The 72089-nt window shown below is 33.0% G+C and overlaps 2 protein-coding genes across 8 annotated transcripts; one reads left to right on the top strand and one right to left on the bottom strand.

The window, feature by feature from the left end:
* The first annotated feature begins 25405 nt into the window (after nt 1-25405).
* On the top strand, nt 25406-35849 carry LOC108986693 (transcription factor BIM1-like). 6 transcript variants are annotated; one of them, XM_018959400.2, is made up of 13 exons: nt 25407-25588; nt 25748-26143; nt 26279-26356; nt 28592-28975; nt 29957-30059; nt 30156-30298; nt 30482-30590; nt 33317-33386; nt 33516-33611; nt 33840-33887; nt 34023-34297; nt 35160-35277; nt 35415-35849. In XM_018959400.2, exons 2-13 carry the CDS (start codon nt 26107-26109, stop codon nt 35517-35519), a joined length of 1566 nt encoding a protein of 521 aa, XP_018814945.1. In that variant the 5' UTR covers nt 25407-25588; nt 25748-26106; the 3' UTR covers nt 35520-35849. The 6 variants fall into 6 exon arrangements, with proteins under 6 accessions (XP_018814942.1, XP_018814941.1, XP_018814945.1 ...); XM_018959401.2 differs by having other exon boundaries at nt 25408-25588; nt 33843-33887; XM_018959397.2 differs by having other exon boundaries at nt 25406-25588; nt 25846-26143; nt 33840-34297.
* A 7299-nt stretch (nt 35850-43148) lies between these two features.
* Nucleotides 43149-46977, bottom strand: LOC108986692 (rhamnogalacturonan I rhamnosyltransferase 1-like). Of its 2 annotated transcripts, none has more exons than XM_035685955.1 (9): nt 46622-46977; nt 46086-46511; nt 45680-45747; nt 45464-45552; nt 45209-45374; nt 44632-44921; nt 44322-44526; nt 44070-44227; nt 43149-43759 (listed from the first exon to the last, which is right to left on the bottom strand). In XM_035685955.1, the coding sequence occupies exons 2-9, from the start codon at nt 46414-46416 to the stop codon at nt 43513-43515; spliced, it is 1554 nt and encodes a 517-aa protein (XP_035541848.1). In that variant the 5' UTR covers nt 46417-46511; nt 46622-46977; the 3' UTR covers nt 43149-43512. The 2 variants fall into 2 exon arrangements, with proteins under 2 accessions (XP_035541848.1, XP_018814939.1); XM_018959394.2 differs by having other exon boundaries at nt 46627-46977.
* Between the last annotated feature and the right edge of the window lie 25112 nt (nt 46978-72089).

Raw genomic sequence — 72089 nt, 5'->3', positions numbered from 1 at the left:
TTTTAATATAATTTTTGTTTTAGGATTTAAAATTTTTTATTTGTTTATTTGTTTATTTGTTTTTTATTTGAAAATTTAGAAAAATTGTAATGATTAATTTGAAAAATTGTAATGATTAGTTTAAAAGTATTTATATTTGAATGATATTTGGGAAGGAAATATGATGAAATGAGATGATATGAGATGGGATGAGATGAAAATTATTTCCAAAAATTCCCAAATGTACAGTTCTAAATGCTCAAAATAATATTTTTTTTTCAAGCAAACATATTATATATACATATATTTAACAGTTATAGGATACAATAGTTAACAGGGTAGGAGGCCTTAACATTCATTCCAAACTAGTAGATACAAAATAAAAAAGAAAAAGAAAAAAAGAGAGATCTAGGGTCAATGACTTGATTCCACCCATTTTCCACAAAGGGAATCCACTTGAATCAGTTTTTATACAGTCTGATTATCGAACTATAATACTACGACTGGAAGTCGTAGGGAAGTGATTTGTGTTGCATTTCGTTGGTCTGGATTGGTTGCAATAGACTTCCACTACCTCTTTCCCACGATCCTTAGTTAGGAAAAACGAAAACATAGAAAAATAACAAATAGAAGATGCGCCAAATCGCCGGCGGATGACCGTCAAGAACTGTGGCGGCGGGTGGAGGCCACATGCCACTCCAAGAGAGTGGAGGATGGTTGGATCTAAATGATCCGAGGTCGCTGCCCTGAAAATGTTGCGTGTGGCGGGAACAAGCACTCATGCGGTAGATTTCACACGCGGTTTGAGCTATGCGTGTGACACAAGCTCCGATCTGTTCGACATTTTGCTCCTATCGTTTGAAGAATCAGCGGCTTGGGAGTCCTGCGGTGGAACGAGTGGCAATCATGCGGAGCCAAAAAACAATAGATCGATGCTTCTCCTTGTTATGGAGGGTAAACAAAATAACAACCAGAAAAAAAAATGTACTGGACAGATTCTGGACAAACCAGATGAAAGGAGGGAAGGAGGAGCCGAAACTCCACCCGCTTCTCAAAGAAGATGGGATGTTTGGATTTTTGGTTGAGAGCAAAATTGCCTAGAGAGAAATAAAAATAGAGAAAATTAACGGGCTCAACAAATAGTTTATTGTTAGTGTGTATTTATTACACACTTACAATGGCGAACTTGAAATATAGTTTTGGGGACGAATTTACCAAAAAAGAATTAGGGGGGCCAAAATTAAATATTATATAATCTACCCTTTTAAAAACTTCTTGAAGGCCAATTTTTATTCAATTTATGAAGGCCGAAGCCCCAAGCTTCTTAGTTGTTCCGCCCTTCCCAACACTTGAGCAAAGCATTAGCCAAAATTAAATATCAAATAATAACTATCAATATATGTCTTCCATATCAATATATTAAGATTAGGGTATTATAACTAGCATCATAGCATGTGAATGTGATTCATATAGTAAAAATTATGTTAGCCGCAAAATATTTTATAAAAATAAATTCATAAATTTATATAATTTGATGTGATACGTTAAATTATAAAATTAATTTTATCATAAATTAAATTTAATATATCATATAACATCATATCAGTTTATAAATTTTATTTTATTTAATTTTTTTATAATTGCAGCACTTCTATTTTAGAGAGAGGATGCACTAGACAAAAGCCGTTAAAATAGACGGAGACGACGTTAACATAGAAACGGAAGAAGATTGGAAAGTGTAAAGAAGAAGAACGAAGCGGAAAGCGTGAGGATAGGGGTGTCCACACCGCACGTGAGTCGGTAGGCAATTAGGGCCCACCAGTGAGGGGTAGATGAACGGTAGGGAATGGGCGCACCAGAACACTGGCTGCCGCTCACGTGCGCTACGTACTAACAAAAAGGCAAAACGAACGAACGGACGGACCTAATCCCCCACTTCTGACTGAGTATGCATTCATGGGAAGTGGGGTATTGTCACATCAGTTATCACATGCTTCTTCTCATTTCTCACGAACTCGCTTTTTCCTAACAGAAAATATAACTAATAACACTCTATTGTATATAACAGCCGCTGCATATTAAGTATATTGAGTGAAAAAAAAAAAAAATTACAGTACGAGTGTGCTGCGACTATGGACTGATACCTAGAATAACTTTTTTCTTAATTTCTTTTATATTGAGATTTTAACCTTTTTTTTAATTGACACCATAATTTTTAATTTTTATGATATTGATACGTGAATTCTAAAAAGGAAATGAATTGTAGTACAAGTCTTGTACATTATTTTTTTAAAAAGTATATAAATTTAAAAATCACTTAAAAAATATATTTTTTTATAGTGTATCATGTTAAATATTTTAACATGAAACAATAAATATTAAGATCTTCTATAATCTATAATATTAAATAATTACAGTTAGAAAACTCCTCTCTTTCTATTGCAGTTTGATAGAAAATCTGATCTGACTATAAGAGAATGATCACGTTAACAACTTTATCTCTGAGTGTTTCCCATTAGATAGATGTACAATTATATTGTAACTAAAAATCCTTAATCCTCTTCGTGCTTAAATAGATTTCTAGTCATCATGAAATCTATAAATATTTGTGTTTCACTAAAATTTATTCATTAAGTGATATAATTTGAATTAGTATAAGCTCAAAGAGATATGGGCGTGTAAGACATTGAATTTTAATAAACTTTATACATGCTTTTTTTAAAGGCAATGAACAGATCCAATACATCTTAAGACTGTATCCAATATTATTCATTCTAAAATATTCACAGTAAAATATATATTTCAATATCTTACAAGAATACTAACAAAAGAATAACCATTCGGTATGTATAAGTTTTTAATTAGCTGACAATTACTTTCAACCATATTAGGAATGATATATCACGTATCATAAATCAATTAATCTTTTGTAATTTGCTAGTTTAACTTTTTAATATTTACATAATTAATCTTAAATCTTAGCAAACTTCCCCCTAGATTTTATAATTTTTTTATTTAATTTTTTAAACTTTTTAAGATTTTTAGGTACATTTTCTAATTTTTATTATCTATATGGTGGGGACACAAAGATCGCCTGGTGAGTTGGCCACGTGATTCGTGAGGTGAGGATGACAAAATCACGTGGTAGCCAGACATTTTTTTCTATGACGTGATGCGGTGCGCATTATGCGGAGAGATTGGCACGTTTACATGGATGTGATTGGACAATACAATTGTTTTTATTTTTTATTTTTTAAGTATTTTCAGATTTTTTTTTTAATTTTTTAAATATCACTTAAATATAAAATATTTTTTAATTTTTAGTTTTTAATTTTTTCATCTAATTATTACATAATTATTACAACTTTTTAAAAAAAAATAAATAAAAATCTACTCAACAACACAACTGCTTAAAGAAAAAATAAAAACAAAAATAAGTGTGTGGAATAGTATTAATTAGTGGAAGAACTCAAAACATAATACTACTTTTTTCTAATTTCAAAGAAATTATATTAAAATTTATATTCAAACAATTTTTAATTTTATTTAATTTTTTCTTTTTCATTTCTTAAAATTCAATAGAATATCTTAACTCAACTCATTTCACTAATATTCATATATATACTGAGATTCTAAATATCCAAAAGGACCCTAATTACAAAAATATAATAATTAGTAAATAGAGTAATGCTAAATACAATTTTAAGATGTGCAAGTTCTGTGTACTTTATAAGAAAAAAGTGAGATCCACTATTAAATTATAAATTTATCTACTTTTTTCAAACGAAGTGCGTAAGACTTATGTACTTTAAGATTACAAATATTATTTATCTCATTAATAATATATATTCAATTAAGTCTTTTATTGAATAATTTAAAACTCACGTAACTGATCCCTAAGCAGATTCATTGGGAAGACAGAAGAGAATGTCCAAACAACTCCACTCATGCATGTTCAGAACATGCTCTAAGTTCTTCGTTTTCCTTTTTGTTTTTTGGAAATTATAATATTCTGTTTGCCTAGCAAACCAATTATTTATTATTTATGTTTTGGTTTCATATTAAAAGGATTGGAAAATTATGTCTTTTATCTTCTAAGTTAATGTTTACACTTTACACATCAAATTGTTGTTTCAACCCCTGGCTTGAAAAATGGGAAATGATTTTCCCACCAACAAAATCCATTGATTGTATTTTTCTTTTTACGTAATAGTTAAAAAGTATTTTTTAATGAGTTTGTAATTTTTTTTAAAAATATTTAAGAGGTTAAAAAGATTATTTGAAAAAAAAATGGACGTTCGGTGGCTCCCCTCAGTGGGTGTAGCTAGGGGTGTAAACCGGACCGGACCAAACACCCCATAGGGACCAGATCGGACCGGTAGTTATCGGTTCAGTCCGGTCTGATCGGTCCATTCGGTCCGGCATATTTTTTTTTTTTAATCAATTAATAAAAAAATTTATTTAAAATTCTAAATTAAATTAAGTGACTTATTAATGTGGATTATGTAACAAACTCAATAAAAAAAATATTTTATATGGTCAATGATAATAAATTAAATAAAAATTAATTATTAATTTATATAATTACTATATAATTAACTAATTGATATTATATATTACTTAATTCATAGAATATTAACAAGTGTTAATAACATATTTAAAATTTTATATTGTTAATAGTGATAGGTTAGATGAAGATATATATAAAATATTATTAATTTATAAAATATTAACAAGTATTAATAACATATTTAAAATTTTATATTGTTAATTATACAATTATTATATAAATAATATATATAATATTTTATTTATTTTTATTTTTTATTCAATCGGTTCGGTCCGATCCTGTCTGAGAAATCTCCACCTCGAGACCGGACCGAAGATCGAAATTTCCTTATTTACTGGTCCGAAACCAACCATGCATTTGGTCGGTCCGGTCCGATCGGTTTCTCCGGTCCGGACTGACCGGTTTACACCCCTAGGTGTAGCAGCATCCTTGAAAAATAAATTACAACTTTCTCATTCCATGTTTAGATATTATCATTAATATAGAAAAAATATATACAAACGACCAATCTTAATGGAAAATATTTTAATTTATATTTATGTTAGAGAATAAGCAACAACTTTGATAATTTAGGAATGATATCGGCCAGATCAAAGTATAATTTGCTCTTTGGAAAATAAGTGAAATTGTGAAAAATAGAGACATGGATTTTGACATTCTTCATGGATAATAACAAACTTCTGTTTGGATGTGTCATTTTTTTTATGGTAATCGGTGTCCAAAACAAAGTCTCGAGAATATGTTTGGATGACAAGACAACTTCAACGCATTTCAAATCAATCATTAATGGAATCTATTATTTTTTTAATTTTTTATAAAAAATTTAAATGCATCTCAGTATATTTCATACATTCAAATTTATGTCTCGATCTATTTATATTCAAATACATCTCAATGAGATCTATAAAATATTATTATTCACACATCAACTCAGATCATCTAAAATTATCTCATCATCTAAATGCAACCTTAACTAATTTTGAGATGCAAATATATGCTTTCGACAATGAGTTTCTTGCAAGATTTTTACCACTTTAGTCAATCCTTTTGAACTGACCGTTTGGTTGTATCATGTTGTAAGATTTAATTGAACCCAAACATAGGTGATGAAGGATTTTGAATTAGCTGCTCCATTTGACCGTTAGGCCATTTTAGTATTTTTCTTTTTTTTTTCATTTTTTTTATATTTTTTTAACATATTTAAATATTTTTTAAAAATAAAAAAATATATCAATACATTAAAAATTATTTTTTTAATCATTAAATTAAAAAAATTAAATACACAAGTGATCAAAATGAATGGGTATTTTAGTGTATTTTTTTATTGAATTTTTTTGTGTATTTTTTTATTGAATTTTTTTCTTAAGCATTTTTTTAAATCACTTTAAACATTTAAAATAATTATAAATTCATTTAAAATAATTTCTTTAACAATTAAATAAAAAAAACATCGGTGACTTTTATCGAGATGGAGATGCATCATTTTCCTTATAGTATAGATCGTACATGATGACTTTGAGAGATCTCGATCTGATACCAGTTCTAAATCACAAAGCGTGCATATATTCTATAAGATTAATTTCTTCTTGTAAAAAATAAAGCTACGCAATCGGTAGTGATTTGTAAATTACGACTCCACACTAACCTTGTTTATTTGAAAAAGAAAAAGATTTTGTATCTTATTTGTTAGAAAGACGTAAACAATCTAACACAGAATTTTTGGCATTTGTCCACTCTATCGTTATATATGAAACTCTTAAAATTAGGAGTGCTACCTGCATCATACCCCCCTCCCCAGCCTTGCCCCTGCCCCCACATCTCGGGTGTGGGGTACCTCGCCCCTGCACCAGGGGCAAGGGCAGACTCTCAATCTACCCCGCCTCCCACCCACATCAATAATGGACTACAATCTACTATATCCAAAAATTATTTTTGGATAAAAAAATATCAAAAACATATTTTTAGACAAAAATTGTAAATTTGATTATAATTTAAAAACTATGTAAATATGTAGTTTTTAAATTTGTTAGTACATATTGTGTAAGTTGTAATGTAATACAAAAGTCTCACATTGCTGAAGTGTGAGACTTGTATTGTCAATGCAATCTATAAAAAGGTCACCTTATTACACTACAACTTAAACAAACTATTAAGTAAAAGTTCTATTTAATACATATTAATATATTAATATATAGTAAAAATAATAAATATTTATAAAAATATATTTATATAAAAAAAAATGGGTGCTGGGCGGGGGATGGGATGAGGCCCCACTAGGGCCATACCCCCCTTGCCCCACCCCTTGCCCCACCATGTGGGGCGAGGCAACGGGCCCTGCTGCCCACCCCTACTTAAAATGTAAAGTAATTTTGTGTCAAAAAACACCAAAACACAAGATTTTTCTATTTTTCACCTCCACTCATCTAATAATGAAACATAAAGAAATTAGTTTATGTTCAAATAAATTATGAAGCAAATTAGTGGCCTAACTGACCTGACTAGAACGATAAATAGACAACTAAATTCTTTATAAATTCCAAGAGAAAATAGGGAGAAAAAATATTATTGTTTTATGTTTGGCGTAAATTAGTAGCTTAATTTATGTAAAAAAATCAAGTACTATTAAGGTCTTTTATGCTTTAAACCTCCATTAAATTACTATTTGCTTGAGTTTATACTTCAAGATTTCACAATGAATGCTATATAACATACTAAACTTATATAGAGACAAGAACTCATGCCTGATGATAGAGATCTTGACAGAGATGGGCACTATCGCCACGAATTTCATTTCTTTTAGTTTTGTGTGCATTGGCCCTTTGTGCATAATAATAAAAACAAGAATACATGGATTTTGTTTTCACTTTATATATTGTAAGAAATTATATAAAAGTAATGTTAGATACAGTTTTAGAGTTTGTAAGCTCTGCACATTCTCATTGAAAAAAATTAGAGTTTATTATTAAAAAATAATTTTTTTTGTAGATCTTTTATTTTTTTCACTTCTTTCAAAAGGAGTACACAAAAATTACACACACTAAAACTATAAATATCATTTGTCATTATATTCTTGATTATTCATTGAAAACGTGTACGTGTACCCATTCATCTCTCTAACGTGACAAAAAATTGTTGAGAGAAATAAACAAGATTTTTTAAATCATGCTCCAATTTGCAATCAACCCTAGTACTATCAATTTTAACGGCCATCCCCTAAAGGGCCTATACTAGAGCTGAGCACCGATTGTTTCGAAGTCAGAGTGCCCTATCTCCAACTTCAACTTTGTCGGAAGTCAAATTTGACATACGACTCTAACTCCGATTCTCATAGACTCCACTCCGACTCCGACTTCGACTTGTTGGAGTTGGGTTTTTTATTGGGCTTTTTTTCTTAGTCTATTTGGAATTTCAATTTGATAATTTTGAGTTCTCATTAATTGGATTTTGGCTTCCATATTTCAATTATTTTTAAAAAAAAATATTATTTCAATTTTCAATTTTATTAAAATATAACCATAATTGCAAAGCTAAATCATAAGCAAAATTATATTAAAAATACATTATCAAAATTATGATCATAGACATCAAATATCGATTAAAAATACATAACCAAAATTACAAAACTAAACCATTCACTAGAGTCACTACAAGTTAAAAAAACATAATCAAAATTAAAAAAACTAAATTATTCAATCACTACAAGTTAAAAACACATAACCAGATCTATAACTAATTCACTATCCAAAACTAAAACCTTAGAAGCCATCAAATATTGTTACTTGTTCCCAACTTCCCAACTACAACAAAAAACACAGTTTAAATCCCACGTCTCATTCCAGCAACAAACAAAACCAAACAAAGCCAACAACATCTATCATTTATCATCCATCATCTACCATCCATTCAACTCATCCATCATCTATCATCCATCAACAAGAAGTTCTAATTCCAACAACAAAAGAAAAAACAACAAAAAATAAATAAATAACTTGTTCCCATTCCAACAAAAGAACCAATAAAGTGAGTGTCATTCGTTGTGCCTGAAGAAACAAGAACAAAATTAGTGAGGAAATAAAATACCACATAAATTTATAGAAATAAAGAAAATAAAATTGAACAAACAACAAATTATATAATTTTACAGATACACCTCAGACCTTAATTGTCTTCATGTAGTAAACTCATAATACTGGTAGTCAATTCTACATTAAGATATTAAAATATAAGAAATTAGTATAAAAAATGACAAATCAAGATATAATTAAATTTGAAATATATTATATGAGTCTAACTTATAGTTTTCTACATCATCAATTGTATCTAAATAATTTTGACTCAAGCATATTGGAGTGGACTTCAACCAGTTTTGCATATACACAATAGCCTCCATAGTTCTAGGAGCCAAAGAACTCTAAAATGGATCCAGGATATGGCCTCTTGTGCTAAATGCTGACTAAGATGCTACGATGGTAATTAGAATGGCCAAGATATCTCTCGTCATTATAGCAAGAACTAGATATTTGGTAGAGTTGACCCTCCATCAAATTAAAATATCAAAACTCTCTATAGAGATCTTAACATCCTCCAACAAATATTGTTCTAGCTCTGATTTACAGTCCATCAAGCTTGCTGATTTCTACTCTTTACGGAAGTTTCTCAAAAGAGCCAAGGGATCAATTGAAGGGCTACTCTCCATTGAGATACTACTCTCATTACGAGTGTCACAAATACTTGACTTAGACCCACATGTATACCTAGGGGTGTAAACTCAAACCGAAAAACCGGAAAATCGGACCGGACTGGACCGAACCGGACCAGTTTTACCGATTTTGAACCGGTCCGGTCCGGAACCGATTTTTAAAACGTAAAAACCAGCCGGTTCCGGTCCGGTTCCGGTTCCGGGATTTTTTGGACCTGACCGGACCGGACCGGTTGATTAAAAAAAATAAAAAATAATATTTTTATATATAAGTTTTATACAAAATATTTTTTATATATTAAATATTAATATATATAAGTTTTATATATAATGTATAATTATAAATTTTTATGTGAAATTTTATATATAACATATATATTCATATATGAAATAATTTCTTATTATAATTTATAAATTATTACATAAAATGTTAATACTAAATCACTAAAAGTTTATAACTAATACTAATATATAACTTATAACTATACCAATAGTCTAATATTAATACTATTATATAGTCTAATATATTAATAAAAGTATAAAAAAAAATTTTAAATCAATTTTTTTTTTTTATAAACAAATTTTTAATGATAAATTGTGAAATTTACATTTTAAAAAACCGGAAAACCGGACCGGACCGGACCGGAAACCGGTAAAACCGAAAGTACCGGTTTAGGAGGGTAACCGATGCGTAATCGGTTTTGAAAAATACAAAACCAGTTTGGTCCTAGATTTTATCCAAAACCGGACCGGTTACACCCCTATGTATACCCACCACCAAACATAACATATTGTTTGTAGTTCATACAAAAGTTTCATATCTCTCTTGAGGATTTCAACAAATTTCTTACCATTCTCACCACTCAATGTTTGATTGAACCAATATGCTTGAGTAATCAATTTGTACTGCAGATCAAGAATGGTAGCAACAAACAACAACCTATTTATCTTTTCAAGATCTCCCCAATATTTATCATATGCTGTTTACATACCTAATCAAATTGTGGATTTTTGTGATTAACTCATCAACTTCTTTTAAACCTTCTTGGACAATAAGGTTTAAAATAGGCGCAGTACACCTCATGTGAATAAAGTCGTGATTTGCAACACACTTCAATCTTCCAACTTCAACTGTTTTCAATCAATTAATAGCGGAGTCGTTAGAGGAAGCATTGTCCGCCGTTATTGTAAAAACTTTGTCAATCCCCCAATCAAGCATACACTCCTCAAACACCCTCTCAATCGTTGCCCCTTTGTGATCACTAATTGAATGAAATTATCCATTTATGTAACTTCCAACTACTATCATTAAAATGAGCCATGACACACATGTAATTGATGTTTTGGATAGACGTCCAAGTGTCGATAGTCGAGCACACTCTTTGCTTAGTAGTTAAAAACATTTGCTTCAAACTATCATTCTCTCTCAAGAATAGTCTCATACAGTCCCTCACTACCGTAAAATAAGAAGGAATAGGAAACCTAGGATCAAAGGATTTGGTGTAGTCCCGAAACCCTTGGCCCTCAACAATTGAAAAATTCAACTCATCAACTATCACCATCCTAGCAAGGTTAACCCTAATTCTTTCCTCGTTATACTTGGTCGTCCTTAGTGTCTTTTCACATTCCCCTCCTTCAACTCTTGCTTCTAGGACCAAGAATTATTGACTATTGTCCAATATACTCTTATGATTTTTAGGGCAAAGGGAGATGTGTGCTTTCAAGGTTTTAAGTGTCTTGCTTCTTGGGATGAAATTTTCACAACCTCCCACAATGGTTACAAGTGGTTGTAGGTTCATCAGGATCATAATTAATGACTCTTGTGAAGTGATCCCACACCCTAGACCTATTCTTGGGGTTTCTACACCTGGTGGAGGGCGGGGGGTAGAACGAAAGGTATTAGGATTGCCAATCGAAGAGTCTAATCGTTCACTGGACTCTTCAATAATGGGAGCCTCAACAGACGGTGGGACGTATGAGTGTTTGCGGTGCCGTCAACATTCATGATTTAAAAGACTAAAACAAAATACAACAAATCAAAAAATCAAGATTGAAAAACAAAACGAAGAATATCATGAGCATAGGTAATACCTACATACATGGTGTTATTAGCATGTATGTGGCTGAGCAAAAATAAAGATTGAAAAAAAAAAAAAGGGCAATAATGGTAAGAGCAAGTAAACATCACTTACAAATTGAATCGTTTAGTATACATGTTAGGATGATGATGACTATAATAATCATAAATTGAATCATTTAGTATACATGTTAGGATGATGATGACTATAATAATCATTCAGCATGCACACTATGACCTAGGTTATAATGTCTCAAGTGTATAATAACATGTATACTAATGTATAACTAGTGTATAATAATCATTCAGCATGCACACTTGGTTAACTAATTGATCAGTGGTCTGCACTTGAGACATTGATCAATGGTCAACAAAAATCAAGATTGAAACAACTCATAATCCCAAATCATACACACACGTGGCCCCAATTTCCAAATCAGACACACACATAAAAAAAAAAATCACAGCAGAAACATATTGCAAACATGCATCTACAAATATACAGATGACTATATAAGATGACTACAAATCTACAGGTAATATACAGATGACTACAAATCTACTACCTAGTGGTGGGTGTGAGAATGATTGAGGTCGAGAGTGAGAGAGTGGGTGACGACGTCTGGACTCTGCACGGCGGCCCACAGGGGAAGAGGTCTAGGTTTTTTGAAGGAAAATTATAAGGGTGAGGGTGAGGTCATGCCCTCGGGGTGGGGGGATAGATCAGATGACTTCGAACAAAATGACACCGTTTTCATTGACAAAACGACGCCGTTTTGCTAGAGAATAAGTTCCACAATCAACATTGCCTTGAGCGGAGTGTCGAGCATGGCTCGAGCGAACTCATGGATTGAGCTTTGCTCAAACTCACCGTCGAGCACACCTCAGTTAGAGCTTCGCTCGTGCGACAGTCGAGTGAACTCACTATTTCTTGATTTTCCAGCTCCAAAACTAGTCTCTAGTGACTCTGCTGTCTCCACCCAACAATTAATAATTATGCATACTAAAGAGTAAAGTCTAAGTTAGTAAGTAGTAACTATCAATATCATAAATATAATTATAGCAAAATATTTTTAAAAACTCAATATAATTAATTGTGTTGGGGTAGAACACTGCCTTTTCAAACTCAATATAATATTTTATATTAATTTCTAACTTATAAGTTATTCTTATAGTCATTAAGAGGCTATTAGTATTGTAGACTTATACTATAGTATTTAATTATATGTTATTCTACTAAAGTATTACATATTATTATATTAGTTTCTAACTTAATTCTATACTAGATTTAGTATTCTATGTTTAATGTTATTATACTAGTGATTATACATTAGTATACATGTTATTATACACTACTTATTATATATTAGTATTACATGTTATTATAAATTTATATATTAATGTTTATCGATTAGTATTACATGTTATTATATTTATACATTAGTAATTTAGTGTTACATGGTAGCAATATTGTAATAGTATGATATTTACATATAATAAACTATTATTAGTCAATTTAGTTTATATATATTATAGTATACTTATATTATTTTATAATAATTAGCACATGCTAATATATTATTGAAATTAGCTAACAGTCTAACTATATAAGATATTGTTATATAAAGTTTATATGATTAATACTTTAGTTATTATACATTAGTATTATATGTTATTATAAATTTATAGATTAATATTTATCCATTAGTATTACATGTTATTATATTTATACATTAGTAATTTAGTGTTACATGGTAGCAATATTGTAATAGTATGATATTTAAATATACTAAACTATTATTAGTCAATTTAGTCTATATATATATTATAGTATAAATATATTATTTTATAATAATTAGCACATGCTAGTATATTATTGAATTTAACTAACTATATAAGATATTGCCATATAAAATTTATATGATTAATACTTTAGTTATTATACATTAGTATTACATCTTATTATATTTATACATTAGTAATTTAGTGAAGTTACATGGTAGTGTAATAGTATGATATTTACATATACTAAACTATTATTAGTAAATTTAGTTTATATATATATATTATACTATAAATATATTATTTTATAATAATTAGCTCATACTAGTATATTATTGAGTTTAACTAACTATATAAGATATAGTTATAAAAAATTTACATGATTAATATATATATAGAAAAACACATATTTTTATAAAATATATAAAATATCGGAGTCGGATCGGAGCGGAGTGGAGTTAGAGTCAGTCCACCAACACCTCCAACTCCGACTTTCCAGGGAAAAAAAACTCCAACTCCGATTCCAACAAGTCGGAGTTTGAGCGGAGCCGGAGCGGAGTTGGATTTTCATATTTTTGCTCAACTCTAGCCTATACAATACCAGGACATTATAATTCTTTTGATTAGAAAATAAAAAATATTACAAATATGAACATTTTTTAAAAAACTGTTCAAAACATTAAAAAGATAAAAAAATATGTATATAATTTTTTAAACGAAAAAAAAAAACCTAAAATGTAAAAAGAAATTAAATTATTGGATCAAACTAAGACTTGAAAGATTATAATAAGACGAGAATTATGACACAAAGTGGATATTGGAAATCTAATCTATGGTACACATGGCATGCTAGTTGAATGGAGTTATGTTATTTGCGTAATGTGTGACTCATTATATTAATAAAAAGAATTATAATATCAATACTTTTTTACACAAGTCGATGTGTCATATTTGTACATAAATTGTATGTATTGTGTGTTAATAAAGAGACTTACAAATAAATTTAACCAGCTTTTAAATTGTAATGTTACTCACCGTGCATTTTACCATCGTCTTCCTACCATTTTAAAATGTGTTATTAAATGATTAAAAATTATTTTTTATATTTTACGTGTAGACAAATCATTTAAGTCGAAATATTGAGAAAATGATAATAAAAAGGATATTAAATAAAATTTTCTTAAATTTATGCCCTCATTTTTAATTGAATAATGCTAGATACAGTTACAAAATGTGCAATCGCCAAATATTCCATTTAAAAAAAGGGAATCCACTATTAAAAAAATAATTTTTTTTACATAAATTCCAAATTTACTTATGTTATTTAAAAAAAAAAATGCCAAGCTTACTCACTCTAATCATTTGTTTTCACAACTTTTCTTAACTCATCTCATCTCATTAGGCTACATTGAGATGTTGAACTGAGTTGAGTTGAGATGATAAAATATTATTAGAATATTATTTTTTAATATTATTAATATTTTAGAATTTGAAAAAATTAAATTATTTATTATATTTTGTGTTGAAATTTAAAAAAAAAATGTAATGATAAGTTGATATGAATTTGGTAACTAAACGTACTTGCTTTTTTATTTTTACACGAGATAAAATAAATAATTTAATTTTTTAAATTTTAAAATAAAAATAATATTAAAAAAATATATTTTAATAATAATTCATTTAACTTTTTAACTTTTAAGTTTATATCATCTCATCGTAATAACAAAGAACGCCCTATCGATATCATCCATCTTTCACCGGAGTGGTTGGAATTGGGCCATCTTGATTCTTATGGAGACAATGACCTAGAATTTGTTTGCACGTGAGTTAGGGGTTGTTTCAGGTCACGTGGGCCACCCTGTGCCGACGTGACGAGACACGCATGAAAATGAATGTACAGTTCAGTCTTTACAATCCCTCTTTCTCTCTCTTCCACAAAGACACGGAGACACACCTCTTCATTGTCCAAAATCCTTTCAAGCCGCAGCTTTTTTTAACTGAGATAAAAATTTTATATTTTATTTAAGAATTTAAAATATTATATTTTAATATTATTATTATTTTAAAATTTTAAAAAAAGATGAATTAGAATTTAAAAAAATTGAATTATTTATTATATTTTGTATAAAAATTTGAAAACAATATAATGATAAAATGAGATGAGATGAAATGAAAATTTTGTGTCTCATCCTACTCTCAAACCTGCCCGACTCTCAATGAAGAGCCAATGCCAAACCAAATTTTAGCTAATATCATGTCAACTTGTGTTTGTCTATTCCATTCATATCAAATTTTTACATTAAATTATTTATTTATTTATTTATTATATAATAATAAAATAATATTAATACTTTTAAAAACTTTAAATTATTTAATTTTATCATATTTTACTATTCTACGATTATATATTAATTAGTAATTATCTTCTAATTAAATTATTAGTTAACAATTCATATTTTCAATGATTATTTAATGCTAATAAGCACAAAAAGCCTAATTAAACCCATCTTTAATTAGAAGGAAAGATGTTGAGATAGTTTTATGAGAAAATATCAAGAAAAGAGAGAGAGTATTCCAAAAAAATAATAAACTAAAGATTTACTCCATCTATAGTTACAAGCAAATTTGACTTTAATTTTTTATATGCGGTAGCTAAAACTTGGTTTAGATCACTTTGCCTAATTCAATGCAACCGGTTTTTCATCTGTAATAGCTATTTGAAGGATTTTATTTACCTTTAGCTATTCTAATGAGAGTGCTCTTAAGTGCCCCTGGCCATTCCAACTTTTTTAGGTCACGTGATTGTGTGCAACGTCAAGCAGGTCAGTCCTCACGTCTCTTCCCCCCACCTACTTTGAGATTTATTTATTCATAAAAAAAAATTTATGTGTAGTACTCATTTTTGCACTCTCTTTACGCACTCCACTGATATGATTGACTACATCATTTTTTTAATATAAAATAACTACTTTAACTAATCAGATCAGTGAAGTTCGTAAATAGTATACAAAAATGATTGTATGTAACAAAACTCATTGAGAAATGATATGTACAAACTTTAAATAGATAAGCCACGTACAAGCTCTTGTAAAAAAGTGGTCACCACTTAAAAAAATGTAAAAAAAAACTATTATTTATTAGTAAAATCTACTTTTTTACAAATGACTTATATGAAGCTTGTCTATTTGAGACTTGTACTATATATTTATGAAAAATGATGCTCTCTAAATATGTTCCTGAAAGTGCCTTTTAGTGTTTTTTTTAATTCTTTAATATTAAGAAAAAATACATACACAAATTCACTATTGGTAAATTTTTAAACATTTAAAAAAAAAATACATTAAAGAGGCACTTTTGAAAACATATTTAAAAGGGCATTCAAACATTTTCTTTTATTTATTACACAAGCTGGAAATTCTGATACGAAACATAATACAAACTTAAATAGTTAATTAATATTAAAGAGTATGTTCAATGTACTTAGGGGTGATAAATGGTCCGGTCAGACCAAACGGACCGACCGTTTCAGTCCAGACCGGACCGAGACTTAGACCGATCCGGTCCGATCCACGATCCAAAATTTTTCCAGACCAGACTAGACCAAATGAAAAATAAAAAATATATATATTTTATATATAATAACTGTACAATTAACAATATAAATTTTTAAATATATTATTAATACTTATTAATATTCTATAAATTAATAATATTTTATATATATCTTCATCTAACCTATCATTATTAACAATATAAAATTTTAAATATGTTATTAGCACTTGTTAATATTTTATGAATTAACTATTATATAATATCAATTAGTTAATTATATAGTAATTATATAAATTAATAATATAATTTTCATATAATTTATTATCATTGACCATATAAAATATTTTTTTATTGAGTTTGTTACATAATCCACATTAATAAGTCACTTAATTTAATTTAATATTTTAAATACATTTTTTTATTAATTATTTTAAAAAAATTAGGCCGGACAGATAGCTATCGGTCCGGTCCGGTCCCTTTGGGTGTTCAATTCGGTCCTGTCTGGAAAAATGATAGACCGATATTCGGTCCATCGCTGGACTGGACCGGACCATTTACAGTCTTAAATGTACTGGACTCAATTGATTCACAAGATTCAAATTTATAAATCTTGTACGTAATTAATAGATTATATTTTAAGAAATTTTATCCGCTTAATTAAATAGGTTAAATCAAAATCGATCATATCCCATCAATCCCTATTTGTGAGCGGAAAACCCATCAAAAACCACCAAAACCCCATCAATCGGCAGAAACCCTATTTATTTGTGTATGAGAATATGACTCTGCATTAACAAAATGAAAAATTATAATCATAGTTACTACATCACACATCTGCTTAAAATAATAAAAAATAAAATTAAATATGTAGTGTAGAAATAATAAATAAAAAAAACTAACGAAATACTTATTTGCTCTTGCGATAAATTAGTGTTGTCATTTTGTTTCGCGAAGAAAAAATATACCTTTCATTCATTACACCACATTTTATCTTTCTATTTAAATGCATACATATTGATGTGTAAATATATATGTTTAAATAAAAAGATAAGATTGAAAAACTATATATTAATGTGTGGTGTGTGAATGATAAATAACAAATGAATCATTTCTATCAATTTATTAGATCTCTAATGGGATTATAAGACATGTGACATTTCTGCCACGTCACAACCAATTCTATTTGTTCACGTGTTTGAAATGTAATGTATAGTGCCACATCAAATAATAACAATAAACTGCAGACAATGGAGTTTAAAACTAAAATAACTTTTTCCTATCAATAAGCTACAGACAATGGAGTCACAGATTTATTCACATTTTTAAATGGAATATATGGGACTTGCACATCCTAGATATGAAAATATCATTTCTCATTATGCTTTTTTTTTTTTTGTGAACTTCACTTCCTATGTTATTGTGTTTGTTAGAAGATTGATCTTCCTCATAACCCTCAAATAATTGCAATATATCAATAACTCCTTAATTAACAATGGTATTTAGAACTTACAACGTGCTTTATATGTTAAAAGAAAATATCAAATGCGGCCCAGCAAAAGAACCATTTGTAATTTATGTGATTTAATGTTGGTATTAGGTTTACGATTCGCCTCCACCATTGGAAACGAGTGAGTCCCCTCTCGTGTCAAGAAAACGACAGAAGAACAATACAATTCGAATGGTATAGTTAGGGACGAAATATTTTGTCTCTAATAATGAAACCGTTCGAATGTAATGTTTTAACGTTCGGAAGGTTAAATTTAACCGTTCGAACGTACATTTTAGTGCGTTAAGTAAAATTATTATATCGAGAAATTGCTCTACCGTTCGAAAGTATAATTTTCACCGTTCGAATGATAAATTAGCACTGTTCTAACGTTATTTGTACGGTTCGAATGGTGATCATATATTCTTTTTTTAGAAAATTATATTTATATTAACTAGGAATTATAAGAAATTTATCAATTAAATAATAGGAATAATATAAATCAATAATTAGTTTAGAAAATATAAAATAATACTAATTCATAATTAAATACTGAATTTACAAAACACTAAATAGAGAAGATATTGAGGTTGAAATTGTTGATGCGACAATTGAGAAAAATGTTGAATCATCTGAAGTATCTACAGATGATGAGAGCGAATTGTCAAATGAAACTGATATAGATTATGATTGACCAATTATGTGTTAATATTACACTTGATGACAAATATTTTACTTATTGAATATATCAGTAGTTTGAAATTATGCCACCAAAGAGGAACGAAGTTTGCAACCCATTTCCACCTGTTCCTAGCTCTCATTCAGACTCACCATTAGAGATTGTCTTTATAGAATAAGGTAAAAATCTAATGCTCATAAAAGTTATTAATTAAGGTCCTATAATAGACATATAATAGAGATTGATTACAATATTATATTTTATAGAGTGTACAATACAATCTCGTCAAGATCGAGGCATCACTAGAGGGGTGACGTTGGAAAAATATCGTAAGATGGGGTAAGATTAAGGTTAATATTCCTGACGAACATACCAGAGGAGAAGGACAACCAGCAGCTTAGCTTGTATCGCATGTGGGTGCTCTTACACGAACTTATGCACATTTGGCAACGACTTCATGGAAGAAAATCTTCCAAGATGTTAAAGAGCTTATCAAGAAGCGTTGTTTAGTAATGTTTAAAACATTGATTTAGTAGAATAAATTTCTATATTTTACTTAAATTTAGAATATTATAAATGATAATATGTTTGTGACTATTTTTTTTAAGGATGATTTCGAATTAAATTTTGGTCGGAAAGATGAGCGTAAAACTGTGGAAGAGCTTATGAGTAATGCATTCCGCAAATATAAGGCGAGGTATCATGAACATTATAATAAGTTTGAAAAGAAAGAAGATGCACGCCAACATCCTTTTCAAGATGTCTGACTTTCTGAGTGAGAAAAACTTTGTGACATGTTTGAGGATTCATCATATCAGGTATAATTAAATTTAATTATTTTACTTGTCCTATTTGTCATTTCGCTTTATAATATTTTCAATTTTTTTGCAGGAGCAAAGTTCTATAAACAAAAAAAATAGATCAAAATTAAAAATTAATCATCATGCAAGTTCAAGATCTTTTTATCGCCTATCTAAGAAATTGATATTGCTATTTTTTTCATTGGATATAGTTAATTATTTGGATGAATCATAATGACTTTATATTTTAACACATATTTATTGTAGCAAGATTCAGATACCAATTAGGACTTGGCAAAATTATATGATGTATCGCACACTGATCGTAATGGAGAGTGGACTCATCCTGATACCCATGAAAATTATGTAAGTAACCTGTTTTAATTAAATATATTAGAATATTTATGACTATATTAATTCTTTATCTTATATATGTCTAGGATAAAATGATTGCCCTATGTGCTGAATCTAAATCAGATCAAAATTTCTCAACAAGTGATATTGATATTTTTACACAAGTCTTGGGCCAACATTCAGGATATTTGAGGGGTTTGAGTAGCTGTATAAAGCCTTCTCTCTCTTCCTCTTCTTCCGGGTTTGCATTTATAACTTCTATAGCGCAAGAGAATGTGAATTCTAAAATCGAAGAATTGACTGCAAGGCAGCATGAGTTAGATGCTCAATTGGAAAAAAAGCAGACATGGAGATGCGCCTCAAACAACATGAAGAACAACAAGAAGAGTTTAAAAGACAGATGCAACTCCAAATGCAGCAGCTTATGCAACAGTACAAGCCTCCAAGCAACTGATGGTTTTTTGCGTACAGATTTTGGGATTATCTATTTATGTACGAACAATGTCAGTCTCACGGTTATTTATTTAGTTCGCACTTATTATAAAACTTTTGTGAGTATTAAACAGTTTCTAATGTATTTTTTCAAATATTATGAATGTCTATTTGATTTTTTATTATTGAGTTTAAGTAAAATAGTTATCATTTGAACGACCACATAAAGTTCGAACGCAATTTATTAAATCGTTTGAACGATCACATAACGTTTGAACGCCATTTATTTTCGTAGCGTTCGAACGATCACATAACGTTCGAACGCCATTTATTTTCGTAGAGTTCGAACGATCACATAACGTTCGAACCCCATTTATTTTCGTAGTGTTCGAACATAACTTCTACCATTCGAACGCTTATATCGTTCGATCTGCCCCTTTAACGTTCGAACGGAAAGCTAAATTTATACCATTCGAATGTGTGTATAATTTATTTTTGTTCGAACGTATTTTGCAATCGTTCAAACAAATTAATCATGTTCGAACGTAAAATTGTAAAGGTTCAAACGATATTCTGGGACGAATTTCAATCGTAACAAAAGAAATTTCTAACGATTTCCTTAAAATTTGTCCTAAAAGATATTTTTTGGGATGAAATTGTGAATTTTGTCCTAATATATCTATTGGGACAGTGTTGTTTGAACAAGATCGGGACGAATTTTTTTCGTCCCAAAATGAAATGACTATAAAATTTCGTCCCTAAAGAGCCTTTCTGTTGTAGTGTATATAATAGCTACTAGATATAGATTACACTTAATCAAGTGAGATGGCATTAGATTTAAGAAATATGTGAAACTACCATAAGGAATAATTCTCTAATAATCAATTCGTAGGGTCTTTCGTTTTAATTATATTGTTTCATTTTTTGTTATGACTTAAAAATTTGAATATTTTATCTTATAAGATCATTTGATACCAATTAATAAGATGAGAGTTGATATAGGAAATAAATGAAGCTAACATCTTGTATTTTGGGTCACTATAAATAGAGCTAGCAAGCTCATGGCATTTTTAAAAGAGAAAAAAAATTATTGAGAAACTTCCTATGTTTAGCCACATATGTACCAAATTCTGTAAATTATTTTAAATTTATATTTGACTGACTTTATTACGTTCGAGTAATGCTATTCATTATCCTTTTATAATCTCATGATGTGATATTAGATGATCAGAAACTATTTATTATATTTTACTTGTAAACTTATTATTTAATGCCACATCATGAGATAATGAGAAGATAATGATAAAAGATCAGATGATGAGTAAGTTTTTTCTTTAAGAGAGTGAAAGCATTATGATGATGATGATGATATGGTACAACTTAATTATGAATTGAGTGCCGTGTTCTCCAAATTTTATCTATGTATAGAGTTTATGGAAACCGCTATATACGTGAATGCTTGTCATCTTCTCATCACTAAATGTACACCAAATCATGGTTTTGATTTTGTTATTTTCTTATTTTACCGCACCTTACTATATAATATATATGATGAGCTGCCTTGAAATTATCCCATGAAGTACTTCCTCTAAGACCTACTTGCATATTCGAGATTTTACTCAATATTGTATTTTGAAAAGAAAAAAAGCCCCAACGCCTGCTATTTCCATATATAAAACTAAAATAAATATTAGTTCTAATTAGAAATTTAGCATAGAAAAAGTTAATTCAACGGAAAATGATTTATACAGTTCTAGAATTTGTAAGTCTCATGCACTCTATTGGAAAAAAGTAAAAGAAATATGAGATTCATGTAAAAAATTTAAAATTTTCATGGTAGACCTCAGTTTTTTTAAAAGAAAAATAATATTTACAGTCTTAAGATATGCGTTCAAGTTTCACGTATTCTATTTGAGAAAAATTGAATAAATCTAAAATTTATATGAAAAAATTATTTTTTAATGATAAATCACATTTTTTTTTTTAATGAGTACAAATTTATCTATTATATAACATTAATTTTTTTTAAAGGAAGTGGGCCCGACATATATCCTAAGACCGGATACAAGTAACAACATTAACAACAAAAATTTAGAGAGAGAGAGAGAGATTGGACTCTGGAGGGGCACATGGAGAAGGCCTCGATGCTGCGAGATAGATAATGAAAGATGAAAGATCGAAATGAGGACTCCGGTTTTTGCGGCACAATCTGCAAAAGGCAGAAGAGCCACAGCACGTGACTCCTCTCTGTCTTTCAGGATCCCATCATCCTCCAAACCAACTGTAACGGCCACCATTTTGGTAGGGATATGTGCCCTAACGTTCATCCAAGGCCCTTTTCTATACTCACCATCTATCATCTCTTGTTTTGTCAATCTTAAATGAGTTTACTATTCATCATCTTTATTTTTGTAAGTTCTTTAAATTTTATTCTTTTTAAACTAATTAAAATTTTCTACTTAATATTCAAATACTACCTATTGGTAAGAGAAAAAAGTATTGTGTGCGGGAATGATAAATAGATTTTTCATCTAAAAATAATATATTTTTTTAAATTTTAGTTTAACTATTATCTTAAATTAATACTAGATACAGTCGTGAAGTATGTAAAGACCGTGCAATCTGTTTGAAAAATAGTGAAGTATGTAAGAATCGTATTTACTCATTTTTTTAAAAAAAATTATGCGGCTCTTGCCCATTCTACAATTGTAAATATAATTTCTCTTTATTTTGATTTGTTGTTTTTAAATATTTAAAAAATATTATTTTATTAAGAATTATAAATAAAGTGCGATTTTAGTTGTAAGTCCATTACTAATTCATCTTATATTTCTTTTCTTTTGGACCGGAAGGATGAAGTCAACCCTTACTGCCCCATATGTCAAAGAATCAAATCCCTTCTTTCTCTTGCCTCTCATTTTTCAGAATTTTTTTATTTATTTATGAATAACTCTATTTTAATATTTCTACATTACACATTATTTACATTATAAATTAAATCCTATAAATCAAATTATGCTATATAGATGGTATAGAAGCTTCAAGATATCATTCTCACATTATCCTGTAACAAATTACCAAAAAAAGTTATTTAGAGAAGTGATAGGTAAGCGACTAATTTAAAAAAATATAGATCTTATTATATAATTGTGTAAAGATTATTAATAGTTGAATGTTTATGATTTTTAAATTAATTATAATCTTTTATATCTTTTCTAATATATGATATTATATAGGATGGTATATGTCACTATATAAATAATATATTATTATTATTATTATTATTTATTCTTTATTCAAATCTCATTGATTAATTAAAAAGTGATAAATTTAAAATAAAAAAAAAATATTATTACTCTAACCCCCATAAGACTAACTTTGTTTCACTCCAAATTCACGTGACTAGATATCTGCTGTTCAGAATCTTTACTCTCGTGGTTTCGTTATCCACAAATGACAAAGTCGGCAGAGAGGATTTTGTCATGGGATCGCTGAAACATTAAATAAATAAATAAATAATCGGGATTGCCGAACAAACATTGAAAACCAATCAAAGTATCAACCACGTAGAAAACATCAAACATCATTGAGTTCCGTGATCCCATAATGTTTCTGTTTTTGTACAAACATTGGACCACACTTTATTACGTGAATTACTTTCCTTTATTTATATAAATATATTTTATAAAATTAAATCTATAAATTAATTTGATTCAACGTGATACATGAAATTTGTTTTATAATATAAAGTTTATAATCTAAGATACTGAATCAAATCAAATCAATTTAAATTTTTTTATAAGACTTATAGGCCAAGTTTGGATTTAGAATTAATCGATTTCAATTTATCTTATCTCATAATTATAACTTTATCCAATTCTCACACAAAATATAATAAACAATTCAATTTTTTCAAATCTTAAAATAATAATAATATTAAAAAATAATATTATAACAATATTTTATTTAACTCATCTGAAACTATCTTATCTCAACTCACTATCTAGACAGGACCTTAGATGAGACGGTTTGGTTTCACAAACCTTTGAAACCATTTCATCACATCCTATCTCATCTTATCTGAATATTCAAACACTATTCAAATAAAAAAAATTTAATTTCAAATTTTTGACTTTTCATCTAATAATTATCTAATAATTACAACTTTCTCAAACTTCCAAACAAAACACAACAAACAATTCTATATTTTCAAATCCTAAAAAACTTCCTAACCCTCTTTTAACTTTATAATTTTTTTATTTAATTTTTTCTCTTTTATTTTCTAAAAGCTCATAAAATCTTAACTCAAATAATTTTAATAATATATATAAATTATCTCATTATTATTCATATATTTCTTATCTCATCTTATCCGTATAAGCAAACGAGACCTAAGTATTTCTCTTTTATTAGTTCAGCTGCTCATCAAACGCTATTCTTCTTAGATCCTACGCTAAAGTAGTTCATTATATAGTTATTATTTCTAATCACACTAATTAATGTGATGTAGTAAATAAATTATTCTATAAATTATTAAATAAAAAATTATTTAAAAATATATTACATCATATAAATAAAAAATAATACTAGTTACAATTTTAGAATGTCCAAATCCCATACAATCTATTTGATAAAAAATAGAGCTTACCAAGTTTTTTCATGTAAGTCCTAGTTGTGTCCTATTTGATAATAATATGAGCAATGTTAAGTATAAATTTAAAATAGATAAATTTCACACAAACTTTTTATAAAAATATCGACCACACAAAAAAAAAAAAAAACCAATTTTTATGGTAGGAATTTTTTTCAAGGGTATGTTATAGGCCGTGATAAAAAAAGCTAGCGCCGTCTCCCCACCAAAACGACGTTAATCAGACGGCATTGTAACCTAACGGAGCACAGCTGCACAAGCCAACTGATTTTATTTAATTTTATTAATTTGTTTTTTAAAAGAGCGAAAACGCAGAAAGGAAGAAACTGTATAAAAGATGTTGAACCAAGCAGACAAACAGACAGAGAGAGAGAGTCCAGACCCGAGGCCCAGCCTTTCGCCGCACTGCTCGTTTTAGAGAGAGAGAGAGAGAGAGAGAGTTAAGTAAAAGGATTCAAATCCAGTTCGTTTTGCTGAGCGCTTGGAGGCTGAAAATGCACTTCAATTCTTATGATTCAGATAAAAAAGTAAGCAATCATTTTCCTTTTATCTTATGGATCTTTCTTTCCATACCTTTTCCACTTTGAATTTCTCGTATTTCTTACTAGTTTTTTTTTTTCTTTCTTGCTGAAATTTATTTTTGAGGATTTTAATGTGATTTAAACATACGGTAATTCCGATTGCAGATTCACTGAATTCTGTGATTCGATTTTCCGTTTCCCGGCTTTGCTTCAGAGCAATTACATCCTTTTCATCTTCCAAATCATAATCCGATTACTTCCAGGAAATGAATGCGCCTCTCTGATCTCGTAGCGGAGGCGTAAATTGTCCGAGAAGATTCTGTTGTTCTACACTACAAGTATCTGAGAAGAACCGATAAGGATATGGCTTTTGAGTTCCGAAATTTCGAAAGGATTCATCTATCATTTGACGGAGAATTCACTCAATCACCGTGAGAATTTCATTTCGGAAGGATATATGTTTTCTTAATTCGGTCGAATTATAGGAAAAAGAATCACATCGGGAAAATCCTTTTGCGCCGTGGATGGAGCATCCTCAACCACGTCCCAGTAAAACCGAGGGTATTTTCGGAACAGAAGTTTTCGTTTTCCAATTTTTGTTTCGTCGATATAACTGAATAACATTTCGGAAAAGTAACATGGAAAATGTTTTCTGTTCTTCCTTTTTGTAAAAAAATAAAAAAATATGGGGTACAGGACGAAAACCAACACACGACTTTCTGTCACTTTACAGTCGTTCTGATGTCCAAGAAGATCCAAGCCCACCTTCCCAAGGTACTCTCTCACCTCTTGCCTACGGCACACACTTATCTGTTTTTATTTATTTATTTATTAATGCTTTATCTCTACATTACATATTTAATAAAATAATAATAATAATAATAATAATAATAATAATAAACAAATATATAATATACGAATGGTTAGTAATTTTTTTTAAAAATATTTTTAGAATAACGTTATATACAAATTTAGAACGAGTAAGTCTTACGTAATTTTTATAAAAGAAATATAATTTATTATTAAAAAATATTTTTTTATGTAAGTTTTAAAATTATCTTATTTTTAAAAAAAATGTGTAATAATTATACACTTTAAAATTATAAATATTATTTTTTAAATATTTTTAACTCTTTTATGCTGTTTTCAAAATTCTAAAAAATTAAAATGAAAAAAAAAAGATTCTATGTTCTCCAATCTCCACGAACTTTAAACTTTAAATTTGAGTTTGAGTTCTTCTATTTATTATTTTTATACTACATATTTATTAAAAAAACACATAATAAAAATAGGTGTATTGAAGAGAGATAATGACAATTTTTTTTTTATATAACATGTGTCCCACGTAGTCTAGTTTGGATATTGAAAATATTTCATATATTTTTAGAATACCTTATTATTATTTATTATTTTATTATTATTTTAAAAATTAATATTTATAATCATACACAAATATCGTATAATCACTTTAAAAAAAATTAATTAATACAAAATCTACTTAATTAATTTTTTAATAATAAATTTTATTTTTTAAAAAAAAATTACATAATATTTACATATTCTATAATTATATATAACCTTACTCTTTACAAAATATCTAAAATTATCTCACTCGCAACCTAAATCTTATATTTAGAAAAATTATTGGACGAGGAACCCGTAAATTTATTGACACGTACCCGTCACACATTGCCATTGTGCGGACACGTGACGAGCATTGAATGATAAATCAGGGCCATGAATAAGCGGGCCAGGTTGTAAATTCTATAGCACACAATTATTTTTATTAAATTATTATTTATAATTATATTTTCAAATAAAAATATTTTTATAAAATTATATTATTTTATTAAAATATTCTTTATTTAAAATATGGTTGGTAAAAGATTAAAAACAAATTGTGTCCCTTTTATGAAATTTGATAATGGGTTGTCTTGGGTCGGGTGGGGTTGTAATGGGACCCATACAGATTTTTAGACGATATGATGTATTATATTTAAGAGTAATATTACATGCAGTCGTGAAATACATAAATGTTATACAATCGTTTTGAAAAAGAGTGAGATATATTATTAAAAAATTAATTTTTTTTTTATATGAATATTATATTTATTCATTTTTTTCAAAGCGACTACACGGCGCTTACACACTCACGATTGTAAGTATCATTTCTCTATATTTAATTGGATCATATCATGCATCCGGACTTCAGTTTAGGTGCATATTTGCTAGGGGGGTTAATTAACTGTCTATAGTGAGATAAAATAATAAGTGAATAGTAATTAAATATTTAGTAAATAATAATAAAATGATTTAAGTTTATATTTATAGAATTTTGGAAAAGGAGAAAATAAATTGAATAAAAATATTATAAAGTTATAATATTATTATAATATAATTTTTCTTGGATTAACAGTCTTGTTTCCATCAATTATAACGGGCTAAGGCATTGTTTGGATTAAAAAACTATCTTAACTCAACTCATTTTATTTTATTTAATCATTTTAATTTTTATAAACTTTCAAACAAAATATAATAAACAATTTAACTTTTTCAAATCTTAAAATAAAAATAATATTAAAAAATAATATTCTAACAATTTTTATTCAATTTTCAATTTTTATCTCAACTCAACTTACTCTCATCTCATCTCAATTCAACTCATTATTTCACCTTCACCAAAAACATTTACGTTCTTGTTCATGATCACTTAAGTTTCCCCACGCAGATATCATCATAGTTTAACATGAGCATTACTTCTATCTAAAATTATATTTGATCTATAGTTTTTTGGGCAGCTAATTTCATATAGTTTTTATTGATCCATTTTGTGCGCAAAATATAATTTCATATATTTTTCACCATCTACAAATCACGCCATTACATGTCAGTGAAGTCCCTGATGACCTTCTTGTGGCCAAAAACATGTTATTTACAGTCTTTAGATTTTAGTGTCACCTGAATCTAAATAGCTAGGAGCTTTTTGTTTATTCATTCATGAAAATGCAGGAGGGTACCTCAAAACTCATGATTTTCTACAACCACTAGAGCGGATAGGAAAGACCGGCGCGAAGGAAGAATCCGTGGTTGAGATATCAGCTGTGGAAAGGCCACCACCGCCAGCTCCACCTCCTTTGGACGAGCAGATTCTCCCGGGAGGAATTGGGACTTACAGTATAAGTCACATTTCCTGTTTTAATCAAACGTCGGTTCCTAAGCCAGATGGGTCAATATATACGGTGGCACGAGCAGGGAGTTCGGATTGGAATGATGAGAATTCCAACTGCAGTACTTCTTATACAGCCAGTGGTTTCACGTTGTGGGAAGAATCTCATGCGTTGAAAAAGGGAAAGAAAAGGAAGGAGAACATGGGAGAAAAGCCCGCTGTAAGAGGTATGGTCGTGGTTTATATTCACGGTTTTGTTTTCACGTTAGACATTCATGCATGCAATTCGTATAAAAAAACAGTCAATTTGCCACTCTCACAGTCTCACTTGTTCGAATTTCCGCTCTTCTTTTCCGGCTTTTGTCTGGCTATCCACTCACCCCATAATTTTAGCTGGCTTTGTATGGACATGCAACCATGCACCACGGAGAAAAATGAAAAGAACGGATTAATAAAATGTTTCTCACGTGGAAAAATCTTTGGTCTAACCTCAAAATTCTGTGGCTGCTATATATTATTATAATTTTTGTCACAATCACTACTACTAGGAGTCGCGATCTACATATACTACTTTAATTCTGTAACAGTCATTTATATGTACACTTTATTATTCTCTTTTTTATTTGGCCGGTGCCCACTATCATGCTTTGTGTATTAGGATTAGTAGTCCTTAATAACACGGTTTCACCTGGTATTAACAGATAGGATTAGTCATTTCATCATTATACATTTTTTAAATTCCTATACAAAATATAATAAATAATTTAATTTTTTTAAATTTTAATTCAACTTTTTCAAATCTCAACACAATAATAATATTAAAATATAATATTTTAAATTTTAAAATAAAATATAAAATTCTCTATCTCACTCTCAAATCTGTAAAGTTTTTAATAATAATTTTTTAATTATTAAATAAAAAAAAAGACATAGCGATATGATTGAAAGGACGAAATCACGAGGTAATTTAGTATATTAAAATAATATTACTGTATTACGCTAGTTGTAAAAAAGTTATTATAGAATTGTAATTATCATTTCTCCTCCAGTAACCGGTCTTGCCAATCCAAATTAAAATATGAAGAACGTTAATCCACGTCGGTTTATGGATTATTTTTGCGTAATTCTTTATAGCTATAGTATTTTTCGTATAATAATGATAAAAATTGACTGATTGTCTGTCACGTCGTCTACTTCGGCATTGACAGAGGCAGGGCCGAAGTTGCGGCAACGGACAAAGGTGGAGGGGCCTTCACAGTCGTCTACGAACAACCACCACCGCAACAGCTTCAGCTCTCTCTCTTCCTCCGAGTCAGTCATTTTCTCCTGCTTTATCTCTTCATTTTATTCGCTGCTTTTTGGTTTAACGAACTAAGGGGTGACAGACTTCTATGGGAATGTAAACAGGGCAATGGAGCAGAACAACAAGAGCTTCGTAGACGTGATAACATCCGCCAAGGGTATTACCCTGGAAGATGATTTGGACGATGAAGAAGAGGCGTTTGTCCCAAAGAAAGAGCCCTCTGCTGTAGTCGCTACTACCCACGAAGGTATTGTCAAATAAACCTGCTCGGGTTCCATCACTTCTTAAACTTGTTCGCGTACCACTACTCCAGGAATCATAGCCAGTGTAATATGCCATACAAAAGATTGCTGCTCTTTTTTCCCAAGAAAAAAGATTGCTCTTGGTTCCCTCCTTTTCATTTGATTTGAAGAAGTGTGAGTTTATACAGGGGAATTAAAGGTAAAGGTGGACGGGAAAATCTCTGATCAGAAGGCTAACACGCCACGGTCGAAGCATTCTGCCACGGAACAGCGTAGAAGGAGCAAAATCAATGACAGGCATGTTTTCCTCCCTCACATTGGAAGCCTCTTTCCGGTTTATAGCTTTATCTTTGTATTTGTTGCATGTTTCTGAGAGTTTGCATTTTGAATTTATTTTAAACTTGTATAGTGATTAAGCATTGCTGATCCCTGCTTGTTTAATGTTCTTTCACTTCTAATTTTCTTATACTTTTCCTCATCTTCATGCATATTATTTGTGATGTATCGCTATACAAAGATCAGTTCAACCAATTCCTGCATCAAAGGTGTAATCATCAACGTATTTTTTCTCTTTTTCAATAAACACAGTACCGTGTTTCACAATGAATAGAATGCCCGGGAGTTTGAACTATCTGCTTCATGAACTTTCTTTTGGTTCATTGTACTTGGGGGGTAGATTGATAGTGTGCAAGACCCCTTTCCGGGTCAGATATGCTACTTTCATTTCCAATCCATAAGCCAAGTTATAAGAGATCCATAAAGAACTCAAATATAACTGAAAATCTCATTAATAAAACTTAAACATTAGCAAGTATAACAAAACCCATGAGCTGAAAAGTAGATAAAGTTTCTCAATTTTATAAAAGCCATCATAAATAAAGCTCTCTAATAATAAGATAACACTTTGGCTTGCTAACCCATCTTCAATCTCCCCGATACCTGAGATGTTTAAAACATAAAAACAAAATGAGTTGAATACTCAAAGTGAAAAAGCAGTAGTTCTACCAATCACTACACTTAGAGGGGGGTGAATATGTGTAATCTAATTTTGAAGGTCTTTTAAAAAATATAGACAAACAAATAGTTAATCAAATAACATAAATAATCAACACAATGATTTTGATCATGAAGTGGAAACTCATTTGAAGAACGTCTTCAAATTCTAAAACTACTCCGGGTGTAAGGCACCACCTAAAATTCACTATAGAAAAAGTTTGTTACAACTAATTTAGAGACACTCACAAAACTTTTGTAGTAGCTAAACTTGGCTTGCAACATCACAAGTGACCCACTCGATCTCTACAAGCATGTAGTGCCGGAACTCCGAGCTTTCTATAGCTTCCCACGAGAACCTCTCTATTTCTGCATCAACAGCAGCTCCGGACTCTTCCGGCCAATCAACACGTCCACTTCAATGGACTTTGAATAAGATTTGATCTTGAGTGTGGTGTGGTGGAGATGTGTTTGTCCAAGGGAGATTCACAAGGTGGGGAAGACTCTCTCTATGGCTCTTGAAGCAAATAGGGTTTTTGCTCTATTTCGTCACACCAAAAGAACAGAAATAAGCTGTTCTATATATAGTCCCTGTTGATCACGGCGCTCAAAACCTTGAATTTTAAGTTGTTTTGAACATTGGCTCGAGCGAGGTGTCGAGCGCAAGTCGAGGGCACGTTGTCTTTCAGAAACAGCTCGAGCGAACCTCTCTGGAAGAGTTCTGCTTGAGTGCCACGTCGAGCGCACATTGAGTGAACCTCTCTGAATGGGTTCTGCTCGAGCGTTGCGTCGAGCGCACATCGAGCGAACCTCTCTGGAAGGTTCCGCTCGAGTGCCAGTCGAGTGCCAATTGAGCTGTGTTGAGCCTTTTCATGTTACACCGCTTTAACACTTGTTACAACACAATTTTACACAGGTTTTCACAAGAATATGCCAACCAACTAATTTTTCCCTCAACACAAAGATTATAACTAAGTTTTCACTTTTGAAGGAACGAGTATGTAGTTTAATAGCATTCACACATTATAAATCATTTTCCTCTAATCTCTGGGTGGCCAACACACATTGATGCATTGTGTGTAAGGGTTGGCGGTCTCAAAGATTATGATTTCATGCTTGCGGCCGTAGGTGGAACCTAGTCAAGGAGATGGACATCACTTGATAAACTAGGTGCACTCGAGTGAGCCATTCTTGGCTGACCATAAAAGATAGCTTGCCATCTACCCATCATCCTCTGGTACCATTATTCCTCAACAGTCAAAAGCCAAGGAAAACATTAAAATCCGTTGACATTCATTCATACATCATGTTAAAGGGCATGGTTGTAATCAGTGTAACCTGTGAGGGTATAGTTGTCAATTGTATGTAGTGTATATATACGATGGTACATCAATGAATAAAGTAAGTATTTTCTCCATGTGTTTCTACACATCATATCAGTTTCCTTCCCTTTCTACCCCTTTTGGTTCCTTTGCTTCTTTTCCTCTCTTTCACTCATCATTTAACACACGTATAATACTATAATTACATCACATAGAGGAAGCAGACACAAATCATTTATACACATTCTTTTATAGTATTGAATGCATAAACAGGGCTACCAAAGAAAAAGCTTTAATTCATTGTGATATTTTGAACACAATCTCAGAAAAGAACATTTCAGTGATAGGAAAGAAACAAAGGCATGATTGTATCTACTTGCCTTCCTCGACTTCCAGACTTCCTTAGAAACATAGTAAAAACATCCATAGCTATTACTATCTGATATTTTCATTTTAAGCTAAATTTCACAAATCCTTTTTTGCATACTTGGACAGATGTGATTTCCATGTTTTCTATTTGTGTTTTCAAAGAAACTTCTTGTTTCATTCATAAATAATCACATCATTCGCTCAAGTTAAACAAAAAATACAAAGGTTTTGTTGGAGCATAGTTTATTGACACGGACCTTGTTATTGGAGGCAATTAGTTGATTTACCGACCAATGGGGTTGTTGCTGACATCTTATATTATTTATGGTAACAATGCAGATTTCAGATGCTGCGAGAACTCATTCCTCTTAGCGACCAAAAGAGAGATAAGGCATCCTTTTTATTTGAGGTAAACCAATCTCTTGTAGTAATCCATTCTTTGACTCTTTTTCTTTTGTAGTAATTTGTTCTTTGGTTTCTTTCCTTCACCTTGCAATGTCCTAACAGTTGGATTTGGGGGTTCTCAATCTTTTTGCAGGTTATTGAGTACATTCAGTTCTTACAGGAGAAAGTGGAGAAGTATGAGGGGGCATACCAAGGATGGAATCATGAGCCAGCTAAATTGATGCCATGGGTAAATTTCTTTGCTTCTTATATGTATTTAGTTATTTATTTTGTGTGTGTCCAAATATACCTGGTGAAATATGTCTTTCGGAAGTGAGTTGGGCCTCCAAATATAAGTATACCTATGCATGCACACATAATGATCATATATTTTGGGAATTTATATTTCAATTTAAGCCCGATCATATTAATTCATATTAGTGCTAAAAATTATATGATGGTGTCTGCTTGTTTCTAGCAGAGAAACAATCACAGGCAGGCTGAAAGTCATGTTGATCAATCTCGAGTAAGTGGGTCTGCTCCTGCATTAATGTTTGCTGGGAGGTTTGATAAGAAAACTATCTCCGTCTCTCCAACTTTTGCTGGAAGTGAAAAGAAACCAATTGAACCTGACATTAGTGCTGCCACTACCTTTAAACAGATGGATCACCATCCTGGAATAACCAATCAAGCAGTGACCCTTCCTTTGTCACCAGAACCAAGCTTCTTCACTACAGTCAAGAGTAGTGCTGCAGTACATGAAATCCTTTCTAAATTGGCATCGGATGCAGAAAACATTCTGTCTCAGCCTCAACCACGGTTATGTGAGACGAGATCAGGCACTAATGGGGGCATTACTACTAGTGATAAGCTGAAAGAACAAGAGTTGACTGTTGAAGGTGGTACCATTAGCATCTCAAGTGTGTACTCCCAAAGGTAGTGTATGTTTAATTTACATAATCATTAGATATATGCATCTTGCATTTTTCATAATCATTTGGCCTGTGCATCTTGTATTTTTTTTGAAGGCAAGTCTATTTAGTTTGCACATTTACTTTGAACTCTGAATCTCGCTTTGCTTCCTAATATCTCAGATTCACGTCAGATAAATATTATTAGACACCATGAAAAGTTGAAAAACTTTATTGAATCACAGATTTGGTCTTTGGGTAATGAAAAAGTCTAAAAGTCAGGCATGATTTCTAGGGTACAATTATTCTTGTAGCATGCAATCAGACTCCTTTCATTTGAGGTCAGATGTTACAGATGGCGATTGCACAGTTGCACCGAACCACATCCTTTGATCTTGGTTTTAGGCTATCTTGCCTTTAGCTTAATGAGCAGTTCTGCAATCTGCATATTAGGGAGAAGATGCAACTCATGTCGTCATGTGTTCATTAGCACCTTTTTTAAAATTTGAATATATAGGCTATGTTGTAGTTGCAATCATGTTTTCAACATGGTTGTAAGATGCTATCACAACTTACAAGTGCTAGTAACATTGCATAGTCGTAGGCCTTTATTTTTATTTTAATTCATTATAAGGTGGAGATTATTGGATTAAACCTTTTTTTCACGTGTGCAATGAAATATTGCTGAACTCTAGTTACCGAAAATGTCATTCTGCCACTTTTTACTGTAAGCATCTGCTTGTTCTGCTGATCTATATGGGGATTGTCTTATAGTAACTTTTCAATGCTAACAACTGTTATAGGTTAAAACCAATTTGAGAACCATATTTTGTAACAGCATGTTGATTATGAATCAAGATAATGAAGGCATCTTTGGTATTGAACAGATTGTTGAGTACTCTGACACAAGCACTCCAGAACTCCGGAGTGGATCTATCGCGGGCCAGTATCTCAGTGCAAATTGAGCTTGGGAAGCGATCTAACAGTAGAGTATCCGCCATTAAGGTATATATTGATCCCGCAATTCTTGTATTGGAAGTCTATTTTCAAGTGGAATTTTTCTACAATTACTGCAAAATTTAATTTCTATCTTCAAGGAACTATGTAAATGTGCCTAAAATTTGTCAACCATTTTCCCCTAGGATATTGGTGTTCCCTCTGGCAAACAAGGAACAACATGCACTAGAGTTGCGAATGATGAAGACTCTGACCGAGATTTTAAGAAGCTCAAAACAGGCAAAACCTAATTTGACAATGCCATCTTTATCTTTCTTATTATTGTTATTTATATATCATATAGTTTTTTTGGGGTAGCCTATATCATCTTGGAGGAGGGTTTATTCAAATCTTCCGGTGGGATTTAAAATACGGTTAGATGATCGGATCCACAGATTTCCCGGCAAAATAATGTATGATTTGTTCATCTATTTGTTGTCATCATCACTGAGGTTTCCATATTGATGTTGAGAAGCTGCTCTTTTTTCATGTAAGGCTTCTTCTATTCATGTAAAGTTTCTTTCAAGACTACTTTTCTTGACTTGTGAAATATTACAAGATAATTTATATATATTGAAAAAGTGTCTGCTATAACCTTTTTATTATTTCATTAAATTCCATAAATATGTCTATAATTTTTTTAAATTCAGTGTTTAAGACACGCATTCAATCTGGGCTGTTCTCTATCTTCTGAAGTTTTGAGACTCAAGTTGGCAGTAAATTTTCAGTCTTTTTTTTTTTCTTGAGTCTTTGGTATTCCTCATCCCAAAACAAGCCAGCATGACATGTTCGATTACCTGATAAAAACAAGCATTTACGGATCGAATCACATAATTTCCTAGGTAGATTTTATAATATTTTTGAGATTAATGACAACCACCTACTTTTTGTTCTCCTTTTGACACTTGGACCCAGCTTTTTATTGTGCATATTTAAGACCCAAGCTTTTTAAAATTCGTTTTCGGTGAAAATCATTCACTTACAACTATTTATATATATATATATATATATATATATATATATTGCATAATTCTGTTTTTATTGAGGGATATTTTTGTAAAATAACTTATAAAAGTAGAAAAATTCTTTTCATTAGTTACTATTTACTACCTCACATCATATGAAAAACACCTCATGTAACACCCGGGTCTAGCAACAAGCCGTTTTTCTAAAATTTTTGTTTTTGAATTTATACGTAGAAAGAGCTAACTCTCTAGACTTCCGAGAACAGGACGTTACAGTTGGTATCAGAGACAAGTTCGAGATTCTGCATACTATAATAAGGATTTTGATGAAATTTGAGATTTTGGATATCTGTGGGTTTAGGAAGTAAATTCATACTTGAGGTATAGAAATTTGAGGACTATGAGATGATCATGGGGATATTTTAAGTTTGAGATTCTGCAGACTTTATGGATTGAGGTTTTGGAAATTTTAGGTTTTAGATTTAATTGGCTTATTTTGCAGATTGTAGGACATGACTAGAAGATTTAGGTTTTGAAGTTGACATAAGTTGACCAAAAGTCAAATTTGAGGTTTTACAGACTATAACTTATAAGGTTTTAGACATCAGTGGATTTAGGAAGTAACTCTGGAATTGTGGTGTAGAGATTTTAGGACTAAGAGATGATTATGTGGGTATTTAAGGTTTGAGATTCTTCAGATTTTATGGATTGAATATTTGGAGATTTGAGGTTTAGAGATGGTATATACTTTAAAAGTGATTTAATTCTGCGAACTCCAGGATATGATTTTTCTTTTTATGATATGTAAGGTTTTTGCACTTGCAGGCCTATGGAATACGTCCCACGAAATTTGAGATTTGAGATTTTGCATATTTTAGGAAAACGATTTTTTAAGACACTTGAAATTTTAGTCCCGGTAGGCGTAATGTTGTGGACTGTAAGAAATGATTCTAACATGATTTAAGGTTTAGATTTTAGGTCGACTTTTTGGAAAGAGTTTTGGTTAGGAACTTGAGGCCTAGACTTGTGATATTGATGTTTTAGACACTACAATCATGTTGTTTTATTTTGTGAATTTGACTCTAGTGAGTTAGGAATGTATGGACTGGTTAAATGTGGGGTTAGTTCATTTTAGATGTACGTGCGTGAGTTACAATGTATTTAGGACTACAAGTTGTTAGAATGCGCAATGGAAGCGTGATTTTGGTGATATAATAGTTTCAGAGTTTATTTCGATATTTGTATAATGTTCATAGATTATGTGGAGAGTTCAAAATTATTTTAGGTTTTTAATTATATTTTTGAGGTTATTATATTATGCGGAGAATTTGGAATTTATTATTTGGTCTTTAATTACATGGTTGAGGTTTATATTTTAGACTTGATTTAGATCTTTCGAGGTGTTTGATAAGCAATACAATAAGCGCGAATATATATGTCTAGAGGAAAGATGAGAGGCATCGAGCTTCAATCTTGGAGGGTTAAAATTTTAGACTATTAGGTTTGATAACATGATTAGAGATTGGGGTAGGCAGGGAAATGGTAGGGTTGGAAAAATATTTAGGCCTCGTTTGTGGTACTAGCAAATTTTGACGACGAAATTTTCTTAAGGGGGGAAGGATGTAACACCCAGGTCGAACAACAAGCCGTTTTTCTAAAATTTTTGTTTTTGGATTTATACGTAGAAAGAGCTAACTCTCCGGACTTTCGGGAGCGGAGTGTTACACCTCACACTTTATATATATATATAAAAAAAACTATAGATGTAAAGTGCACGAGTGAATAATGACTGATGCATAACATTTATTATAAAAGTAATATTATTTTACATAAATAATCTCAATTTAAAATATACTATTCACTTAAATCCTTGATGGAAATTGTTGATATGACCATCTGACATCGTGTGCCCAATCATCAATAATGGTACTAAGATTATTAAAAAAAAAAAGGAAAAATAATAAAAATAATAAATTAAAAGGTCTCACCGCAAAGTTGGTGGGATATAACTTCAGCTTCATCTTCATCTTCATCTTGATGTAAGCAAAAGACATCCACCACATGCAATACTTACCACTTCATTATGGATGTAGTAGGTGTGAAGAAGTGTGTGGTGGAGGCAAGACCTTCCCCCACTGCACGTGTGGTATTCTTCTCCCTCCTTACTACAAAGTTGAGGTAAGGGATCAATCTCCTTCCAATACCGCATACAATGGACAGGAAAAATCCATCTTCGTCCATACCCAAAGCTGCGCATGTGGAGATCTTATGAGGATTTCCAGCTCTATATATCCACTTGCAAAGCTCCAATCCATATCACAGTTCAGTACATCACAGTGGTGGACCAAGGCATTGTGGGCTTGGGTTTGAGTAATAAAGGGTGTAGTCAGGCTCAGTCCCTTAGCTGTGTAGAGACCTGTGATTGGCTACGTCAATGTGTAAACTGTTTGCATAAATTAATGTCCCTTAGTTCAGTTATTTTATATATATAAAAAAAATAACGTAATCAATCACATTAATAGAATGTATAAAAAATACGTAAAAATAATTATATATAGAATTTTTGATTAAAAAATGCTCGAACTTTGGATATTAGTTAGTGGTGGTATTAGAGAAACACATGGCCTAATTAATTTAATTTTAAGATTTAAATGTACAATTACCAAGGAGCCCCCATAAATAGTGATATCTTGAACTACATTGGATCAGGTGCTGCATCAAAATTTGGAAAACGTTGGATCAAGAGAAAATTGGGTGTCTTCTTCTCCAAATTGATCATTTTTTGCTCAAACACTTGCGATGTTCCCCAATTTAATGGACACCAACTCTCATTAGCTACAGACTCCTAGAATGAAGTCATAATGCTTGGTTTTATCACAGCCCTTCACAATCTCTTGCTTTCCTTTCCTCTCCTCTTTGATGGGCTATTGTTTATTATTAGTGATATCTATCAAGGATTTGGGTTCAAATTTTAGTTGAAGTTAGATTCATATTTTAATGGGAATGAATATTCATCTCAAACATAAATAAAATATTACTCTGTTCACGCCATTCCCATTTACATGATAATTTGTTTTATTGGATCTCTAACTCATTAAAAAAAAAAGAGTTATTCTATTTTTAAATCTGTGTTTTAAATCTGTGTAGAATACACAATCCACATCACTCACATAATATGACTTGATCTGTAATATTCAAATTTCAAAATATATCTTTTAAAACAAATTATGTTATGTAAGCACTTTCCTAAATGTGTTATTCATGCTGGCTTATAAATATAATTTAAAAAAAATCTAAATTAAAAAGAAAATATTTTGTAATACATTTTTTTCACACATATATATAAATAATAATGTTAAATACAGTTATAGGGTATGCAAGTATTGTATACTCATTTTAAGAGAAGATAAATTTGCGACTCATATAAAAAAAATATTTTTTTAATAGTAAATCATGTTTTTTTTTTTAAAAAGTGCATGTGATTTATACATTTTGAAATTATAAATATTATTTCTTATATATATATATATATCATATTTATTTGTGTACTCTAGTACCTGGCCAATTCTTATTCGTTTGTGTGATAGTTGAGCATATTAAAAGTAGTGGCCCTCCATCCTCCTAGGTGGTTCTTGGATCATTCAATGAAAGCCTATGAACATTATTAGAAATTATTAAAAAATAATTTATTTTTGAGAGAGGACTATATATTAATGTTTCTCAATTCTCCCACTTCAAGACATTGGTACTCTCGTGACAAAAAACAATGTTTAGAGACGTATGGATCTAAAATTCTGAATCCCTTCCGTGACCAAATCAATGTGAAATCATAATTTATTTTAAAAATTTTAATTAATAAAAAGAGATAGATTTTATTATTTATTTTATATCTTAATACTCTTTTTTACGTGTGAGTTAGATTCCTTCTCAATTAGTAAGTCCAACACGTAAAATATTTAATTAAATAGGATAAAATATAAAGTTAGAGTTCAAATTCAAGACCTCTGCTATGATATTATGTGTAATAACTATTTATCTAAAAACATTTTAACTAATAAAAAAAAATTTATTATTTATTTTATATAATGAGAATCAATACCCAACAACCTTCTTTTCAAGGGTAGGTTCACCTTAGGATTCCTGGTTATCATTTTTTGGACCTACAAGTATAATCCCAAACATTTTTGATTTTTGATTTTTCAAAAACAGTTATTTTATTCTCAAATTTGTATGTAAAACACATCTAATAAAATACTTACATAAAATAATTTAATTTAGAAGATAAAATTTAAAATCTAAATCTTAAAAGTTTATTCTCAAGCCAGTGTGTAAAGCACAGATAGTAAAATACTTACATGACATAATTTGATTTGGAAGATAAATTTTAAAATTTAAATTTTACAAATTAAATCTTATCATTTAAGTTATTGAATGATGTGTTCTACATATCAACTTATAATAGAATAACTCATTTCAAGAAATTATTACCTCCTTTTCTTGTTCTCATTTTTCCACTCCTCTTATCTTTTGTTCTCATTTTTTCTTTTTATTGGTCAATTTTTTATGTTATTTAAACCTGCAAATTCAGGAAGGATTCCAATGAAAACAAACTCTTTTGTCCCTGGCTATAAAACAATTTAAATTGCAATAAATATTAATAATTAATTACGATTAAGTTTATAATTACAAATGCATTAATAATTTTTTGATTAAACAATTTCATTAATTAGAATAAGCATAATATGTTACATCTTTTGGAGTAATGTTACTTATAATCTTCTCATCATCTCATGATGCGGTATTAGTTAATTAGAGATTATTATTATGTTTCACTTGTGAACTTATCATTTAATGCTATATCATGAAATGATAAGAGGATGATGAGAAAAATAATGATGAATAAATTTTTTCTTTCCTTAGTTTCCCATATAGCTGATGTGAACAATATCATTGTTTGCCTTTTTGGCCTACTCATATTAAATTCACACCCTTTTTTCCTTTTTTTCATTTTTATTGTTTTGACAAAAATGCTTGGGATCCCGAGATTGGAGAGTGCCTACCAACACTTTTTTTTTTTTTTAATTTAGTAATTAAGTAAGTATTTTTTGATGAGATTGTGATTTTTTTTTTTAAATGTTTAAGGATATAAAAAAAAAAATGTATGAAAAAAGGCATTTGGCCTTCTAGGGAGAATACATCGGGTGTATCACGACTCTTTTTTTAATTGAAAAACTACCTTTTGAATGGAAGTCTGGAGTTCGAAACCCCCCCTTCCCCAAATGTATTAAAAAAAAAAAAATCCTCCCCATCACCTTTTTTTATTATATATCTTAAATGAAAATTATTCATATAGTCTTAAGGTGGACAAATCATCTATACTCCATTTAAAAAAAGTTGACAAATTTAGGACTCACATAAAAATAAATCTATTTTTTCAATGTGGATTCTATTTTTTTTTAAATGTGTGAGATATGCACATTTTAAAATTGTATCTAACATTACTCTATCAACTATGGATGGATTAATAAGTTTCTTCAACTAAAACATATTAGATTGACAACCTTTTATAACTATGAAAAATTCTACGTACTACACTATAATCTTACTACTATTCTACTGTAATAACGTGATATTGCTCATCAATTTTTTTTATTTTTTAAAAAATTAAAAATAACAAGTATCCAAAAGTGATGATATACCAAAGATAATATAAAACGGAGTTATTAAAAATAAAAAATATCTTAAAGTGAATGGAAAATATCAAATGAATATAAATAAGATCAAATGATAAATATATTCCATTACTCAACTTACAATAAGCTTCACAAATTTATTTATTTGTTTTTTTGAGTCTTTAGGAGAAATTAATTTGGTCAACTTCTACATAAATATTGAGCAATAAAAGCTAATTGTCTGAATGGATCTTCTTTTCTTCTCTTCTCCCTGTCATTATCTTTTGGAAAAGGAAAAGGAAAAGAAAAAGGAAAAGGGAAAGTATCTTTTATCATCAATCACCGATCATTAAGTTGGTGGTACCCTTGACAACATCTTTATTATCAATCACCGATAATTAAGTTAGTCTCCACATATTTCACGCGTCTTCCAACAAAGTAGACAAGTTCCACCTGATCTCTCTCTCTCTCTCTCTCTCTCAAGAGGGAAAATCATTAAAAGCAAACACATTGCCACCTAATCAAGAAAAGGACCACATGCAATCATTTAAGATTTCATACAATCCCAATAAAATAGTCTGAAAAGGATCAATATAGAGCTGTTTATACAACTTATCACTTCACATATGATCTGTGTCTGCAAATTTGCATATTCTACCAACAATTTATGCACAAAATCTCCAGGTTGACCAGAATTTAGCAAGCGTGTTTACACCCACACAAAGGGATCACAAACAAACACATCTGTCTTCCCCAGACTCCCCCACTGACCACCCAATGGTCCTCAAAAACGAGAAGCTTATGTTTAAAATTTCTCTATATTATTTGACTGGCTACATCGGCTGGCTTGTCATTATCACGTGCTAGGCTTGTGAGTTGTGACACTTACCTAAACCTAGTTGTTTTTCATGCTTTGTCTGCAAGTTAACACAGTTCCACGAATTACAACCACCCTAGTGTCTGAAAAAGGGGCATTATTTAACTGGAAGAGCCAGTCAGCCCTTTTTAGATGACTTAAAACCCAAAAGGTAATATTGAACACAACATATTAAACAATGTAGTGGTTTGCAAAAACTGCACACACACTTCACCTTATCATTCCATGGTGAATTAGTGCGCCCAAGCAGTAGGGCAGTGGCAATGATGTGTAGGGGATAAGATTATAATGTAATTTATGCTAGAGAAAATCAGAAGACCGTGGCCAATCCCAGAGGGTTAAAAAAAGATAAAAAGAAACAAGAAAGAAAATGGAGGGGAAGAGGTATATTAACCTTCCATGAATCCACAGTTTGCATAAACCAAATCTATATTTGCATCCCTCCAGTGTACAATGCAGATCCTTCTGCTCTCACCCTGTAATGGCAGGGTAGCTTCTATACATGAATTGGATCAATTATTGGCAAAATAAAAAAAGATAATGCTGTCCTCTAGTTGCTTCCATAGATCCTCCCCAGGCTTTCTTTAAAGTTTAAAATCCATGTAATCTTCTCTTCGGAACAAGTTTCTTCATTATCATTGTACCTCCGTGTGGAGAACTATCTAAGATCTATGCTGAAAAAGCACTGTAGAAGTACACTAATGAATATCACAATCTCCTGACATAATGCTTACGTACTACTGAACGATTCGTCTGACGGTGGCAAACACTCTTCTGGGTTGGCATAGAAATAGTCCTCTTCTTTGGGTCTGTCTGGGATCACCAACCTTTTAGTTGGGTTACCCATTCGATATGCATGAGTTTCCTTCACTGCTGATGAGAACTCATCCCAACTAAGTGTTCCCATATTGTACTGGTCTATCAAATTTACCAGCATTCCTCTATCCAATAAAATTGTCTTCTTAAATCCAAGAAATCTGAAAAGGAAAACAGATGTCTCAATTGAAATGAAATGTTTCAGCACAATTAAAATGGACTAGCATTCAAAGCATATAATATAAAGTAAATCCAGAAACATAGAGAGACCACATCACAAGCCTCCCTTGTTGCCCAAAATTGGCAATCTTTTCAGTCAAAAAAACATATAACTTTAAGTGTCATGCACAAACTACAAGTCTCTGGTAAAAAATACAGAAAACTGGGATGGCACTTGTAGTGATTTAAATTAGCAAAATTCATTTTTCCTAACTAAAAGAAACCACTAAACTGGTTAAGTAATTACAATACCTGCGGTGGCCTTCAACAACCTTGGCCATGTTTCCATCAAATGTAGGGACAAAAATATCACTCTCCAGTGAGACTAGATAATCCAATGCGGCCATCTGGGATGAGTGATTTTGGAAAAACCTAAGGTCAGACGGTTCCAATAGTGTCTCCTTTCTGACCTGTATTAAGAAACCCAGGACAAGCTGTAAAGAGGAGGAAGAACAATAACCAAGCACCAAAGTCTAGGATTTTGCCTCAAAATTATCTACTCACCAATTTTGGATAAGCCCTCGCAAGACTTGCCATTCTCCTTTCTCCACCATAAATCTCACCAGCTGCTATATAAATCTGGAAACTAGGATCGATGTCCAATGCGCTGAGTGTCAGAGCAGTTTCCTCAGGTGTCAAAGGGCACAGACCATCTTTCCTTTTCAATTCAGAGTTTATTATTTTCTCTTTCCACCAGGGATAAGCATACCTGTAAAATTATGCAAATGATGAGATGGACTGAGGATGAAATTTAATTTTGAGAGTTCAGACAGCCCTGTCTGATTGCTCATTAGAGAAATACACAAAGCTTCACCTCATTCTTGTCAACTCCTCCACCTCCTCATTGTTGCAACCTTGAGTGCAGCCAGAAAATGCCAACATGTCCATTTCATACCTAAGATGAAGTACCAGGAATGGACCATTTTGCCTTAGAAGTTTGATAACCCTTCTACCCAACTCTTCTATCTGAGAAGTGAATCTCAGAGCACTAAAATTTACTCTGCAGCGCAGCTTCTGGAGCATCAAAGGTTGGCCATTATTGGCCAGTCGAGCATCGGTCCTATTTAGATGTACAACTTTGTACTTCTGTATTAGAGGAAGAATCTGTATGACACAAACACAAACAGTAACCATTACTTTTGACAGAAATCTTGACAAATGAAAAGGATCATAACTGGTCAAGTATAATGCTAAATATCGAATAATTGTTGCTAATGGTTGAGGTAAATCCTACATTCCAAAGAAAAATATAGAAGTTCCCAAGAAAAAAATCCAAGCCAGCAATAGTCGGGGCATTTTCAACGATGTTTAGGTTTTGTGACATGCAATCTGATGTTCTTGCCAAACAGAAGGGGCCACCGTTAGGTCCAGAACAACAATATAAAACAAACCTGATTATGATAGTAAGATATGTCAGACCAGCTGATTGGAGGCATTGAATAAACTCTTCCTAGTTCCACTCTCTTCTTGAGCCTGGGAGGCAATTCTTTCAATACTCGAACCTCATCTCTCAAGGAAGTAATGAAATGATCCACATCAAATATGTCTTGGAATTCACTGCAACATTTATACATTAATATTCATTTGACACAAAGAAAGAGAACCATGCTTCATAACTAGGGAGTGGAGAGAAAAGTTAAACACACCTGGGATCAGCCCAAAATGATGTTTTATCCAGCTCAGGGACTATAAGTGTGACATTTAAATATCTTGCAATAGCAACCATGTCACAGATCTGTAAACAGATAAACATAAGACTGATCACCATACGGATGGATACATTTCCATATTTAAAATATCAGAAGTTAGATCACTCAATACAAGGTCATCTGCAAATGGAGGCATGATAGTTAAACACTCACCGCTGCTCTCATTTGATTGAGTCCTCCATTGCATGAGACCATCAGGTAACCGTTGTTCTTATAAACCCCTAAATAGCACACACCAAAACTTAGATTGATGTACTACTGATCATCAACAAATAATAATGATAATGATAATGTGGCACTAGAATCCTATCACATGGAATAACTGAGAATCAAATATTTCTTCCAAAATGAGAATTTCCCAACATCCCAAATACAAAGATGAAAATGAAAAAAAAGCTTTCAAAAGCCCATTTAACTAGTGAAAATGAAAATGCAGAAAACTACATTTCCAGGTTTCAAGAAAGTCGCCTCTGATTAGATCACCACTCCAACGTATAAACCACTGAACCCAAACAAAAGCAACAAAGAAGATCACAATCAATTAGGGAAAGAATCTCACTTTTGGGCGGAAGAACACGGGGCGGAACAAGGGGCACACTAACAGCGTTGTTAACAGAGGACTCCTGGGAGAAACAAGAGGGCCAGCCCTTCAAAACCCTAGGCCCCCACATATCCCCCAATGCCGTCAACTGTACGACGCAGGTCCAGAGCAAAACGGAAGTCGTGGCGCGTATCATCCATAGCTTCATCCTCGACCTCGACATCGAGCTCTTCAGCTTATCAACCCTAGCCTCTCCCCCACCACCCATTGCCTTCAAACCCATCTCTATTCTCCTCTCTCTCTTCTCCTCCTCCTTATATTCACAGCTCTTCCTCTCTATCCTGCACATCTCGCTCCTCTTCCCCCCATGCAAAGCGATTTGTTGTCATTCAGCAGTATCAGCTCATGATCAGGAAGTGGAAACGGAGAATGAAAACCAAAACCCTAAATTCAGAAACAAAAAAAAAAAAAAACCGAATTTCTCATTATGGCTCCGTAACCGTGATAATTTCCAAAACAAGAAAGATCTAAATCCTTCCTAAAGCTCACCGAACCTTACCACAAATAGCACGATTTCCAGCCCCCGGAAAAGAACACTGATCTCCACGCGCATTACCCAACAAAAAGCTTCGATCCTCACCAATGCCGAACTCGGAAGCACCAAGCAATGAAAACGATAAGATCTTGGACTTCAAAGGGATCGAATTCAAAATCGGCAATACCAGTTAATACAAAGCACTTGGGAGATCAGGAGGAATTCTGGTGACAGATCGTTACAAGTCTCCCGAGAGCCCGGCCCGGCCCGGCGAGTGAATCAGCGCGAGTACAGACAGAGAGGGAGCTTCTAATCGGAGGGTTGGGTCGAAAGCAAGAGAGAGGGAGAGGGAGGGAGAGAGAGAGGGGTCGTGTCAGCCAATAAATAGGGGCCAGCTGGGAGGGGATACAGTGGGTCCAAGGGAATTAAGTGTGGAAGATCCGGCGGTGGATATTAAGCTACGTGGCGTCGGCGACTGTCCGTAAAGGGGTTGGTGGTTGCTTTCTTTCTTTCTTTCTATAGTCCGCCTTCCTGGTTTATTACGAGCGGGCCGAGTGTGCATTCCATTTTTTGCTGTCCCGACTCCTCTCCCTTCGTACGCCGCCGACAAAATCTCGCGATATTTTACTATATATATAATATATAAATATATATATATATATATATATATATATATATATTTAGGAGTAATTCTATATATTACATTCTCATTTTACTGTTATCTTTAAGGTGTAAAGGGTCCGGTTTGGTTTGATTTTAGACAAAATTTAAGACCGAACTTTTATACACCGATTTTGTATTTTTAAGAATTGATTCCGCATCGGTTACATCCTAAACCGGTACTTTTAGATTTATCGATTTTGGTCCGATTCGATCTGATTTTTCAATTTTAATATACTATATACTATATTATATAATATATAATAATATATTATAGTATATAATACTATAATGATAATATATTGTAGTATATTATAATATATATATGAACCGGTCTGGTTTGATCCGGTCCGATTTTAGAAAAAGAAACGTCAAAATCAAATCGATTTTGACTGGTTTTAAGAAAAATAAAATTGATACTGGATCGAACCAAACTCGATACCGGACCAAATCTATCGGTTCGGTTCGGCCTGATCTGGTTTGATTTACTGGTTCACCGATTATTTTTATACCCCTAATCATCTTATAAATATAAGATGTGGCACATGGCCGTTAATAGCGCCTATCCGGCTTGGATATCTTATTTGGGTTTACATTAAGAGATTCATACATCATTGAGATACGGTTAGCAAGGTTTCCATATGTCATTTGTTTTTCTAGGATTTATCTCTATAGACTCATCCTGACATTATATAGATACGGGTAGTTGACTTTATCCTTTAACTCATACGGTCACGTGTTTAATGTAGTTTGATCCTTACTCGTCTTTTACCACATGAATCTCTGATGATTTTGGTCTTTAGTCGCCTGAAAATCTTTTACCGCCCATTGAACATTTATATCCAACAACTATGATTAAAAATGCATAAGACATGCTAGCATTACTCTCTATATGAGATTTTATGTTATTGGTCACCTTCTCATTCCCTCTAGTATAAGTATAGTTATTTTTGTGTTTTTCTAAATGCTTTGGTTATTATTTTTTTTTTTTGTTTGATTTTATAGGACATTCGAAGCTTTGATTTACTATCGTATACCATCAACCGCCACATAGGCGCCATCCCGGAGTCACTTGGTGTCCAAGTCTACCTCATCAACCGGTCAAAATATTGTTTTGACCGGCAAGCGCCTCCTTCGGTGAGTGAGCTCCCTACTCCTCGTCAAGCTCAACCGTAATTTTGCTGGCTTTTGCATCTTGGTTGTCCAAGAGCTTTGTGCTCTCCCTTTCGACAATGTGAATTTGGTGTTCAACAAGAAAAATTCTTCTCATCAGTCACTATCCACCATCTCACATCCCACACTCTATGAAAAACACTCATACATCCTATAAAAAATCCCACACTCTATAAGTGTGGAGTGTGTGATGTGAACATTAGTTGATTTGTAGCAAAACTCGTTCAACAATATCTACTTCATCGATCAAAGATTTTACGGAATGCTCTTCAAGGCAATATATCCATCTTTAATTTGCACTAAAGATCACCCAAGTAATTGTGACATTTTCTTCACTTTATGCTAAGAAGTATGAGACCAATTATATATATATAGCCATTTCCGGTTTTTTTTTTGGCTTTATGTCAACCTGTTTAGGGCTCGTTTAGATAGTGAAATGAAATGAGATGAGATAAGATGGTTTTAGATGAGTTGAATAAAATATTAGTAAAATATTATTTTTTAATATTAGTATTGTTTTGAGATTTAAAAAAATTGAATTGTTTATTGTATTTTGCATGTAAATTTATGAAAGTTATAATGATCAGATGATATGGGTTGAGAGTGTTTCTGTATTCAAACGGGGCCGATTCCAACATTTGTTAGGTCCTATATCCCAACATTTGCGTTATCGTTTTAATATAATGTTTATATTTCTCATAAAAAAATTAAAAAAAAAACAAGCATTAGTCATCAAGAGAAAGGTTGTTCAATTTTGATGTTAATAATAAAACATTGTCAAATTTATTTCGGATACCCCTTCTTTAATGTAATCGTGGTTTCCTTTTCTTTTTTTTTTTTTTAAAAAAATCATGTACGTACAAAAAATATTTATAAAGAGAAACAGCTAAAATAATTTTGTTTTTTGTTTTTAAAAGTAAGCTAAAAGGCTCTTGATAATACGAGTTTATGTACTAAAACAATTCATAAGTTTTATACAGATTGAATTTATACCCTCCAACACGAAGTTGATACTTGAGGTTTTTATTAAAAAATTAAAATACACGTACGTCCACATTAGAATAAACACATTAAAAATTAAGAAAATTAAAACTAAAATTTGAAAAACAAAATAAGAGTGGTTGTCCATCCCATTTGGGGTAGATTTGCCCACCCGGCCGGAATCGCGGTGGCCCTCGCAACTCAAGTGCGGGTGGTCGAAGGCTACCCCGGCCGTGATGGGTCTTGCTGCATGGGACTGGCCACCATGGGGTGATTGCCACTTCTAAAGGGTTATAAGGCTTTATGTGTTAGTGTTATAGTCTAAGATTTTCAAAAAAAATTAGAATCGTTTGTCTAAAAGAGCAATGCTACGAAAACAGACCATAGAGGTGCCGACATGGTGAGATGAATGGTCAAAAAAATTTGATTTTCAAAGCTCTGAGTCTCTCTCATATCTTTCCATCTTTCCTTTCCAAAAAAGTTCTTGTTCCCTTCCAAACAAACTCATGGAATACGACAGAGTTTGATTATTTTCCCTCAAAAGCTCTGAGTCAGCTGCTATAAATATTGTAGGAAAGAGAAATCATAGGAGACCAGAGTGAGAGGAAGATGCAGATCAGTTTTAAAGCTAATTTGGAAGTGTCAACTCTCTCTCTCTCTCTCTCTCATGTGCTCATATGTTTCAAGTTTGAAAAGAGCTAAATGAAAAACTATCATTCTCAACATATCACTTCTCTGATCATTTCAACGAGTTTTCTTGTTTTTCTTGGGTTATATTTTTCCATTTTCCATCACCTTTTCCATAATCATTCGATAAAATAGTGAGTTGGAGTTCTATTTTTCTTTTTCTTTTATAATTTATATAAAAAGAGTTATGCTAGATATAATTTTAGCGTATACTTATGTCGTCTCTTAAAAAATTGAGATTCATCACAAAAAAAAAATCATTTTTTTCAAATAAATTCTACTTTTTACACATGGCTCCTAAGTAGAATACCTTGTTTATCTTTTTAATTTAGGGATCCGTTGTAATAGTTAGGCTACGTTTAGATGTTGAACTGAGTTGAGTTCCAAACGAAGTTTAACACGAAGATTATTCTTTGAGAAAAAAACATAGAGAATAAATCTCAACTCAAATAAACCGGATTTTTTTTCCATCTTCCCCTTTGGATTGTTGACATGTAACAAAATTTGAGATTTCCAGACTAAAAAATTTATGTTTTGTATAAAAAAAAATTGATATTTGTAAGTGTGTAAGTTCCATTTACTTCCTTTAAAATATTGGATAAATTTATGACTCATATGAAAAAATTATTTTTTTAATGGTGGACTTCACTTTTATTCAAAAGAAATACGAGACTTGCATACCTTAAAACTGTATCTAATATTATACAAAATAGAACCTGAATTACAAACATGATAATTAAGGAATTTGATATTTATAACCATATGAGATTTAGTTCAACTAATTAGAGTTACGTGACATTACTTGTCAACCTTGAGATGAAATTTTGTTTCAAAAACATAATTGTTAATGTCTTAATTTGCACAATAGACCGGAATTGAGGAAATAATTATCCTGGCCTATGAGATGATTCGAGCTTCAATACGATACTCTTCGCATTCATCCATATGATAAATAATAAATAATCGAATAAAAGTAAATGCAGAGAGAAACAAGGATTTACGTAGTTTGGCATAATGCATACATCCATGGGTTGTTTGGGGGCAAAATCCATTATAATGGGTGATTTTACAATCTCTCATGGCTCATAAATTGTTTAATACAATGAAGAAATTTATGAGAGATCCTTTGGAGTCGTTATGTGTGGTGAAGTTTGGCATATGGTGCTTCTGTGGAGAGAGCTTGTGGAGAGTCTGTTTGTTTTAAGGGCGATTTACTAGACAAGAAGGCCTTGAGAATCTTCAAGTTAATAATCTGTATAATAAATTTTGAAAATTGATCTCTGGTTTCCAGTTTGGTCCTTAGTTTTCTGTTTGTTTTGTGTTAAGTGGTGAAGAGCTCAACTTGGGGAGATAGGCAGGAGGTGCACTCGACAACATTAGATGTGAGCATGTAGGTCTACTTTGGCGGGATATATACTCGACCATATTAGGTATGAGCATGTAGCTCAATTTTGAGTTTGTTTATTTGTGTAAATGTTAGCCATGAGAGATTGCTTATTGTTGGTAAAGAGTGCATATTTTCCATGATTGATTTTTTGTGTGTATTCTTATGATCGTTTTTACTTTTGTTGGTAGTAGTGGATTTTCTACCCCTTTAGTGTAAATTGTTGTTGGTGTTCTCGTTTTGTTGTTTGTTGGTAGTAACCCGCTTAAGTGGTCAAGAAGCCTGTCGACTCCCCAGGTCCACATTAGGTGGCTGCCGAAGGAAACTCGTGCGAGATGGTTGTAGAGCTTGGTGGCTTGTTCCCCAAGGTAACCCACTGGCGACGGTTGTCACGAGCATAAACACTCGGCGTTTGCTAAAGAAGATGTTGTGCTTTCACGCCAATTGGTTGCACCATGAGTCTTTGACTTGACACTGGTGGCTAACTGCTGGGGTTGTGGGGTCTTGTGATCTCCACACCCATTGGTTGTACTGCGAGTTTTTGACTCGACATTAGTGGCTAACTATAGGGGTTGTGGGGTCTTGTGCCTTCATTGCCCATCGGTTGCACCACGAGTCTTTGGACTCGACACTAGTGGCTAACTGTAGGGGTTGTGGGGTCTTGTGACCTCCACACCCGTTGGTTGTATCGTGAGGCTTTGGACTTGACACTGATGGCTGACTGTTGGGATCGTGGGGTCTTGTGCCCTCATTGCCCGTTGGTTGCACTGTGAGTTTTTGGACTCGACATTGGTGGCTAATTGTTGGGGTCGTGGGGTCTTGTGACCTTCATGTCCATTGGTTGCACTACGAGTCTTTAACTCAATATTGGTGGCTAATTGTAGGGGTCGTGGGGTCTTGTGCCCTCCCCGTTGGTTGTACCACGAGTCTTTGGACTCAACACTGGTGCTTGAGGGCCGTTGTTCATCGTGAGTCTAGGTACTCGACTTTGGTGGGGCTGTTGCTCACCGCGAGTCTAGGGACTCAACTTTGATGTTTGATTGGATGCTCGATCATATTGTTGTGGCGGGAAGTTTAGTTCGACCGTCTTGAGAGGTTTCACCTAAAATCAAATAGGTTAGCATGATACAAATTACAAATTTGAGATTTGTAAACTTGAGCCATTTTGCTAGAGTGTGGTAAAGGCCGGTGACACACAGGTGATGTCTGCAAGCAGCCATGCTTTGGCATTCATGAAGGCTCAGGATGCTCGTAATACCAAACTATCTATTTTGATGAAGACATATTAGGATGTCGAGAGGGGCTTTGTAAGCGGTGTCCTGCACCACGCGGGTGATTTCCAGCAAAGTATATTCCAGAGAAATTTTGCTGCCACTTTCCCTTTTTCCCAACTGTGATTGTTCGCTGCTAGAGGAGTTGGTCTGGTTACTCACCCAAGGTGTTGGTCTTGCACGGTGGACTGCTGAATTTTTGCTCGCCGAGAGGCGTTGATCTTGTTGCTCGTCTAGAGGAGTTGGTTCGGTTTCTCACCCAAGGCGTTGGTCTTGTATGGTGGACTACTGAATTTTTGCTCTTTGAGAGGCATTGGTTGGGTTGCTCGCCTAGAGGAGTTGGTCTGGTATTTGCGGAATTTTTGCTCGCCAAGAGGGATTGATCTTGTTGCTTGCCTAGAGGCATTGGCGATCCACACCCCTTAGATAACAACCAAGGGGCATTGGCCTAGTTGCTCGTCAAGGGGCGTGGGTCTGGTTGCTCGCCGCAGGGGTGGCGAGGAATGGTGGGCGTGGGCCGTGTTCATTGTCTCCATGGTTGCACCATGGCTCACAAATGGCTATGGTGGTGAAGAACTTATTGGCAAACACTGGAACTTTGGTGGCGAGCACCTGTGGGAGGAATTTCTGAGGCGAGAAGCTCTGTTGCCGGTCTACAGCAGGAGTTCCATGGTCGAGGGTTATCATGCCAGGACAGAAAACTCCAGTGGGTCAGGTAGTTGCTACCGGCAACTTCACTAGCCCCCTTTTGTCATTGGAGGTGTAGAACTGTGAATACCTCCTACTGGTGTCTAGGTCCTTCGGCGATGAGGAATTGTTCAGCAACCCTTATGTGGTCTAGGATCTCCTTTGATGGCGATAGGAAATGTTGGTGAGGCAGGTGGTAGCTGTCGTTTACCTTGTTGGTGTATGAATATCTTGCTTAATTTTGGGCCTTCGAAAGTGTGTGTGGTGCAATTGAGCTCGCCAGCTATTTGTGGAGGGTCACGGTGAGTGGAGCTACGGTGGCGAGGATCACTGTGTTGGTGACAAAAAAATTTGGCGGGTATGGTCGTGGCCTATGGTGGTCTTTCAAGTTGCCCAGCAATGCGCATCGATCCTCTGCCTGCGGCATTGTGCTCGACATGATCGGCTTTCGTGGTTGAGGAACTACCCTATTAGCAACAAAAATTGCCTGCAGTTCTGGTGGCTGCCTGTGGTTCCCCAGCAAACTCACAGGCACCTGTGCATGGGCCTTCGGCAGCTTGTTGCTATCTGCCCACACTGCTGTCTGCCCACACTGTGCATGGCATGCACAACGCTTTGATCCGATGAGTTTATGGCAAAAGCCTTCCTACGTATGCTGTGTCTTTCTTTATCCGACTGCGTTTGGATGTTAAACTAAGTTGAGTTAAAATGATAAAATATTATTAGAGTATTATTTTTTAATATTATTATTATTTTGAGATTTAAAAAAGTTAAATTGTTTATTATATTTTATGTTAAAATTTAAAAAAATTATAATAATAAATTAAGATGAATTTAATTACCACACGAAGCATGAGTCATCTTGTCCTATTTCTTTTTGATTTTATCACTTACCTTGATTATCGATCTTATCTCAATATTAAATTATAGGTGGGTGATTTGATCCGACAACGATAATTTAAAAGCCGATAGGTTGTGGCAGTACATGAACATCCGTACATGAAAGGAAGACTTTGAGCTTTGAAATTTAGTTCCCATACTCACTAGCTGACACGTGGACTTAGGTGTAGGATCATGTCACCAAGCTGCCATTTTCTGATAGGTAAAGCATCAACATGACTCGATATGAAGCTTTTTAAATTTTAATATATGATATGAAAGCATGTCCTTTGGAAATAACATTAATGATAAGCATGTGATCACCAACCCTTATATTTTATACCTTTAAACTTATAATTTTTTGATTTTTGTAATCAAATTTCAAGTACCTAAAAAAAATTTCACATGAAGTGCATGTTCTTAAAAAACACAATGAAATCATTTTTAATTTAAATATTTAATAGAAAAATATAAATAAGCAACCTCATAACAAATATAAAATTAAAAGCAATAATTAATAATAAATACACATAATTTTTAATAAAGAGGAAAATTTTTCTAAGAATTATTTAAAGAGTAATGCTACATACAGTCGTGAAGTACACAATTGTTATGCAGTCACTTTGAAAAAAACTAGAGTCTATCATTAAAAAATTAATTTTTTTATATAGATCCCGTATTTATTTATTTTTTTTAAAATAATTGTGCAGCGGTTACGCATTTATGATTGTAACTATTATCTCTCTTATTTAAAACAGTAAACCATTCTACATGTTTCGGTAACCATGCATCTATAAATCCAATCCACTAAAAAAAGTAAATGGCTATAGTCAGTTTTATTACAATTACAACTTTGAACCGATTTTTGGTGCGTCTTTGGCTATCCATATATTTTCACAAATAAATGCTCAAGATACCAACTCCAACTAGACATCATATGCTCGAAACTTTGCATTCACACTCTTAGCCCGAAATCTTCAACAGTCAATAAAAAAAAGTGCCCAACATATTACTTGGGTTAATGTTAGATTTTTGTAATTTATTTTTAACTTTTTCAAAATTAATACTTGAGTTTCAAAAAACTCGCAATTAGATATCTCCGTCGATTTTACGCTAACGCCTAACGGCATGATTGGCACGTGACATCAATAGAAAACTAAGGTATATTTGGTTTTGCAATTAATCATATATAGAGTTTATTTTAGTACCAAAAAGAAATTAATAAGTAAAATAATGAATATTTGTCATGTTGGGGCATCCCATTAAACTAGATAGGATGATAAGGTAGGGAGTCTCATTTCATGTGTAAACATGAGCAAGCTTCGTTTCTTCTGGCATGGGAAATTTACATAGGTTAAGTTGATATGTAATTTCAATGAAACCCCAAAGTTGAAAATGGTTTTCTAATATGATGGATCCTATTTTGTCAAATGGGCAATCAAGAGTAGTAGTTGACGGATCACGGATCGGCTACCTTGGGGGTTAGAGGTCGCGTCAATATGGGTTGCCCCGCCTGAGTCATGGGAAGGAGTGTTTTTATTTATTTATTTATTATTTTTTTAAAATTCTGATAGTTTTCTAATATGATGCTTTTAATAGTTTTGATCTAATGGATTTTTTGACCGAATAATTTGATTTTGAAACAAATCATAAGAACTACTTTTATATTTAACCCTATTCGTCCTTCATGATATTAGTTGAGTTACATAACAAACAAACATTCGAGACGCAACCCTCGCCCCCCGAGCGTCACCGTTGCGAAAAAAAGAAAATTTGACTTACATCCTGTTAAAAATTTATTAGATACATCTTGTTTGAAAAATGAATGGACAATTAGATTGCTTTAAGTGAAGAATAATTTAATTTTCTCATCAACGTCCTTCCAATCTTGTCTATTCACTTTCTAACACGATGTATTTGGTAAATTTTTAATAGGATATAAGTCAAACTTAAATAAATAAATAAAATGTATGAAAGAAAGAAAGAAAAAGAAAAACCCTCAATTTAATTACTCACATAAGTTAGTTGTTACAACTTCCATCAAACCAACATTTCCAATAGAATCAAGGCAGTGATCCAGCAGTTTAAACCTTTATTCTTTTTCTTCCTTGTCATCCTTTACATTCAACCAATTTTAGAACAAGGCCAACCATAGCACTAAGGCCAATTCAAATAGTATATAATTTTTTTTAATGACATGGAGCCCCACTAAGATAAGGACTCTTCGGGCCCACTCGTGAGAAGTAAATCTAGTAATCCAAGTAACCTAGTGGCCGGAATCAAACTCCAGATATATGTCTGAATCCAAAGCTCATCCTAAGCTTGTCTTATTTGTTTTTACATATGAGATGAGATGAATTAAAATTAAAATTAAAAATTAAATAAACTATTATTAGAATATAATTTTTTAATATAATTTTTATTTTAAAATTTTTAAAAAAATTGAATTGTTTATTTTATTTTATGTGAAAATTTAATAAAATTATAATAATTAGATGAAATGAGATGAAATGAAATGAGTTAAAATAAATTGTAAAAACAAATGAGGAATGGGTTATGAGAACTCTTTACTCGTCTTTAATGGGCCTATTTATGTCAGTTGCCCATGCAAGGTTAGGTTGAAAGCCTTAGGCATCTAACACTTCACAAATACATAAACTATTTTGAATAAATCTATAAAAAAATTATTTATTTGTGACCAAATATTTTTTACGAAAATAATTATTTTTTATTAAAATAAGTCTATTTTTATCGTAAATAATCATTCTCGTATTAAATAATTCGTCGCAAATACTCTTTTTTCTTATAGTGAATTCTTGCACTAAGCATGCAATTCATTTAATTGAAGAGTCGTATATGAATATATATGTACGACTCCTGCATGTTGCATTCGCTGTTTTACTTATTCTACAAACTTTCCTTCTATTTTTTAAAAAGATATATCATTTCAAGAGTTACAAACTTTAGATGAAGAAAATGGCAAGAGCACAGGGCCGGAAATCACCCAATAAATACTTTACTATGCGAGTTGGTTCAATGGACATGTCCAATCAAATGAAAAGCCTAGGGCTAACTAACTTATACATTGGTAATATTAACATAAGGTGCGGTTTGCTTAGTGAATTGAGATGAAATAAGTTGAGATAAGATACAAGTTGAAAGTTGAATAAAATATTTTTATAATATTATTTTTTAATATTATTATTATTTTTAAACTTGAAAAAATTGAATTGTTTATTATAATTTATGTGAAAATTTTAAAAAGTTGTAATGATAAGATAAAACGCTTCTTACATCCAAACCGGGCCAAGTCTTGAATTTGGGTGGCATAGCACAGGTAGAAGCATTTCAAGAGGAAACAAATTATACTTGCCAAAAAATTCAACATTTTGTCAAAATTCATTGTCCAGGCCAGCCCCCACCAGCATCATCTAAAAGACAGATCATAGATCATTATCAGCACTCAGAATTCAGAGAATACGCATATACGTACCTCAAAGCATAAGCAGCTCCCATGCCACTCGGATACCCAGAAAAGAAACAAGATTCTTGCATATCTTATCAAAATTCTCTTTTGTAAGCACTAAATTAACTTCATTAAAGTTTTACCAAACATCACTGCAATAGTAAAAGATCACTTCAAGCTGGAAAACAACCACCCATGAGCAGCATCAGTTGATTTATTATTATTTTTCTTTTAATTTGGCAATGTGTATGGGCATGCTGACTTCAGTCCCTAACTTATCACCAAGCACATCTAGTCCTGCCAACCTACATGAAGTTGTTGGATATGAACTAACTCCGAAGGGTGGACCATAGTGGGAGGATTCAAACCTGGGGGATGATTTTAAATTAGGCGCCTCAACTCCAACTAAAAGAGCTACTCGTCTAAACCCTTGAGGTTAACAACATTTTAGTCCTTGATTTTGCCTAAAAAATCACAAAAAAAGAAAAGAAAAGGAATGGATAGTTCTTAATTAATCATGCAGTATCATCTATTTTACGAACAAATGAAGACCATTTGGCTGTTCTAGTACCATCTTGGAAGAAGAATGATTCATTGGGTCAATGCATGTAAATAATTAAGGTAATATTGCACCCAACTTTTAAAAAATAAGAAAAGCAGCATTTTATGAAGTATGAACTTAATTCATGCATGGCACAAACAAACGTCCCACTCTCTTTCCAGGGCAGTAGGGGGCTCATTCACACTAACATGTTAGGAGCTTGATCTGTATAATGTACCTAAACAACATCCTCTTTCCAACTTTAAAAAGCACCTATATGAATATAAAATACATATATGCATTAATTTCCAGGGAGAAATAAAGATGCATCATTTGTTTTTCTCATGAACAACATTACAGTCTACCTGGGTCCTCATCACACACTACAACAATATAGCGTTTTTCCCACAAAATCTTTTCCATGACAAACCATGGTGAGAAATACTTGATTTATGTCACAAACTGGGTTCGTGGGAAAAGCATTGCTCTGTTGCAGCGACATGCCGACGAATCACTTAAAATTGTTGTAAAAAAATAATTTTCCTACCAACATAGTTCGCCGCAAAAGAAAAAAACCCTCATTTTACACGGCTTAACATGTGGAAACCCATTTCGATGAACAGCACGGTGGGAATTTGCGGACTGGCGCGCTGACTCTCCCTTTCGTCTGATTTTAGCGGGGAAATTTCTTTTCATCATCTCAGACCAAATCTTCCAAAATTTCCCTCTGCCTCTCTTATTTTCTCCCATTTCATGAAATCCTCCCGTGATTGACCATTTTCGTGTTCGATCAATTAGGGAGATAATCTCGCAGAGAGGAGAGGGTCGGCGTACACGAGTTGGTAATGACTCCCACGGCTTACATCTACCACGTTCATCCCCAGAGGACTTGGTGGAGCTTCCAACATCGCCGACCTCGTGGATTTGTCTGGTGGCTAGTTGGACCCTGCACTCCACCGAAGACAGCACATGGAGTTTTTGGCCTCACTGGCTGAGAGCACGTCGTGGGTATGAGCATAGGGGTTCGCGCGGTTTGAAGTCGGAGTTGTCCACGGACTGGTAGATGCCGTCACCACTCTCGCAGTGGTAAGTCTCTCAGCTCGCACCTGTCACAAATAGAAACCCCAGTCTTTGATTCATGTTCTAGTTTTCAACTTGAACTTGGGAAAGCAAAATCGCTCCTCTAATTGTTCCTCTGGACTTGTTCCATTTTTATTCGTTAAGAGTACTCAAAGTTATGTGTCATGTTTATCAAAATAATCAAAGATTATTAACAAATATCTCTCTATACTAATTTTGCATTATATTTTTACAAATTGCAACATATTAGACAGGGAATGTAGATGTTGAAAATGATTTGGAAGATCTCTGTTTTGTTGTGGTGTTTTTATTTTATTTTATTTAACTTGATATCTGAAATAGTGGCCAACATTATGTTTCTGGGTTATGAACTTAATATTATTTTCCCATCTCTATTGTATATTATCTTGTATTTATAAATATGTTTGCCACTGTTATAATGCATATCGATATACTGTTTTCTATGGTCAATACAAACCATTGGTTTAATTTGTTACATCTTAGTCCTTTTTCCACAATCCAATAAAACTCTGCACTGGGCTGCCTAAAGAAACCATGGTATTAGAGATGATTTTATGCAGAGCTCCATATTCGTTTCCTCACAATCCTAAAATATTGTGATTTTCCAATTTTCCCCCAAATAGAGTCTAAAGATAAATAGGTACACCAAACATACTACTGTGATTTTGTTAAAAATCTAGACATGGTCACCACTATTTCCTTATATTACCACTTGTTCCCATGGCTCCAATTATGAAATATTTATTCAGGAATTTTCTTGTCCATATTATCACAACATTTACTCGTATTGATTTTGCTTATTGATAGTTATGTTGAGTATATGTCTTTGTTTTGTACATGTGTTTTGTATGACCATACAAAATTTACTCTACATTTGTTGTTTATGGTCTGAATTGTCTATAGAATCAAAGTATCAATTCAAGCAGGGGAGATGATTTTGTCTTCCTTTCTTTCCTAACACCTGCTGAATATTTTTGAATCCCTACTTGTTCTTTTCCAAATCACTGCATGGTTTTTTTCCTTTACTAGAGAATTGCCACAAATCCGTTTTCATTAAATTTCTCTTTTTATAGAGTTTTATTGGAGAAAAACATCATTGGGTATGTTTGATAATATTCATTGATTTAGTGGTCTGATTTAATGGAGTACTGTTTGGTTCAGTTACCCAATATCCATGTCAGTTGATTATAGAGAGATCCCTGTTGTGGTGATGCTTTATAGATAGAAAGGTCGAGTCAGAGGTATTGGTTTGGAGGATTTTTCTCCACAAACTGACTTTCTGCAACCTTCTCCCACCACTTTGTTGTGCTAAATCCAGTTTTGTTTATTCTCACCTCACTACTTTCCTTGTCAGTTATATAGGAAGTTAAAATGAATAAACCAAAAATTGATGCCTACCTCATATCACTACTCTGCATCTTCTACTTTTTGGTGCATACAGTGAAAATGGTTGTGGACTCTGGTTTAGTACTTTTTTTATTTCCCTATTTATATTCGCTTCCTCCTTGATATTATTTCAATCGGTATGACTATTGCAATTGTTTTGATAAGTAATAATGTATTCAAGATATAGGCATAATATAATTACACATGATGTATACAAAGGAAACACCTTTGTTACTTCCACAAACGAATAGAAACTAAATGCAATTTGAACCAATTTCTGGGTAAGCAAAATTATATGTTTTACGCAAACACTTTAACCCAGGAACTGGTCGTACTTATGAAAAAATCTAACGGAATATCTCCCCAATGAGCGTTCTTTATCTTCGATACCATCTCCCATTTCTTTCAAACCATATGCACCCTATTAGACAAAGACGTATCATTTTCTACAACATGGTATATGTTCGTGATTTACTTTTAGAATGTTAAGTGTTCATAAAAGAAGTTCTAGATTCAATTATAAATAGAAGTTTCATAGTCTCCAACTGACGCATTAAATTACGCACAACTAAAGTTCTTTCCCAGCATTTGTGCATATTCCCACAACTGTACCTTTTGTATTTAGTTTTTTACTGCCTTTCGGGTGGCCATGCAATACTGTCAATAACATGCTTTTGGACAAATGCCTAAAACTTGGCGTCTTCTAAATACAGTGACAATAGTACCAATTAACCAAAACATCTTCTCTTGGGAAGCTCATTTTTTTTTTTTTTTTATGTTATGTATGATAAACTTTGGTAAGAATTTGAGGATTGATTTTATTTGTCACTACTCCACTGTTCAATAGTATAAAAGCACCCAACCAAAAAAGTACTCAAAGGGAATGTACAAGGTGAATTCTTTCAGCATGGGATGTAGGACCCGTGTAATCCTGCAAGGAGTGTGCCATCTGACACTCCTGTGGTGAGAGTGCATTTCTGTGTGACAGTAAGTTGAAGTGCTCAGATAGCTAGGCTGAATTGTGTATCTAAATATATTTTTAGTTGAATCCTCTCCTCGTCATCACAATTCAGCCGATCACCTGAATTTCTTTGCTTGCTTATGTTAGCCTCTTTTTAATTTGTAATGCTAAGTGGGTTACATTTGTTATATTTCATTAACAACAAGTCATTCCCATACGCTATTAACAGTTTCTTCCGTGGTCTGTAGCTTTGTGATACCAAGTTAAATTGCTCGATTGGAGTTCTAGGGTCATAGGACAGAAGTTCTAACGTATTGCATCATGTGTTGGCAGCTTTTACGCAAGAACGTTGCTGTGTGACATAAACTAGATCGTCCAAATCTTACTAAGATATACTCTCTACTTGTGCATCTGCTGCCCTTTTGAATCTGCATATATATATATATATATATATAGATATATATTTAAAATTTATATGTTACATTAATATGTGGCACTATGGACCGTGAATCTGTTGTCTCTTTTGGTTTCATTATCTTTTTAGTTAGTTTCGTGCTTTGATTCATTTTCATGCTTTTCATATTATTTTTTCCTTTGCTGCCCCATGATAATCTTGGTTATGCATTTCAAGAAAAGCCTACATTTATACCATGTTCTTATATTTACTATAGATGCTGCCTGCATCTATGTTGATATAATCATTGATGTATCCGGAATAATTTCTGCTTCTATAAAGGAAAATAACAATATTTTCCTTTATATCTTTTGTCAAAACCTACTCAAACTTAAACTATAATAGTTTGGTGCAATTTGAAATGATAGAGTTTTCGGATATTTCAATTACGTGGCTTTTATGCATAAACTAATGTGAAATGTGACATTATCTTCATAATTGTCCAGATCTTCATAAGTGTAATACCATGTTAGGCCATAGGCAGACAATTTGGACACAAACTCATAATCAGACAATGAAAAAGCCTCTATTTTGCATATTAGTTTGCCTTTTCCGATTTTGAACATTCTGATTTATTGCCTGCTCCACCTACCTTGCGTGGAAGTTAACGAGGGCAGTGGATAGCTCCCCTCTCTAATTGAGAAACAAGGTTCATCCTCCCTAAGAACATACTGAATAAAATTCTCTTAGAATCAGAGATAATGCATTTCAAAAGAAAACACCACCAGACCTATAACTTAGCCTACTTTGGTCACGGAATAATTCGACCAAGATATACCTGCGGACATGCCATTTCAATGAGTGCCCTTCGCCTTCAATTACCACAGATTTTATATGCCCTTGAGTTGTAGTAGGGACTAGCCATATATATATATATATATATATATGGCTATATATATCAAACTTAAATTCTACTTTATTTTATAATACTTCAATTGACATGTAATAGAATACAAAAAAACATTCATTTTCCCTCCTTAATTTCCGAGTATGGGCTCCTTATGATAAATACCTCCACTCCAAGAAATGATCTTTTACATTCATTCTCATTGATTATCCCCTAACTCTATCTTTTCCAATCTCTATTCCCATAGTTGGGCAGCTGCTCTGATGGATAAGGCTTGGATATTTATCGAAGATAGATTGCATTCCAATGAATATGGTGAAGGTGTTAAGCAATTCTTGGCTATGGCTCAAGCCCACACATTTGGATCCAATCACATTAGGTGTCCCTGTAGGAAATGCCGAAATAGAGCTTTCCACTCTTTTGTGACAGTCGAAGATCATTTGTTCATCATAGGGATTGATCCAACTTATACGGAATGGATATTCTATGGAGAAGATGATCCGTTCCTAGATGTTGCATTTTCTGATGATGAAGGTGACAATGCATCAGCTTACAATGACTACATTGATGATTTTGATGAGATGTTAGATGATATTCGTCATGGGTCGTTTATGGATAATTCAACTAGAAATGATAGAAATGCGGCCCTTTATAAACAACCCTCCACCTCTAATACTCCAACAAACCTTAAATTCGAGGATTTGGTAGTCGACGCATGACGTCCACTTTATCCTTCATGTGCTAAGTTCTGAAAGCTATCATTTATAGTCAAGTTGCTTCACATCAAGAGCATTGGTGGTTGGACCGTGAAGTCCTTTGACATGGTTATAAAGCTTCTGCAAGCTGCATTTCCCCATGCTCTATTCCCTGACTCATTTAATGACGCTCGTCGCTTGGAGCATGACTTGGGCTTTAGTTACAAAAAGATACATGTGTGCCTAAATAATTGTGCATTGTTTTGGAAGGAAAATGCTGATTACAATGAGTGCCCTAAATGTAACGCATCTAGGTGGATTGTAAATACAAGTAAGCAATAGGGAATACCACAAAAAGTTCTCTAATATTTCCCCCTGAAGCCTCGCTTGCAGAGGCTATTTATGTCAAAGAAGACAGCCCAAGCCATGAGATGGCATGTAGAAGCACATGTTGACGATCCGACATGCATGCGTCATCCAGCCGATTCTAAGGTATGGAAAGACTTTGATGAAAAACATAGTTGGTTTTCCCAAGATCCTCGCAATGTTAGACTTGGTTTGGCGAGTGATGGGTTTAACCCATTCAATAACATGAGCAAACCGTACAGCATATGGCTGGTCCTACTTGTGCCTTATAACTTGCCCCCTTGGTCATGTATGAAAGATCCATATACCATGTTGTCGTTGCTAATCCCTGGCCCAAAGGCACCAGGAAATGATATTGATGTGTTCTTGCACCCTCTTGTCGATGAGTTGAGGGAGTTATGGGAAGAGGGTATTCATACCTATGATGCGTACAATGGGCAAATGTTTAGATTGCATGTAGCGTTGCTTTGGACTATCAATGACTTTCCCGCATATGCCAATCTTTCTGGTTGGAGCACAAAGGGCAAGATGGCATGCCCTTCATGTACAGCTGACACAAATTCACAATGGTTGGTTTATGGGCGCAAACATTGCTATATGGGTCATCGACGATGGTTGGCCCCAGATCACACTTGGAGACGGAAAAAAAATGTTTTTAATGGGTACGAGGAGCACCGAGTCCAACCATCAAGGGTCGAGGGAGAGGATTTGATTGAACAATTGGCTCGAGTGTCACATGTCCAGTTTGGTAAATCTTCTTTGAAGAGGAAACGAACGCCTAATCAACTAAATTGGACAAAAAAATCTATATTTTTTGAGCTTCCTTACTGGTTAGACTTGGGTTTTAGACATAACTTGGATGTCATGCATATTGAGAAAAATATATGCGATAATGTTTTGGGAACATTGCTGAATATTGAAGGAAAAACTAAAGACTCTGCCAATGCATGCAGGGATTTGGCTAATCTTGGACTAAGGAAAGAATTGCATTTACAACGTGATGGCGATCGTATTAGTATAAGTCTTCCTTGCTACATGTTAAATTTGAATGAGAGAAGGACGTTTTGTGCCTGGTTGTCAAATGTGAAATTCCCTGATGGATTTGCCTCGAGCATAGCCCGTTGTGTCAATGTTAGTGATGGGAAAATTAATGAAATAAAGAGCCATGACTGTCATATCTTTATTCAAGCACTGTTGCCAGTCGTGATTGGTGGGTTCTTATGGGCCGATGTGCGTCAAACCTTAATAGATTTAAGCTATTTCTTCAAAGAATTATGTTCACGAACTTTGAACATATCAGTGTTGCATCGGCTTTAGGCAAATATTCCCATAATTCTTTGCAAATTAGAAATGATATTCCCTCCCGCATTTTTTGATATCATGGTGCACCTTGCTGTTCACCTACCAGAGGAGGCATTATTGGCAGGACCCGTCCCATACAGATGGATGTACCCTTTTGAAAGGTATCTAGGGAAGTTCAAGCGGTACGTTCGCAACAGAGCACGTCTAGAAGGCTCAATTGCTGAGGCATATCTTCATCTCGAGTGCCTTACATTTTGCTCTATGTACCTTAATGATATTGAGACTAGATATAACCGAGAGGAACGTAACAGTGATGTTGTCGGTGCGACTGGGTAGGGAAGTGAGCTAAGTTTATCTATTTTCTCACAAAAGACACGACCATTGGGGACAATAAGGTCGCACAAATTAGCAGATACACTAATGGCCAAGGCCTGTTGGTATGTACTTAATAATTGCACGGAGGTTGAGCAATACATAGAGTAAGTACAACATTTTTGGAAAGTTTCCAAAGTTATAAAATTTTTATTTTTTACTCTCCTAGTTACGTTAGCTTCCCATATATGCAGGGAACACTATAACAAGATGAAAGAAGAGAACCCTTATAACATCGATCGTAGGCACCAGAGCAAATTCCCATCGTGGTTCAGATCTCATGTAAGAAATCAATATTCATTGTTTCCATTTGTACCCCTTAGATTAAGCATGACGGTAAGTCATACCTGTGTTTTCTTTTGTCATTTTGTATGGTAGATTCGAGAGTTGCGTGTAAGTAGTCCAAGCACAGTAACCGATGACATATATGCATTAGCATGTGGTCCAGATCCCTGGGTCGCATCATATGCCGGATGCATAATGAATGGTATTCGCTTTCATTCGAAAGAGCGTGAAAGGCATCGTCATACTCAAAATAGCAGAATGGTGGTTCATGGGTCGCATCAGGGATCCCCTGTTGACTTCTATGATGTGTTACATGATATTATAGAATTACGCTACATGGGGTGGCTTAAGGTATATCTTTTTCAATGTACTTGGTATGACGTTGGCAACCCGAGAAGGGGGATACGTGTTAGAGACCACTTAACGTTTGTGAATACTGTGAGGCAATGGTATAAAGATGAGCCTTTTGCCCTTGCATGTCAAGCAACTCAGGTATTTTATCTCACGAATCCGACAGTGGGTGGCAGTTGGCATGTCGTCCATAAGATTACAAATAGGAATGTTTACAACATTCCTTCGATGACTACTGTTGAGGAGGAGATTGATGATGACGAATCATCAGGGGGTGAAGCAGAAGATGATAGTCACAATAATGTGAACAACTATCCCCCTATTCTCGAGAGTGAATCAACCATGGCCGATTCGTTGAGTCGAGTCGATGAAGAGCATTTGCCTGTTAATCCATTAAGCATATCACGTCAAGACCCATCCCAACCAGTTGACAATGATGTCTTCATTGTTGATGACCCACTTGATGAGGGTAACTCCAGTAGCGACTCTGAGACTCATATGCACGAGGAGTCAAATGATGATGACGGTAAGACATATTTGTATTGATTATTATGATTTTTAGGTTGATATTCATTATGTACTCATGACAATGGGCATATATACACAGTTCTTTGAATTAAGACCCTATGTATTGTTTTAAGCCCTATGCTAGACAAATAGGAATGTTTATCCCTATGATTGCCTTCATTTTTTATAATAGATCCAGGGTTACACCCATCGTGGTTTCATGAATGATTCCTTTTCTGCCCCCATTTCACATTCCCCTTTATAAGTGTAAGTATTAGAAATCACATTGAAAATATATTGATATATATATGTATGTCCTGTAGCTTATTTGGTCTTTCTGGTTGCATGCAGATAGCACACCAGTTCAATGAAGAAACACAAAAGCTGAGGAGATTGTCGGCGAAGCTAAGGTAGGAATCGCGTATTACCCAAATCTACATAGTCTTCATTTGAATTATCATACCTATTCAAATTGTCCAAGATCATCAGCAATGTTTAAACCAATAATCTTATGAATTTAATAGCAGTGCTGAAATTGATAATGAAAGTAGTACCTTAAAATTGCCCACACATCTAGCATCTGTTCTGATTATCAAATAATCCATGGTTTGCAGTTTTCTTTTTCGTCTTCTCTTAATATTTACGTAGAGTATGGTTCTCTCTATATTTACCTAGCAGCCTAGTAGAAGATCCCCTTTTTGCATAAGTGCAACCCTGTTGATGGGGTTTTCCTGCTTAGGGTATCCATGCTGTCAATCATCAAGAGATAATTGGTAGTAATAACAATAGTGGCATACCCTCAGTGATTCTTGAAACAAACCATGGAGCCGCTCCGAGCAGGGGAAAAAAATGGCCATTTTAGTTTAGCATTGCTATTAATGGCCAAAGGTCCTTAACAAATTGGACAAAAGCTGATCTTTCAACTTGCTTGCTAAGGTCAGCAAGCTCATCAATATCCTTTCGCATTTCCACTTGGCACCTTTCAAGATATGTTCTGTTTTCATCAGCTTCTTGTCTAACCATATCTATTTTAACTCTCTCAAGTTTAATTCCTTCCATTTCTCTCCTAGCTATTTCTCTCAAGTTATTAACATATTAGCTAGTCTCTTTGTCCTCTAGCTTTTGCTTGCATATCAGTCTCAAGATCTCTCTTCCGTAACTCAAGTTCTCTTTTTAAATATTCAACATCCTTCAGCAGCAGTTCTTTTTGATTCATTATGTAATCATTGATCTCCTATTTTAGTTCTGATTGATTGCTACATATTCTGATCTCTCTTCTTCACTCACTTGAAGCCGATGCTGCTCTTCACATAGTTTCAATAGCTCTCCAATCTATACTAATTCTACTGCTTCCAACACACTAGATGAAATATAAAATGATAAAGCACATGCTACCAAGATGGCAGATTTTTGATAAAAAGTATTCCACTTAAAAGAACATGGTGTAAGAACTTACTCTTTCTCTAACATTGAGCTTTTCTTCTAATGCAAGTAGCTCTTTCTCTTTCATCTCCAAGTTTGTCCTCATGGCATCAAATTCCTGCTAAAATGATATATTAATACATAAGTCAACAGATTTAGCAACCACACAACACAGAGAAATACTTGCCTGCTCTCTCAAAGTTAAATTTGAAAGCTACATGTTTATGTCATCTTCTTTCCTTTTCAATCTAATGTTGGTTGCATCATTCATAGCTCTTTGACCCTTCAAGGTCCTTTTCTTGTTGCTTGTTATGATATCGTTCACATATGCCCTCTGCTCTCTTTGGTTAATTTCTCTTTGACCCTTGGCTAAAATCTCTTCTCCCTCCGTGTTTCATTTTCTTCCCCATTCTCGCATGTCCTCGCTTTTAATGGATAAAGTAGAATCATAGGACTCTCGTCTGCAAGAAGTACAAACAACTTAATTAATTGAGTAGGAAAATTTAGCTTGATGTAAAATTGCCCTCACTAATTAACTGAAAAAACCTTATATAGGAAAGAAAAAAAAATTTATAAAAAAAAATGTACAACACTCAGTAGCACAAAGATTCCAGAGCAAGAGTATGGATATAGCAAAGGTCAGAAGAGTTATGCTTACTCAGAAATGAAGGATAAGCAGTCCATTTGAAGTGTAGCTTCTCGAGAGTTCAAGACCTGTGATTTTCTCTCAATTTCTGCACTCTTTCTGCTCACCTCAGCAAGCTTGGCCTCACCAGCACGCAATTTCACCTCTACCTCCAAAGATTTCTCCTCAATGCTAGTGACTAAAGCAGTTGCCTCATGCAGGAACTTAGAATCAGCAGCAAACTTGATTGCTTATATTTTCCGATCGCATTTCACGCAAAGCCTTCTCAAGCAACAAGATCTGTCATCTAATGTGAGAGATAGAGAAGAAAAAATGTTTGGAGACCTTGAAGTCCATTAAGAAGCAACTGACATATTCTTGCAGCAATTAAATGTTGGATGGTTTAGCAATCTATCCATCTACAATGCTGGTTTTGAGTAGTTCAATACTTGACAATCAATGTCACAAATTGTTAGCTAGGCAATCAAAGTTATTAATTACTCATGAAGGTTTTAATATTGTTTGCATATTTTTATCCTTATTCAGAGCTTACGTTGTGGAACACCTTCTCAAAGGGAGAGGAACAAATTGATGATTGATTCAACTAGTGGGAAGGACACATTTGAATTGCCAGCAAGGGTGTGTAAGATGATGGGTTGTGTATGTTATGAAATGGGGGTAAATTTCACAAATTGACCCATGATGTGTATATGTGACCCATGCAAAACACATGGAAAAATCATGCAAATGTGTAACATAGTCACACTGGAAACACATACTTGGTAAGCATTGCATGTCCCATTTCACATATGGAATGAAATGTATGCACATATTCTGGTATGGATGACATAGTTGCTGGGGAGCAATCCAGGAAATGCACATAGTTTATATGTGCATCCTTCTTAGCAATGATTTCTGGATGAGTATTCTTCATTGGAAGATTGCATGCACAACACTAGAAAAGTGAGAAATTATGCTTGCTGGAAATGGGGACTGTTATCAAGGGGAAAATGCTTTTGACTTGCCATGTCAAGCAATTCAGAGGACAAAATAATTGAGAAACAGTTGCTTAGTGATGGTTTTAGTTTTTATGTTACTCAGATGTTAAGAAAACACATGAAATGAGGTTTTATGGCGTAAGGTGAAAACTAAATTATACATTGGTCACAAATGGTTCTTGTATAGTAAAAGGAAATAAATTAAATTTCCTTTCTCCTAAGAGACAATTGATGATTATGGTATTTTCACTAATCAGTTGGAATTTGTGATACAAATTAAGATTTAAGGCCAAGCGTAATAATGGGTTTGATTAAATTCCAATAAAAGCTTAAATTTCCATGGATTTTAAAGGCATTTTATAACAGCGTTTCCTTGATATGTGGCTGTAAATGTGGGTACTAATTAATTTTCCTTCATTATAATTAGCACAAGTGAAGATCAGATCTTGAATTAGTAGGCGGAAATTTTATTCACCAAAATGGCTATGAAATGGCACCAGAAAGGGTCACTTCCAGACCAGAAAGATCTACACGTGATGGGTCCATAAGGATAGCTGGCCTGTTGTTGAGGGATTAGTGACTTTGCTGGAGGGAAAATAGAATGTAGAAGGCGGACGGGCAATTTGGTGAACCAGAGGCCTATTCCTTCCCTGATTCCAACCTGTACACCAAAGGTGTAAGGAAGTTCCAGCTAATCCTCCCCTGAGCAAGTCTGGGCTTTTTAATCTGAAGGTGCATCTCTTCTTCTCCCTAGTTTTCTTCCCCTTGCTTCTTTTCTTGACCTCTGTTCTGGGTGAGTATCGGGTGACCAGTGCCCCATGTTTCCAAGGGCCCCATTGATTTCGGCCCCTTCAAATGGTTTTAATACACTTTGCACAGCTTCTAAGGGGGTATATTCAAGTACTCGAGTCTTTCCATTATCTTTTTTCAGCCATGTTTTTGTTATTTGAGGTAGGGATTACTAAGAACCTTCGGATGTATTTATTCTCATAGCAGTTTGCAAATGGTGTTTATACTTGGCATCTCGTTGATGGGTATGAGGACAACTTGCCCCCTGTTACATGAGACTTTGGCACTACATGCATTTGTAAACACTCTACATCTTTGCTCACAAACATAGTATAAAAGCACCACAAATGTACAAGATTTCAGAAGAGTTTAGTCTGGTTTTAATATTACATGCTGCCAAAAAACATGCCTTTTTCATACCTACTGTTTACCTAGATGATGGGCTTTCAGTAGAGGTTCTTAGTTATTTTTAAGTATGGGTAATACATAGCAATCTGATACATTATCATTGTTAAACAAAACAAGAGTTTAAATACCCATCTTGTTGGAAGTTTGATACTGAAACTAATAATACGCATAAGGGCAGTGGACAAAATTAGGTTTGCAGGTCCTATTAGATATACTCAGACAATGCATTGTAAAATTACAAATATGAAGGTTTTTTGACTTGCATACAATTCATGAGCACAACTGTACCTTCACAGCCTTAACATTGTGCTTTGGAAAAACTTTTAGATCCCCTTCATCATATAATCTGTGGAAAAGCAGTAAGTGATGAAGGGGAAAACAATCTATATAGAAAGTTAATTGGACAATGAGAACCATACCCTTAACCAAGTGATTCAAATGCAAATCAGACAAATGAATCAGTGCAGACAAAAGGGATCAGCAGTATGTTTTAAAATGATAAACAAGCGTGATATTCTCACATGTTCAAGAGGAGAAAAACTTGTAATAAATAGTGACTAATGGTAGATAGTGGGCAATGCCAAAGTGAACATAGTCTATTTAGTTGTGCATATGAAACACTCTTATAGTATTGACGCTTGTTTGTTGGTTGCATGTTAAAAAGTATATTGAATTCCAGCGACCATAAAGATGTGGCGATCTGTCAAGAGGGGAAGGAGGGGGCAACTTCGACACTCAAGACCTATCATATGTAGCAGCAGCCCAGAGGCAGAAGTAGTGCCTCCGACTCCCATTTTACGAGACAAGCCAGACTCAAATGAAGAGACTCAGGACGTAGGAGGTGCTGCTGTACAATAGTCCATGGATGTAGGACATGGTGGAGAGGGGA

This window comes from Juglans regia, chromosome 15 (genome assembly GCF_001411555.2).
Source record: "Juglans regia cultivar Chandler chromosome 15, Walnut 2.0, whole genome shotgun sequence".
Lineage (NCBI taxonomy): Eukaryota > Viridiplantae > Streptophyta > Magnoliopsida > Fagales > Juglandaceae > Juglans > Juglans regia.
Note: the sequence above shows the minus strand (reverse complement) of the source record. Positions and strands in the feature narration are given on the sequence as shown.

Excerpts from the sequence above, each read along its gene's own strand:
- LOC108986693 (XM_018959397.2), top strand. The coding sequence starts at position 26,107 with ATGGAGCATCCTCAACCACGTCCCAGTAAAACCGAGG. Across the intron at positions 33,387-33,515 it reads AGGCATCCTTTTTATTTGAG|GTTATTGAGTACATTCAGTT; the intron begins GTAAACCAATCT and ends ATCTTTTTGCAG. Across the intron at positions 33,612-33,839 it reads CAGCTAAATTGATGCCATGG|CAGAGAAACAATCACAGGCA; the intron begins GTAAATTTCTTT and ends GCTTGTTTCTAG.
- LOC108986692 (XM_035685955.1), bottom strand. The coding sequence starts at position 46,416 with ATGTGCAGGATAGAGAGGAAGAGCTGTGAATATAAGGAGGAGGAGAAG. Across the intron at positions 44,922-45,208 it reads TATCTTACTATCATAATCAG|ATTCTTCCTCTAATACAGAA; the intron begins GTTTGTTTTATA and ends TGTGTCATACAG. Across the intron at positions 44,527-44,631 it reads GAGGAGTTGACAAGAATGAG|GTATGCTTATCCCTGGTGGA; the intron begins GTGAAGCTTTGT and ends ATAATTTTACAG.